The sequence below is a fragment of the Prunus mume genome, linkage group LG3 (assembly GCF_029339155.1).
Source record: "Prunus mume cultivar Tortuosa linkage group LG3, ASM2933915v1, whole genome shotgun sequence".
Classification (NCBI taxonomy): domain Eukaryota; kingdom Viridiplantae; phylum Streptophyta; class Magnoliopsida; order Rosales; family Rosaceae; genus Prunus; species Prunus mume.
The window spans coordinates 22,315,423-22,387,511 of NC_142700.1; the positions used below are offsets into that span (position 1 = coordinate 22,315,423).

Consider the following 72,089-nt stretch of genomic DNA (forward strand, 5'->3'; position numbering starts at 1 on the left):
AAGGTTAGGTTTTCCTAATGCATACTTTCCTTGTGATGTTCAAGCGAAAACGTATATCTAACATGCAATCCGTCTGTGATGTTCAGGATCAAATCTAAACATGCAAGACTCATTAAGCTTTGTGAAAACCCTTTGAAAAACCATGCAACCCTTAAGAGCGTGATGTTCGCCTTAAGTGAACTTACAATTACTAATCACAAGAAGCCCTCCTCAATTTCAGGGTGATGTTCCAACAGAAATTGCATCAAATTACTTGTCTACATATCCTAATGGTGATCAATCATTAAAATAGATAGATAGTTTTAAACACAGTGATTAATAATTCAAAGCAAACATGCATCCATTCATAAGCAAATTAATAAAACTACATATTCATGCTAAGGCTTACGGCCTCGCCCTAGCAAAGGGCGTTAGTTACACATAATCATAATTGAAATCCAAGAAAATATCATTCGAATGAGTAAGAATGAAAACACCTGAAAGTAGCGAAAATCCAAAACCCTAGCAATTGCTCCAAAAGCCAAAAAGAAGTTCTAAAAGGAGACCGCTAAATTGCAGTGAAAAGAAGCTTAAATACCTCCTAAAACCTAGCTACCCAATCCCCACAAGGAAATTAAGTTAAAATAAAATAAGACTAGGAAATAAAGTCCAAATTGGATTAGGAGAATCTGCCCAAATCTGCCCAGCCACGTTTTGGTCTCAAATCTCCTCCAAATCTGGCCCAAGATAGCTCGTTTTAAAGATAAAAATATTCCGAACACTTCTCCAGAAGGCCACGAACCCATCCGAGGTCATCTTGGGCTCCAAAAACGCAATATAAGCCCAAAACGTCACTATTCCAGCACTGCACATCGCTCCTTCATTTATTCACCAGGAAATCATCGCTTAGTGTAAAAGTCTGATATTTTGATACGATCAAGCTAAGTGACTCACGTACGTCCTCCAACTGGAATTACTCCAAAATTCGTCCATTTGATTATGTTTTGCTCCAGAGAGAGTCGAAAGTCCTATATTGAAAATATAATTCAAAGTATCAAAATTCTTCCAAAATATTAACCAAAATATACTAAGAATAGGGTTAAATATATAATATAAAATCGACTCATCAGTTGGTTCTAAGAGTTTAGAATGTAGCCAGTTGCATTGAATCAATAATCTTTTCCCTTCCTATAGTATCATCGATTTGAAAATCCTAGCCATCCCCAAACTAAAAATCTAAAACCTCAGACCTCTCCTCCTCACAAATCCGTCTAAACCTTATCCACCATCGATCGAAACCTCTGCAACTTCTCATCTCTCTCAATCAAAACCTCTAAAACCTCTCATCTCTCGAGTGAATCCTCTGAAAAACCTCTCATCTCTCAAAAATCAAATCCCTCAACTCTCTGAAACTTTTCACCTCCATCATCATTGTCTCTTCTTCTCTGTCACTAGGTAAGTATTGAATAGGGTTTCAATTTGGATTTTCGGCTAGATTAGGGTCTCGATTTGGGGGTTTTTACTAATTTGAGGGTTCTGATTTGAGTTTCAATTAGAGGGTTCTTGATTGGCTTTTCTGTGAATTTAGGGGTTTGGATTTGAGTTTCGATGAGGGTTTCAACTAAATTAGGGTCTCGGCCACATTAATTTGAGGGTTGAAATTAGGGTTTTTAGTTTTTGAATTTCATGTTAATGGGGGCTTTTTTGTTTTTGGACAAAATAGAGCAAGTTGAGCTAGGGTTTTGCTCTGCTGGAGCTGTTGGTGCTACTATTGAGGCCTAATTGAACTTTGATTTTGTAATTAAATATATATGTTGATTCTCTATTAGGATTGATTGAGTTTAAATGATGTGCTTTTCACTTGATTAAATTGTTGCTATTTTAATTAAAAATGTTTAATCTGATGGTTGGTTAGGATTATTTTATTTTATTTTTAAGATACATGTTCAAATGGTTGCTGTTTTATGAAAAAGTTTAGTATGATGGTTGGTTAGGATTTTTTTGAATGATATATGTTTAGTTGGCTGATTGGTTAGGTTATTTAGTTGCTTTTTTTGTGTGTGTTTGTTTCAGGAAAAATAGATGGAGAATGCCTCTTGTAGTACACCTACCATTCAACCCCAATCACAACCCCAACCCCAAACACAACCTCCTCAACCCCAAATAGAAGGTCAAACATAAATTAATTGTATTGCAGTGGGAGGGAAAAGGAAACCCCCAAATTTGTTGTGTGGTTACACTGCAATAAGGTGAAGAAGAAGGATGAAACCTGGGTAGATAAGGTAGTTGGGGTATGCAACTATTGCAAGCTAGAGATGCCGACTAGTGCTAAGAGAAATGGGACAATTAGTTTGAAAACCCACCTAGAGAAGAGATGCAAGCAATCTCCTCTTTATAAAACTCATATATTGCAAGAACTTGTGCAACAAAGAAAAGCCAAATAACTTGTGGAGATATCCAATGAGGTGGATAAGTATTTGACCGATCCATTTGTAAACCCTTTGAACAAACACTTCAAACTCTTGGATTGGCGGAAAGGCAATAAATCAAGATATCCAATCCTTGCAAAGATTGCCAAGGATATCTTTGCAATCACATCTTCAATCGTTGCTAGTGAGAATGCTTTTAGCTTAGAAAAGAGGATTGTGGATCCTTTTAGAAGTTCATTAACTCCTAAAATGGTAGATACATTAGTATGTTCAAGTGATTGGCTTAGGGCAGAGGAATTTTGCTTCTACTACGAACCAATAGAAGATGAGCTTGCATTTTATATAGAGCTTGAACAAATTGAAGCAAGTAAATGTTAATTTATTTGTATTTTTAGGTACTTTATTTGTTCAAAAATTAAATTAATGAGTTTGTATACTTGACTTGTATTTGTAGATGCTATGGGAACCGAAACTACTCAAGCTTCTATTTCTACATCACAAGCACAACATCCAAGTCATCCTCCACTTCCTTCACCATCTTGGAGTTGAAGATTAGATAAAACAACCATCTTTGGTTGGTTGGTTTGCAAGGCGAACTTATTTTGGATTCTAATTGAGTTAACTTTAGTTTGTATTTTGTTTTCATTTGGGTTGTAATGATAATTAATTTGGTCTTCAATTTCTGTTCAGTTGGGTTATAACTTTAATTAACTTTTCATTGCATTAATGACTAGTCTATGATGGATTGGATATGTGATGAGCTTTGCTTATAATATTAATATGTGTTAAACAGGTCAGAAACTTGCCTAAAAACTCATCTTCTAAATTACTCATAAACTGCCCTAAAAACTAGGCTTCTAAATTGCCCAGAAACTGGCATAAAATTGGGCTTCAAAATTTCCCTCAAACTAGGCTAAAAAAAATATCCATGATTGGCCCAAAAAGTTCCCAAAAAACTGGGCTAAAAGCCCAAATACTCTCATCAACAACTGGCCCATTATCGGACCGAATCGATCATTGTAATCGATGATATTGAAAGTCGACAAACCGACACTGTTGGCGGCGACAACAGTCATGATTTTCCCATTACTGTTCAGAGTGGTTCGGCTACCAGTTTGACCAGATTAGTTCGATGACCAAACCGAACCCAACACTAATCTCAAGTCTCAATTAAGCAATGTTGTAATCATATTTACTCCTCGTGGTTATAATAGATGTTTTGATTTTTGTGTTGAAATATGATTATTATCACTAGTGGAATGTAATAGATATGTGTGGTTGTTTAATACTTTAGATGTAAACATTTCTATTCGATTATGAATAAACTACAACTATTTCGAAATGAAAAAAAAAAAGTTACAAGGAATTGAGTATTTAGATTGTCTACTTCCTAATAGAGAATTAAAAAACTGTTATTTTTCTTTAAAACAAGGAGTTCTCAAATCCATTTTATAAGATTTAAAAAGTTGTTTGGTTTTCAACTTGAAAACTATTTTTGAATATTTAAAATTTGAAAACTTGTTTAGTTGAATTCTCGAAAACAATTTCATTTTTCATTTTTTACAATTAAGATATTTTCATAAACATTATCAAAATTATACTAAATATACTACTTTAATATCCATATTTTAATACTATACATATATGATCGATAAGCTCAATTAGTCTTCAAGTCTTAAATAATACATATTAAATTAAACATTATAGACTAAATAAATTCTAAGACTAATGATTCCGAATATAATCCATTCAAATTGCTCCCATTATGTGATCTCTAGCATCACTCATTTCATAAGCATTGTCCTCAAGCAAATGAATGTGTTCTTGATTCACTTCAGAGCTTTTTTCATCTACCACTTGAAAATCATTTGCTTGATAACAAGACCCGACCCAAATTCTATTCTGGAATCTATGTCGAACCCTGTGTGTTACCAACATCTGGCAGTTATTGGACCAATTGTCCAAAATACCCCTCCTTGAGTTTGACTTCTACCAGAAAACCGGAGGAGGACTCCCTTAAAAAATGAACATTTACCAAATTAATTTCACCTGTTAAAATCACAGTTTAATATTTCCCGACTTCAGCATGCACAATGCTAACACACACAATTTACAAGATGGCCTCTAACCTCAAATTCAACCTTACCAGGGCAATATCAACTTAATCTACGAATTTGTTTCTTACTTTACAAATAGCCACAAATTCCAAAGCATAACTCAACTATTTATGTTGCGGGTGCACCAAGGTTAACCTAGATTGCCTATGTACCCTTACCGGGGGATCAAGCCACACATAGTTCTTTCAACACCAAAGCAAATTTCAACCCACATGTAAGCACATGAATCAAATATTCCTTCACACCTTCCCAAAACCCAAAAGCTTCAAATTCTAATCAATCCGTTGAAACTGAAACAAAATGTATTGATTTCAGAACAATCTTCCACTCATCACATATGTGCATATACAAATATATATATATATATAAAATAACTCATTGCAGATAAGTAGGAAAACGAAAAAATTATTAAAATAACATTCGCCACGTGAAATCTTAATATCACTATCAACGGTTTGAATAAAACATGCTTCCATCTTTCACATGTAAAAACAAACTCATCACTTACAAAAATAGTTGTGAATTGTATAAAATCCTTAAAACTTAGAAAACCCTCAATCCTTGTCTCATACATTGGAAACACATGTATTAGAACTTTTAACAATAAGTACCAAGATAAAATCATCAATTTTAGTTTAAAATATCTCAAAATTCAAATACTCTCCACCTAAGCATACCCCCATTCATAATCCGTCAATTTCAAGCCCCATGTATGTTACAACCTTGCAGAACTTGGGGGATGTAACACCCCGACTCCATTTAATTTCCAATATAAAGGGTAAAACTAAATTAAATGTGAAATTACGAAACTACCCTTGGGGTAGGGTCTTCCGGTCATTTTCTTGTCCGGAAGGATTTTGGGACCACAAGGGGTATGGTTGCGTAGGTGGTTCTGAGAGGAATTCGTGGACAGACGGTAGGCTTGAATCGGAGTTATAACGAGGTTTTGGCGATGAAATTTCTTTCGGTGGCAAAATTATAAATAATTCGAAAAGGGTATTTTTAAAACAAAATCAGATTTTCAGTTTATTTTTCCATTTTTTTTTCCCGTCTTCTCTCTCTCTCTCCCTCCTGCGAACTCTCTCTCTCTCGTCACTGTTCACCCGAATAGAATTCTCCACGCCGCCATCACTTCCGGCCACCGTAGCTCTCGAGACTGGTCCCAAAAGCTTCATCTTGACGTCCTGGTCAAGACCCAATAGCTTTCGCGGAAACCTCGAAAATAGCCGCGATCGGTTCATGCCGGACTTTTCCGGTCGTTGCGCCGCCGCCTCTGCCGTCCATTTCGGTAAAATTGGTGGGGTTTCTCCTTCTTTTTATCTGTTCTAGCTGCTTGTTGTGTAGGATTGAAACGATTTTGAGGTTTTGGAAGTTATTTTCGAATTGGGATTTTGGCGGTTTTCGATTCGAAATTCGGCCAGTTCCCGGTGGTTTTGGGCTTGGCCGTAGTTGAGTGAAGTGCTCCTTTAGTTGAGTAGGACCTGTAGCCGGGAGGGTGACTTGTGGTTTGGAGATTTTCCGTCGCCGGAATTTCTCTGCACACCCGCTTGCTGTCGGCGCGTGTGGCGGCGCGTGGGCAAGTGTGGTGGAGCTGCAAACTGTTCCAGTGTGATCCTTAGGATGTCACGAGCACGTAGGATTTCGCGGATCTCGATTCCGTGGTCGTTTGACAATCGAATGAATTATCGCATATTGTGCGTTATTCGGGTTCGATATGTTCCGACCGTTAGATCGTTTTCAAACTGAAGTATATTCCTTTAGATACCCCTAGGATCGTGTAGGATTCGACGGATCGTAAAACGGAGTCCCGGATACTCCGGAAATGCCAACCCTAGGGTGAGGGTTTTAGTAATAGTCCAATTGTGCAATCGTGAGCGATCTAATCGCCCGTTTCGTACCAAACGTACATGACGTGTATCCTAGACCTCGTAAAACCTATAGGAACTCCCGGGAAGCTAGGGTTTTATTTTAAAGTTCTGTTTTGAAGCGCTTGACGTTCATCGTATTTTCGATTCAATCGGTACTCAGACCCAAAGATACGCAGCAGCGGGACCCTCTAAGGGTCAAGCTGTGTGGGACTACTTGTGAGTGGACTTTTCTTTTGAAACTCAGTATGATTTCATTCATGGAAATATGGCATATAGTTTTATTATGTTTATCAAGAATTTATATATGCTCGAATGAAAGTTCGAGGTTTTTATAAAACTTATTGTGATATTTGACTTTTGAGAAGCTATATTTACATGCGTTTATGCATGGGGTACGTGATGGTTGATATGAGCCATGGAAAGGTAATATTTGATCTGTTAGTTGGAGTGTGTTAAGCACTAATTCATGTACCTCCCCTGATCTGATTTTGGTTACGGATATTGAATACTTTTGAAATTATGAGAACTCAGAACATCCTTGAGGGGATGTTGCTGTGGACCCTGGATTTGGGTAGTCTGCGCGTGTAGGACTGGTATTTCAGCGTACAAGCTTTGACCGTGTCGGCTGTACGTGCTGGCTGAGAGTTAGTCCCCCAGTTGGACGGCTCGTTCCCTAGACACATGGTGAATTGAGGAATGGCTCTGCCATGTGGACTAGTCAAACAGTCCCCTAGTTGGATTGTTTCCCCGGTACAATTAAATATTGGTTATATCCATATACTATTATTATTAGTATTATTATTATTATTCTGTTACATCATATATTTAGTATGTATATAATTATATGTATATATGAATGTTCTTTGGTTCTATTTCTCGGTAAGGATACTTCCTCGCCGGTCGTACCTTTGAGAACGTTTATGGAGTCTAACCTCTCGGACCTCTTAAGTTGAGTGGTGGGCTTCGTGAAGTATTATTCACGAATTACGGATTTGAGATCCGATATAAATGTGTTAGTATGTGTTCATATACTGTTTATAAAGTTTTGTTATGCTCATGGTTTCCTTGCATGTTTTAATAACGGTGGGGGTTACACTGATTTGTTTTCACTTGAACTGAACTTGATTTTTGTCCACTCACAACTTTACTTTTGCGCTGACCAAGAGCGGAGCTTTGCAGTTGAGCCGGACGGGTGCATCTTGGAGTTCGAGTCTTCGTAGAGACTCTTGGTACCTTTTCCTTTCAGTTAAACGATACCTCGGTTGTATTTTGAATTCCATAGATATGCTCTGTATCACCCACTGAGGGTTTAAATTTTGTGAGGCCTGGAGGCCTTGTTTGTAAATTATTTCATTGCTTGTAAAGCATGCTGCCAGATTGTTGTATTTAACTGTAAATATTGAACAGGTTGAAATTGGAAAATGTTCAATTTACAGGGAGACTCGCCAAATTTTGGTAGGAAGTCTCATCTTTAGTAAGTGGGCCCGACATCGGGTGATGTCGGTAATTAGGCGGTCCGTCCAGTTTCGAGGAATTTCGACGGGTCGTGTCGAGGGCGTATGGTTAGCCCGTGAACACATATCCAAGCAGAACTCGAGGGAAATGTAGTTAGCCCGAGAACGTATATCCTCGCAGAATTCGGGGGACACGTAGTCAGCCCGAGAACACATATCCTCGCACCTCACGATTCAGGCGTCCCCGAGACTCGTGGAGCATTATCATAAATGACTAGGCTGTTCCAAAAGCAACTAGGGGGGAGGTACTCTTGTGGTGGTTTGAAAACTATTTTCTGAAATTTATCATAAAATTCCTCTTATTCCACAAATCCACTTCCCAAATCTTTTCTCAATCTCAACTTTCCAAAATAAGTTCTTAAATAGATAACCAAAAATCCCTTCTTAAAACGAGAGCAATTTCAACATTCCTTAACTGAATTTGACCATGCATAATTTATCATAACGGTTCTCAACTATATTTAAATATATACCACATACTATTGAATAAATTAGTATCCATAATTCATCGATTTTAAGCCACTGAGCATATATTCACATATAGACATATAATTAGGCATTTAACTAATTCCTTAATCAAGCCATAACCAGGTTAACCACGCCATTCCCAATTCCACACAATTAAACATAATATAATATGCTCGGAAAGTAAAAGTGATTGCAGTAATTCATAAACATTTAATAAAACTCTTAAAGCATAATACCATTTTAAAACAACCTTCCAATTACAGTTACAACTACTAAATGACCTCAACCGAGTCGACATAGCCCACAATCTAAGTCAACTGGGCTCATAGTGCCCACAACCTCAATTTGTTAAATGACAATTCTTATTGGTCTTGAACCAAAATTAAACCCATCCTAGAAGTCTCGTCATAATTCAACGATTTGTTTGACCCCGATTGCAAAATTTGACTAATTGGGGTATTGGGGTCCACAGCCTCTGATTTCTGATCCGAATATTCCTATAAGTCCAACAAGGTCTATTTAACAAGTCCTGAGAGTTTGGTCTCGATTGAGAGGTCGGATCACTCCCGATCGAACGGTCATCGTTTTACGTAAACTTTAAATCATTGATTCGGAGTATCCGGGAATCCGATTCTTGATCCATGAGTTCCTACACGATCCTAAAGGTACCTAGATCAACATACTTGGAAATGGAGCCGATCTAACAGTCCGAACATATTGAACCCAAATATCGCCTAATATGCGTAAATCCGTTCGACTGTCATACGATAACCAAATACGAATCTGAGCATACTGTCGTGCTTGAGACGACATGAGGAACATTTTAAAAGACAAAGAGTTGCCACCCAGGTGCTCACGTGCCGCCACCCGACACTGGCAGCACGTGGGTGTCTTGAGAAAATTCCGGCGACCCAAAAATTCTCGAAACACCTTACAAAACCTATACCAAAGATTTAGACTAACAAGAGGAGCAACTTTTGGTCAGACCCTGGCCAAAAAGTGGCTGAAAATGGGTGAAAAAGGGCCAAAATCATTGGCCCAATATGTGTATTTAAATCAATCTCCAAAACTCCAAAATTAACCCAAACTAACTACATAAGCAGGCAAATCATGATGAAGGGATGAATTTTCATACCTCACTCGATGGATTTAGCCATCGGAATCGCCAGAAAACACCCAAAAACTCCTGAAAAAAAAAGACAAAGACACTGAGCTATTTTTCATTAAATTGTAATTTCACAATTACATAAATTGAACAAAACGATTAAATTGGGTCAGGGGTGTTACACTTGATGTTGATGAAATATGATGTCATTTCTCGATTTCATTCTAATGAAGTTGTGCACGGTACAACAATAAACAGGAATACGTCTTTGTTTGATGATTGGATAATTTGGCATTAACTTCAAAATATGAAAGCGAGCCTTAAGCAATCCAGAACATCTTTCAACAACGTTATGTAGTGATGAATGCCTATAGTTGAATAATTCCATTGCCCATTTGGATGTCTCATCTCCCACTATAATCACACAAGTGATAGCGCTCTCCAAGATATAGTGTGAGAAACACATACATATTTGCATAACCAGAATTAACAAGATAATATTTTCCAATTTAAGGACAGTTAATATAAGTATTTTACTCCATTTAAATATATTATAAAAAATATATATTGTAAGTCGATATGTTTAAATAATTTCATTTAAATAATTTCATACCTATTGCATCCATCAACACTCTTAAGCGATATGTTCTCTTCTCTACTTAGTGCATCCATCAATACTCTTGAGTCATTACTTGTTCCTTCCCATCTCGTGTAAACATATGTGAACAACATGTCAAATGAACAGGTACACATAATATTTTGTGTCACCTCAAATTTTCTTCCTCGATATGAAACTTGTTTTTATGTAGGAGCCCATGCATTGATATGTGTTCCATCAATCCTACCAAGTGACAATTAAACCATGACATGTCAATACTTAACTATATAACAAGAAAAAAAAGTAGTAGTTAAGTTAATCACATTTACCTTAAACCACATGTGGTAATTAGGATTCCCTATGATTTCAGGAGGTGTCGCATCCATATTTGGAGGTTGAATTATTTGAGTACCAACTCGACATATTACTTTGAGAACTCTATTAAATTGTCTAGACATCGTTTCTTTAAAATGTTGAAATTTCTCTGCAATCATCTTATTAAGAGTTGTATGCCCAATAGTATGCAAAAACATGCACACTAACTCCTCGACACAAATTGATCTATCATCTTATAAGAAATCCAAGTCCCTTAATGTCGAACACAAGTTCGTAAATGTGTTCTTATCCATTCTAGAAAAATCAAATAACCTATTTGGATATCCATGCAACAATTCTATCACAAATAGGTGACTTGAGAGTTGTGAAGCCATGCATGGGCCTTTATGTAAACGCGAGTAATATTCATTTAATTTTATAATTAAAAGCAACTCTCCAAGTGAATCATCCAAATAAGATGATGAATCACTTTCTGAACTTGAATGAGATGATGAATCACTTGCAGAACTTGAATAAGTGTTGTCAACTTCATTTGAATCCATCCTCTATAACAAAGACAAATATAACAAGGAATAAGAAAAACATGGTAAATAAAGATAAGCATTATAGGCTAAAGAAAAGACAAACAATAAATTTGTCTCTTAGACCATATCATTAATAAGTCACAAATAAAAAAAATCGGTATTTATCATAGACTAGCTTTTAGGTGAATAATACTTGTCTCTTAAATGGTGAGGAGAAATTTCTTCACGACTGCTGACTTAGCATAATTTCATTAACTATTGGTGAAACTGATGAAACCACCACTTTCACAACATTAGTCACTTTAGCCACTTTCACCACTTCATACTAATAAATGCATGCAGCACCAATAGTGAGTCAAGAGGCAAGCATTATCCTTTTTACACAGTTGATTATATTTTAAGCCTCAATAGTGATTAAAATCACAAAACAAAGGAAGCATTTAAGGTTGCAGAATTCATTGTATGGAAATTTGATGAATCAAATCATCAGTGTAGAAATTCTTGAGGAAAAAAAGAAAGTTCCTCATGCCAAAATGGCCTCAATCTCCTCTTTGGACACCGGTGTTTGTTCGGGTTGAAGAAAAAGTATGAGAAGCATCACCAACCAAAGGTGTTGCTTGAATGCGAGATTCAAAACCTGCCACGTAAATGATCACAAGTGTTAAGAAAAAACACGAACTATGACCCAAAAAGACAACATAGTATCTAAACAAATGTGTAAGACTCAATGGAGAAGAATAAGTAAGAGACTTCAAACAATAGTTGAAAATTTGGCTTACAATTAAGATGAAGATCAACAATAGATTCATCATGCATGTCCAAGTTTGCTACATCGATAGACATGCAACACACACAATGTATGTATTTAATGTTCTCTTTATCGTTATGCTACCAACCACTATTAGGTTCTTAGAATGCCAATTACGACTGCAAATTGAAACATGATTTCACCTTATCAACATTTCTCATTAATAGTCTGACAGTCTGATAAAATAGCATTATCTTACACAAATATATAATGAAAATGGCCAGAATTTGAATGCATAATTACATAATTCTTCGAGTCTCTGAGCATGAGGCAATCAAAACAAGAAAACTCAAAAAGCAGATTTTTTTTTCCGAAGAATATCAGGAGAAAAAATAATAATAAAGGGAGACTTCTCAAGCGATGAAGCCGTTGAAGCTAGTAAGCATGAGAAAAAGAGCATATCCACAAGGTTTTCATACAAAGAGCATGGCTTTTAGTATGTATTTTTAAAATTTAGAAACACATGCATACTCATTGAACCTATTTTAAAGTTGACTCCAATCCAATCTCCCATTAATTACTAAATCATGAAACTATAAACAAAGCCCCACTTTAAAATTGCTATTTCCAAATAAGATAAATAAAAAGAGTAGACAGACTGTATCATGCAAATTTATGATCCATAATTCCAGTGAATTCAATTCAATTCACTCCCCCCATGTTGACTTTTTGACTCCCCGATTTAAATTCTTGATTTTTTTTTTACTCCTATCAATCGCAATTAGCCTAGTAGAAAAAAGAAAATTTCCCTTCCCCTAAATGTTCTCAGTAACAGAACATAGGAAATGAGTTAAAAGCAAAATTAAAATGAGAGATATACATGAAATTTACAATTTGATTATGGACTCTCATTCTCTACAAATATTCCATTACAATTTATCTTCCTCAACCCTCAACATCATCATCACGATCAATGTCAACAATAACATATTAAAATTACACAAACTATAACAATTTAGATGTGGTTTAATTCAAGAAGAAGATGAACCTAGCCCAGATTTTTGGATACACTAGAGTCTCCCCTTTCAAACTAGAGTTGATTTAATTCAAGAATGCAAAATAGAGATTTCTTTGTCTTTGTACCTCTCAACCTTGAAAGCCCTTGATATCCAGAAGCAAGACGGTTCTATCCACTAGACAAAAGAAACTCATTATCAAATTTAAACAGAAACTCACATTACCAACAACCTAGCTATTCAAAAAAATTATAGAAACCAAAAGACAAAAGGAATAGAAAAAGCAAACTGGCCTTTGATATTGGAAGAATCCCCAACTTTAAAGGTTTGAATTAATGAGAGAGAGAGAGAGAGAGAGAGAGAGAGAGAGAGAGAGAGAGAGCTTCAAGCTTCTGCCATGGAAGCTTGAAGCTTGAGCAAGCTCGAGGGAACCAACAACGAAGTGAGCTTGAGATTGAGCGAACCAGCAGTGAAGCGATACAAAAATTCAAGAAAAACTCATTTATTTTGTTTTCAATAATAGGGGTCTTTTTGAGTTTGTTTTGAGTATGAATTTTTAACAATGGACCTACCAAACGAGTGTTTTAGACTTTGAACTTTAAATCTATTTTTGAGTTTATAAATTGGACTCAAATCAAATACCAAACAACCCTAAACATCTCTAAATTTTTTGGTTGATGGCAATGTAATATGTCCCTTTGTAATTATAATCACTTGAATACATTCCATTCATTTTGTCCTATAGGACCAAACAAACTTGAAAATCAAATAGAAATGCCAAAATTTAGACATTAGCTTTTTAGAAATTTTTACACTTTAGCCCTTCAACTTCTACAATATATATGAATCCAAATTAGTTGAGTTATAAGTCAATCGTCACTCTTCTCTTATGAAAACGCATGAGAAGAAAGCTAAGAAGGAGCTGCGAACCTCCGCAACTCAATATAACCCACGCCGTCTAATTCGTCGCCCACAAAAAACAAAAAGAATCCCCTGAACAGTGTGTGCCACGTGGGCTAACTCCATTGGTCCGTCATTAACACAATAAAACCTACAAATGGGCCAGGTTAAAAATGAAAAACCAACACATGGTTTAGAGAGAGAAAGGCTCTATAAACACGTTTCTCCAACGAAAAAACAAAATTCGCATATCCTTCTAATTTTTCATTTTTTTTTACCCCAATTTGATAATATCTCTCTCTCATAAACTTTCTCCCTCTAAAAAAACACTCACCACCACCACAACCGCCGTCGCCGTCGACGATAACCCGAAACAACGCCGTCTTCTGAAATCGGATACGCCATCTCCCGGCGCATCTTAGCCGCCGCCATCGCCGCATATCCCCACCACCGCGCACGACCCTTAACCTGACCCGGAAAACCGAAACGATAAACCGGTTTCCTTGGCCCGGCGGTCATTTTCCGGCGAGGCCACGTGGGAAAAGGTGCGCACGATTATTAACCTGCGCGCACCCTCTATTTCTCTCCCTACCTGTATTGACCTTGTTTAGTAGGGGTTCTTACAGAGGTGGGTCTCTCTCTCTCTCCCCCTCTCTGCGTCAGCTCTCTAAATCATCAGCTTCTCTGTTTGGATTTGCTCCTTTCGATGTAAATTGTTTTGAAATTAGGGTTTCCGGGCATGGATTTAGGTTTGCTTTCTGTTTTAGGGTTTGTTTTGGAAGTTTGAAGGGGCTTTGGCGGTTGATTCTGTTCAAGTTTTCAAATTCGCTCTTTGATCTGTTGATTGCTCTGTTTCGCGTGATTACATGACTGGTATTGTGACATTGATCAATTTTGTTTTATTAGATTGGATTTTGGCGAATTTTCTGTTACTTCTGGCTTCATTTGCAGTGGTTTGGGTACTTAATTGTTTACTATCTAAGTTTGGTATTGATATGCTCGGCTATGCTTTAGTTTTCGCTGTCTATGCATTGAGTCAGAAGTTTCTACTGGTTCTGGACGTTTTTAAAGTTAAAACTGTATTTGGATTTCAACTGGAAGACTGGCGCTGCTTGCTGAGAATATGTGGGAAAGAAGGAAAACGGAATTTTGAGTTGGGAACTAATCATTTTACTAGTAAGCTTAATTCCACGAGGCCATTCTGATGTTAAGTTGGGTCTGAGTCCAATACAGTTATTATTTTCTTGTGAATAACTGTTTGTGATGTTCATTTCTTAGGTTTTCTTTAGTTGCCTTCGGTTGGTGGGGATTTCTAATATTTTCTTTTATTGTTCTCTGAATAAATGTCCTCCCCGTTTTCAATTTGCATGCTTGGAGTCGCATTTAGAATGTTAATTTATTTTTGCCAACACTTCACTGTAATTTATTTGTTTTTAAGTGAGCACTGGTGGTAACAATTTGTTCCACCTATAACGTGACCAGCCTTTACTCATATATTCTACGAAAGTCGTAGGTGGCAGCAGAAGCAGTAGTTGATAATTTTGTTTTTCTAAATTTACAGGTGCAGACATTGTTTTAACGATTCCATAGAAGTTCCATGTGAAGGGATGGCCTTTTTCAGGAATTATTCTAATGAAACAGTTTCACGAAGTGTCCTGGAAGAAAAGAACCGGGGACAAAGTCTTGAAAGAATTCACAGTTCCACAGGGAATGAGGATGTAGATGTGATTTCTTGTGAAAAGGAATTTGATATGAACATGCACGTGCAGTATCAAAGTGAAGGTGAACAAGATGCTAGTAGGTTGCAGAATGAGGCAGAAAATGACGAGGGTATTGCTACAAGAGCTTCTAATTTGCCGTCTTCTGGGAGGAGAACGGCGGTGGCTGGAAAATGGGGTTCTACCTTTTGGAAGGACTGTCAACCTATGTGCTCACAGGGCGGGTCTGACTCTGGGCAGGAAACTAAAAGTGGGTCTGATTACAGAAATGCTGTTGGATCTGAAGATAATTCTTCGGATGTCAGGGAAGATAGAATAGATTTTGAAGACAATGACAGGCCAAAAGTAAGCAAGGGACAACGGGGACATTCTGACATCCCTGCAGATGAGATGTTGTCTGATGAATATTATGAGCAGGATGGGGAAGAACAGAGTGACTCTATGCACTATAGAGGGTTTCATCATTCAGTTGGGTCGAATTCTGGGCCACAATCAAAACCTGCTGCAGTCAGCAACCATGCACATAGGACTTCTAGAGTTTTAAATGATAATGAAGATTATGATGATGGTGATGATGACAACGAAAATATTGATGCTGCTGATGCTGATTATGAAGAAGAAGATGAAGATGGTATTTGTTTTGCAAATATTTTTGTTTTATTAGAATACTAGCAGTTGGGCATGGGATTCAGATCCTTCATATTTAATATACCTCTCATCATTTTGCTGAGAGATATACTTTGATGAGTGGTTCTTGACCTCTCATCATTTTACTTAGAGATGTACTTTGATGAGTAGTTCTTGACCCCTCTTCATTGTTGGAACATAGATCTCAATTTATATTGTCTTCTTGCTTGCAGAAGATGATCCTGATGATGCAGATTTTGAACCTGATTATGGTGTTGCAAGTGGTCGTGCAGTGCAAAAGGTTATAGTCATAGTTGCCTAAGTAAAATTACGTTGGAAGTATTATTTCATTGGCTTGAAGTTTTCAGAAGAGAGCACACACAAAGGGTTCTGACTGTTCCACTATGTCACAGCCAACTTTGAATTGTTCTATTTTCTTTTCCCAATTTTTAACTTCGTTGTTTTTGTTTTTAACTGATATGGGATAGTTTTATCCCAACCATTATGCATGCACCATTGATGGTGCACCTATATGCGTGTTTAACCCTGAAAGCTATATCTTTGCAATTGCTACTGAAACTATTTCAAAAGAGAAGGTATCAAAAAAGAAAGAAAAAATTAAAAAAAGATATCAATGGTACTGTTTGTTGAATTATTTTCATGTGAACTTTTCGATTTCTCCATCTCTGTGTGTCTTTTGTGTTCGATGATATGTAGTGATTTCCTATCTTGGTTCTCTTTCTCACTCTTTTTTTTTTTTTTTTGGGAGTGGGGGAGGGTGGGTTGGGGGAGGTGCATATTCTGTTGATATAATAGTGTTAGTGGACATATGAACTGGTGCTTTCTGTTGTACACTAATGAAGTTGTTCTTTGATGTCTTCTCAAAAAGTTGTTCTTTGATGACACCAGGATAAAGATTGGAGTGGTGAAAATTCTGAGGAAGATAATGACAGTGATGATGAGCTTGATGTGTCAGATGAAGATAATTCTTATTATGGAAAGAAACCTAAGAGTAGGCATCGTGGTAAAGGTGGGCTTAGTGTTAAATCTACAAGAGAACGCAAATCATATCATGCATCTAGTCGCCAAAGAAGAGGGAAGTCTTCCTTTGATGATGAAGAGTCCTCGGCGGAGGAATCTGAAAGTGAAAGTGATGAGGACTTCAAAAGCACAAAAAGAAAAGGTGTACATCTCCACAAAAGTAATGGCCGAAAAAATGTCACTGGACGAAATGGTGAGGTACGGACTTCTACTAGATCTGTTCGGAAGGTTTCATATGTTGAAAGTGAAGGAAGTGATGAAGTTGATGAAGGGAAGAAAAAGAAGTCCCAAAAGGTATCATCTACCTTTCTGATGTTACATTGATGCATTTCGATGGAATCTATTTGAGATCACGTTCTCAGTTCACATGTTTGATTTTCAAGTTGGAATTATGCACCATATGGATAACTTACCCTAGATGTGCCCCAAGTGAAGAAGTACATGTTTGTATGACAATGATTTGTCATGTTATGATATATTTTATTATTAGACATAGGTACCGCCGAAAGCTCTAGATGCGAAAGATAATGTGATCTAAATGCAAATGATTGTAGAATTTGTTTTGGGCATAAGATGAACTGCTGCTTTGGTTATGTTTTCTAAAGTACAGTATGGGTATAATTCATATTGACCGGATAGGAGTGTAAAACTTGAATGCAATGCAATTCTTGTCATGCTAAGTCAAGGCTGCTGACTTCTTGCGACTCATTTTTCTCTTTTAGGTTAAAGTTTTCATTTCATGTCAGGAAAAAAGGCTTTTAATTTGCTGAAAAATTTAAGCTGGATTCTCCCTTTACTGGTGTTTAAGCTTTTGCTTAATCATCCCTTTTCTAAGAATTTGAAAATCCTTTGATCTCCTTGTAATAAATGGTGATAGTTCTAATATGTAAGCGCTTGAGTAAAGTGCGTGTGCGAGTCGTTTTTCTTAACTGCGACAGTTGTTTTCATAATGAAATGCTTCAAATGGGGAAAGAAAATGTAATGCTCTCAGGAAACTCTTTGTATTTGATGCTCCATGTTGTGAATGTCTGTTTATTTCTTTACTTCCAATTGTCAGACTGCTAAATTTCAGGTTACCACTCATCGATATTATGTTAAGAATTTTGTTATGTTATTTCATATGCTTAATTTCTCTTTTTAATTTTGTACTCTGCTATTTTAGGAGGAGAATGAAGAAGAGGATGGTGACTATATTGAAAAGGTGCTCTGGCATCAGCCAAAAGGCATGGCTGAAGAAGCTCTGAGGAATAATAGATCAATAGAGCCTGTCTTGTTAAGTCACTTGTTCGATTCTGAGCCAGATTGGAATAGTATGGAATTCTTGATAAAATGGAAAGGCCAGTCCCATTTGCACTGTCAGTGGAAATCAATTTCCGAGCTACAAAATGTATGCTTTGTAATTTTTCTTCTTGGTTATGCATATGCTCTGGATTGGGACAATCTATTACATATGTCTTTGTCAAATTTAACTGCTGCTGTAACTTTACCTTTCAGTTTTATCTTTACTTTGATCTGTTGTTCAAGATGCTCAATATGCTTTTGCTTTTGTGACTTTGCAGCTTAGCGGTTTCAAGAAGGTTTTAAATTACACTAAAAAGGTGATGGAGGATGCTAAGTACAGGAAGACAATCTCACGTGAGGAGGTATTCTTTTTGTTCCTATTTTTTTATATTTATTTTAGAGTTTCTTTTAGTAGTAATTGTATATAAAGAAAAAAGATAGATATATTAATATGTTATTTAATAAATAACTTGAACTGTATTTAAGTTCGGCCATTGGATTTATACGACTTTTGTTGCCTTAAGATCTAATGTATGCTTTCTCATGGTAACAAGATGTGATATGAGGTACAGTTATGCGGAATATGTGAAAGGAGGGTTTCCAAAATCTGCCCACACCAACAAAACCAACCCAAACTAATCAAAATTAATTTTTTTTCTTACTCATATTTGTTTTTTAGAGGACAAGAAGCTTATCAATTGATTTTTATTCTTTTTTTAGGGTTGCCAGTATAAGTATAGACCATTTTACCTATTGAGATTTTGTTAGCTTAAATAATTTTTTTTTGATGTCCATCTAGGTGAATTATATAAATATTGCCTTTCAAATCGTGGTGCATTATTTGATTTGATCATTAAATTATAATAAATAGAAAGAATTAATTAGATTGATCAATAAATTTTAAAGTGCATAAATGGATGATGATTGTTTAGCGAAGGAAGTTAATGGGAACATTTTCTTGAGGAAGATGATAGTGTGAGTAATCAGTGATGTAGATTGGAAGCACGGTTTAATAATAAAGATGGTAACATAACAAGAACAAATAACATGATTGATAGATATTTTTTCTTTTTTGTCTCTGTTTTAAAGTAGGGCCAAATACTCTTGAAAAGAACATATTACTGAAAATGTAGGGCTGAATACGCTCGTAAACCACATGTTACTGAAACTGTTGGAATCCAGTGATATATCAACGCTCCCTTCAATTTTTATACCAATTATAGACGCATGGGTTAACATTCACTAATAGAAATTCTTTTGGGGTGGCATGCATGGAGAGGAATAGAAGGACATTTGAGGGAGCACAGGTTGATGAAGTGGATCTTTTGTGGGATAAGTTCGCTTTTGGGCGTTGGGCGTCCGTTTCTTCAGCATTTAGAATAGTTCCCTTCAGGCTTTATTCTGTGATTGGAGTTCCTCGTTTTCATTCATGCAATATTAGGGTGTTTTAGTTTTGCAGTTGTAGTTGAGCAGTTTACTCTGACTATTGAACAACTTGTCCCCTGTATTGTAATTTTCCTTTTTTTTTTTGTTTGAAAAATTATTTTTATTGATGGAAGTATTTTTGGTATGAAAAGGAAGCATAGGTTAAGCCAGGCCTACCATGTGGTATTTTCTATGTTATTCTTAGGAGATGGTGCTCAAAACATGAATATGAGAAATAGATAAGGAGTGAGACACTGGAGATAAATTTATTTTTTCAATGTCTTTTCATGTATACTGTTCCTTTTCTTATTGAAAGCTCGTGTATACTGTCGTTTAAAAGTTTATACTTCTTGATCTTTTATAAACTTGTTCTGTTTCTTTCCCATGTGTAATTGCTATTTCACCTTCGTTGTCCTCCCATAATGATAGAAGCTACTATTGTTATTGTTTTTTATTCATGTGAAGTAGCTCATTTATCACTTTTCTTTTTCTGGGGTTATGTATATGCCTGCTAGATTGAGGTCCATGATGTGAGCAAAGAAATGGACTTAGATCTCATCAAGCAAAATAGTCAGGTTTGCTTTCCAGCATTTCACCATTTTTGTTTCACTTTCCCAGAACAACATTTGTCTGTTTTTACTTACAATTGTTTATATAACTGGTATTCAGGTGGAGAGAATAATTGCAGACCGGATCAGGCAAGATAGCTCAGGTGATGTGGGACCCGAATATCTAGTCAAGTGGCAAGGATTGTCTTATGCTGAAGCAACATGGTATGTTAAGCTTGACTTAAAGTTAATAATTTTCTGTTTAGTACTGCTTTATTTGCTCCTTTTCCTTGCCTCTCTATTTCATACATGTGTAGGGTGTTAAATGTTGCACTATTCATTCTAAATTAGCTTTTCTTAACCCTTGCAGATTTCTAGATCTTTTATCTGATATAGTGTTTGACTCTTTGGTGTTGTGGTGTTTCTTTCGTTTTAATTGCAGTAATGAATGCTTATATTTTTTAGTGGTATGTGATTATAGGGAGAAGGACGTGGATATCGCATTTGCACAAGATGCTATTGATGAGTTCAAGGTAGTGTGGTGTCTTAGTTGTCTTCATGTTGTAAAATGTTCGTGCATTTAAAGGTCGCTTGAACATTGACAGTTATGTTTATATTACTTATCTGCATAGTCCTATTGTGTGCACATCTTTATGTTACATGCTTGACAAGTCTCTCTCTATATGTGCTAGGTTTGACACATCGATTTACTTCTGAATCATGGTTTACATGTTTGCGATAGATAGCAGTATGCATTGCACATTAAGTGTGAGAATGTATGCTTAACATTGAATGTTTGGTTATGAATGGTAACCCAATATGATGATGTGAGCATGCATGCTTGGCATTGAATGTTTGGAATGATTACCCATTGTGATTTATTGATAATTATGATGAATGATATGAAAGCATTATACAAATAACTGTTAAAAATATTAATGGAAAGTTGGGATTACTGTACATGGATATGGTGGCTTTCTAGAATTACTCTATGTAAGATGCAAAGGATTCCTAAAATATTTAAGTATTATGGAAGGGGGAAAAAAGAATCTCTGCTGCCATAACTAGGGATGTTGTGGAATGAGTTATAATGTTTTACCTTAAAATCTCTAGTGATTGCAAATGTTTCATCGATTGGCATTTGAGCTTGTTAAATTTATGCTAGGGTCCTGTTAACAGGAAAGGATAAAAACTGTATAGGTCATAAACAATATGCCAAAATACTTATTAAAGAAACTAATAAAAGGGCTTATGGTGAAGCCATACAGTAGTGGGGAATTTGGAGTAACATGTGTTGTGGTATATGAAGGTTAAACACCAAGTAAGCTTTCTTTGGTTGAGGCATATGGGAAATCTTACATGAGAGATCCAATTTTTTCATATGCAAGCTTCGTTGGTTTTCTGGGAAAAAAAGAGTTGGTAATTTATTTTTATGGCTGATGACAAGATAGGTGCTTGAGGAATTAGGAAAATACTATTAAAAAAGGCTCTTCCTTTTGGCCACTTCATTGGGTGTTTTTTTCCTCCTAAAGAGTGCTTGGGGCTTTTTGGTGTTCTCTTCTTTATTCTTGTTTTCCTTAAATATGATGATATGTCAATTTTTCTCGGGGTGAATTGTTTATGATCAACAAACACTTACACATGATTAGAGTTTTGTTCCGAGTGTAATCCGGCTTGTGGTCCTTCATTATGAGCAGGCTCGTGAAGCTGCAATGGCTGTACAAGGGAAAATGGTGGATCTCCAGCGCAAGAAAACCAAAGGTTGGTGATTTGGGGTCTGGAATTTGCTTATCGTTTTCTGGTTTGCCTTTTTCTTGCTTATGAAAGTCAATATCAATTCACAATTCGTTATTCTCTAAAAAAAATTCACAATTCATTATTCTCTAAGAAAAAAATCACAATTCGTTTTCTTACCCTGAAATCCTCCACCTTTTTGTCAACTAAAGCTAAGGTATTATATGCTGTTAAGAGAGTGTTTCTCTTCGTTCTATTGTGATAGTGGACTTCTTGTCCAGTGTTGGTTGTTCTCATTGTACCTTCCTAACTTTTTAAAAGCAAAGTCAATGTTTCCAATAGAATTAAGTATGGTTCTTTGTGTGCACTTTTGTACACTCCTATGTACGTGAAGAAAGAGTTTATCTAATCCAGAGAAAACCAAACTTTGCTGATGGTTAGATCAAGTGCACTCATCATATCCTCTTCTCTCAATTCTGTTCCCTGATAGAAGTACCGATATTGTTAGTATTCCTAGACTTTGAACTTCCATTTAGTGTTCATGCCATGTGAATTTCACGAAGTCTTAAAAACAAAACTTCAGTTAAAACACTCATTCTTCCCAGATTTACCCTCTTAACTTATAATGCAAAACTTAACAAGAAAACTCTGGAGCTGCCAAGGAGAGGACTTGATTTTTATTATTTATGGGCTGGATCATGGAAAAGAAGAAGCAGCCACTTATAGGATGAAACGAAGCAGTGTGTCAGAGAATCATAGGTATCAGCTAAAGATTAAGAATTGAAATAAATCTAACAAAACCAACCCAAAATCCGAGAGGTGCCTTCTTGTTATATCAGACGCCTACATCTTAAATAATTTTTTGTCTCTGGTTTTGGGATGATGCATAAACTTCAGACGCTTCTCTGCTGCAAATTCATCAGATGGTATCCTTTCCTGAAAACCCAAAATTAAGAGAGTTTACCTAAATCCAGCTAGGAAACTTATTTTTTCCTGAAAAATCATCCCAAAAATTGCCTTTCCTCTCTTACTCTCACGAGCATTCTATCGGAAAATGTAGGAAGAGAATGTCATAGTTGTAATGAGTTTCAAGACATTAAAGTTTGTTTTTAGGAGTTAGTGGAATGCACAGGGCATGAGATGTGTGGCAAAGGTAGATAGGGAAAGGTGGAAGGGGAAGGTAACCGACCCACCAGCCAACACCCTGTCATTTTCCTTTTTCGTGTTAGCACTAATGAAAATTAAAAGCTATTAAATAATTGTTTGTTTGTTTTTTAAAATTTTATGTATTTATTTTGAATACATAGATTTGGTAGGAGTATTAAGGTATAATTAGTGCAAAAATACATAATGGAGTTTCTGCTCTTCCAATTTTCGTCTCTTTTACTTTCTTTGACTCATCTTGTTTTATTTGCTGTTCATGACGTACAGTGTTTATTGATAATACAAATTTTTTTTTTTTGGGTAAATAATATTTAGGAAGTCTAAGGAAGCTTGACGAACAGCCCGAATGGTTGAAGGGAGGAAAGCTACGTGATTATCAGCTTGAGGGTTTGAATTTTCTTGTTAATAGGCATGGCTTGACTATTACTTCTACTCACCTTTATTGTTGGAAAATAGATACCTTAATATGCCCTCCTTTGAAAATGTCCTAATCGCTGGTTCTTGCATGTGGCAGTTGGAGAAATGATACCAATGTCATTTTAGCTGATGAAATGGGTCTTGGTAAAACTGTTCAATCAGTTTCAATGCTTGGTTTTTTACAGGTGAAGATGAGATATAAATTCTTTGCTGACTGGCTTGTAGATTGTTATATTATTGAATGTAACTCCAAACAAACATGAGATTGTAATATACTTGAGACACTAACCTTTTCCTCTTTAATTATTGCAGAATGCTCAACAGATCCACGGGCCATTTCTTGTTGTTGTACCATTATCCACGTTGTCAAACTGGGCCAAAGAATTTAGGAAATGGCTCCCTGATATGAATGTTATTGTGTATGTTGGTACCCGTGCAAGCAGAGAGGTAAGCCAAGCTTTCTTGCACAGGTCTACGAGGTTCATATATGAATAGTTGGATATATGGTTTTACTTGCATTCACTGTTCATTCATAAGTAAAGATGCTTCCTAAACCAAGCCAGGTATAGTCATCGTATATTATTATATTTGAAATTTTATTTCTTGCAGTCAGTATCACGATAGTTCCATAACAAGTATATTGGTTCACCTCTTCTTTGTCTTCAGTGTAGAAGTAAAATTTCCGTAGAGACTTGTGAGATCTTGATTTTGAGCAGCTCTCCTCTCCTTTTTTCTTTCTTCTTTGGTTTCTTTGTTTTTGTTTGAGAACTCTTCAGTTTCAATCCATCATATTGATGAAATGATAGGCCAAATACCTCGTAATCCTAGGGTACAAGTTTTTGCTTGGATTGTTTGCTCCCAGTAGGGTGAATACATGTGAGGTCAATGGAACAGGCCTTGTGTTTGCCTTTCCGCAGACTAGTGCATTATCTGAAAGTGGGTAGCCGAGAATATTGATCAACCTTTTCCTTCATTTCCCAGTGGTGTAAGCTTTGTCAGGTTTCTCGACTGAGTTGGGTTGTTCCATTCCATCCTCTTGTGCCTTTTATTTGTCAAGAGGTTAATTTTGTGCCTTCCGAGGTGGATTAAAGTCTTAAGTGTTGTGGAGGTGCGTCGGAGTTCTCTGAACACAGTGACTGTTTGTTATTCCTTTTAAACTTGGTTTGAGAGGCATCTATCTCTTAGCATGCTGGGTTCTGTTTGGCTGTATTTTTGTTTTGCTTGTTGAGTAGGTGGTTGTTTTGGGTGTACAAGCTCAAACTCGTAGCCTTGTTTTACTGTTTTCTGTTCAAGTTGTGTTCAATCTCTTTCAGATGGAAGACTACTTTGTCATTTATCTGTATTAGTTATGTATCAATCTATTTCTGTGATAATTTCCCTGTGAAAAAACCATATAATCTATCATGCTTTATACGTTAATGTCTAAGAATGGTGTGGTACACTTTTACTATTGGGGTTTTCAGTCTATATTATCATATATAAATTCTGAGGCGTCTGCATTACATGAGATCTTTCTGGAGTGTTTTCTTTTTGTTGGGCTTCAGTTTGCTCGCCAATTTTTTCGCTAGGCAGGGAATATTAATTAAAATTTACAACTATGCACCCATGACCATTTTCCCCACCCTCTCTTTCGCTCAACCCCTTTGTCACTCTTTTCTTTTCAATGTTCCCTCCACTGGGACAACCTACCCGGTTTTGATGCACTTGACATAAGAGAGCAAGCACAAAATGGAATTTCTCCCTTGAGTGAGGGCCGTGTCCAGGAAGAATCTTTCAGGACTTTCTCCTTAAGTTGTAATCTTCTCTTTTTGGTAATTTAAATTTATGTACATTATCATTCTGTATATTTTGGTGTGAATTAATTAAATTATATACTTCAATGGTATTTAAGGCAACCTGTGTTTGGTGAAACCCTAAGACACTAATGTGGACATGGACGAAGAATGATAATTTCTCGTATGGACACATTAGCCTGGTTGCTTGAAAAAGACCAGATGTCAGGCACATCTTGATATATGTGCATCATTCTGAACCCAGACATTTTTAGTTTGAGTGTTCACTTACTGGTAGATTAGGAAATGGCTTGGTCAGTGCCTTGTTTCGTATAACATGTTTAATGTCTAAAGAAAGCTTGCTTTTAAAGGCATTTTGTATAAATTTATTGAATTTTGGTATTCCAAGGTGATCACAATGGGGAAAGGGATTGCAGCTTTGTATTTTCTTGTGGTTAATGCTTGTCTTCTGGGATCTTCATTGTCCTTGCAGTTTGATCATTGAAAAGTCACTCTGCGGGCTCTTTTTTTCCCTGTATTGACTTGATACTGTCCTTATCTTCATTGTACTTTATAAAGTAGTTTTGATGTACTATACAGGGTGTCCATGCAGTTTTGTTCTTTATAAACTATTTTATTTGTTTGTCAATTTCTTTTGATTGTAGGTTTGTCAGCAGTATGAATTTAACAACAGTAAAATAGTTGGCCGGCCTATAAAATTCAATGCACTATTGACTACATATGAGGTGGTTTTAAAGGATAAGGCTGTTCTTTCCAAGATAAGGTGGAATTATCTAATGGTTGATGAAGCTCATAGGTTAAAGAACAGTGAGGCACAGTTGTACACAACCCTCTTGGTATGTAATTATGCCAATCAATTCTATCACACCTTGTGTATGGATCTATCAAGTTTAATCTTGTGTTACGCTAAATGATGCCATCCTGGTTTGGCAGGAATTTAGCACCAAGAACAAGTTGCTTATAACTGGTACTCCATTGCAGAACAGTGTGGAAGAGTTATGGTAATGGTTTGTTTCTTGTCATGATATTACTGCATGTGCATGCAAAAGTAGTGCCATATTTGTTTATAATTGTTATTTTTGATCATGTATCGATATGTCCTTATGGCAAAGGTTTGCTAGGGTATCTGAATATAGTGTGGCTTATCTAACCATGAATGTTCGTTATTCTGCATGTTTTATATTTTCCAATAAAGTGCATTTCTTTGTATGTGTGTGTGTGCGTGTTTTTGCTTAATGGTTGGATCCAAAGGTGATTCTGTACACCTTTGAGCGCATGTTTGTGTGTTGTGGAGGGGTGGGTGGTGGGGATTGCATTCATCTCTGTGTGTTAGCGCTTTCCTCTTGCCGTGCATATTCTACCCATTGCACTTATTTTTTCCAAGAAACTTACTTAAGATAATAACTAAAAAACTTATTTATGATTAATTTTTTTTTTATTAAAAAAAAAAAACTTATTTAAGATAATAACTAAAAAAAGTTAAAAACACTGAAGGAGGAGCGGCACCCCCTACTTCTCTCTCTCTCTCTCTCTCTCTCTCTGTGTGGCCCCATATGTGACCATTCCTTGGGTTTAGTGCCGAAGGAAGAGAGGAAAATGGAAATAGAGAAGGGGTTGGGAGAAGACGGTTTCCGGGATTTTGGGAGAGAACTTCGAGACTGGTGGGGTGGAGGTTTTGGATGAGGAGGAAATGGAGGGGAAGGGAGAGGATAGAGGGATGTAGATAATGTTTCCTTTATAAAATTAGCAATAATGTTAGAGACACCAAATTTGTGCACCACATTTGAGTCCCAACTGATGTGGCATATGACACTTCATCAATTAATTGCCAACATGTATCAAATACCAGCAATTAATTTTTGTAAAAAAAAAATAAAGCATAAATGTTAAGTTTAATTAACCAAATGAAATCCCAAAACTGATCACCACCATATCCCCTCAACAACGAGATCTCCCCACCCCAACCACCTACAGCTTCCCATCATCCCAGACAATCCAAGAGGCTGAATTGTGTATGGCAGATTTCTCCTCTAAAAAAAGTTGTGTATGGCAGATTTCTGGCCTATCAGTTCTAATGGAGTATACCTTACAAGAAGAACAGAAAAGCTTTTAGATCTGACAAGTTTGAAAAAATTTGTGATTTGGTGGTGAGTCAGAATTGTTCTTTTTTTTTTTTTTTTTTATATGTAAAACTATAAATAATGCACTAGGAATATGTTTCTATTTATCAAATTTTGTATAAAGAGAAGATTTAGAAGATTTTATCGTTTACCAAAATCAAATGGGAAGTGAATGGCTGGGAGAAATTTTTGTTTGCAAATCTTTTGCTGCTTGAAAGAATCTGTGAAGGTTGAATTGGTGTAGGCTGAGTTGCTAGTAAAGGTGCAGCGGAAGCGGGACTGGTTGTGGTGGAACACGGTGGTTATTAGGTTTGAGACTTTGGATTAATCAACTTACATGTTTTTTAAAAAAATTTTCTTTATAGAAAAATAAATGCTGGCAATTGTATTAAGTTATCGTGATGATATGGGATGCGCCACATCTTTGGGACTCAAATTTGGTCTAGCATTACTGTAAATCATTATTTCAATTCTGTTTTTCCGGGAAGCTTAAGTTTTACCAAAAAAATTAAAACTAGAGATGTTCAACTAGTGAGTAATTGTTTGGGTTCAATTAAACACTGGCACTGATACACTAGATCACACATAAGTTTTCAATTATATAGGTTCTTCTTCTCTGTAAGATTTGATTGACTGGCACTCATACACTAGATCACACATAAGTTTTCTTATATGTTTTTTGATTTCTCTGTTTCTTTTCTTTTTTGGTTTTTCAATGTTCAAATTTTATCCAGGGCTCTTCTGCACTTCCTTGACTCTGATAAGTTCAAGAATAAAGATGATTTTGTTCAGAGCTACAAGAATCTCAGTTCATTCAATGAGATTGAGGTACAGTCGAGCGAATTTCCTTTGTTTTTAATTATTTTTACATCTAAACCTTGAAATTAATGTTTGCTTTGCATTTACGTGTAGCTTGCTAATCTTCATATGGAATTGAGGCCTCACATTCTCCGAAGAGTTATTAAGGATGTGGAGAAGTCTTTGCCTCCAAAAATTGAACGAATTCTTAGGGTTGAAATGTCTCCCCTTCAGAAACAGTACGTGGTTCAACTTGTAATGAAATGGCCCTTAGTTTAGATCCTTTCAGTGATTTGACATTTGCTCTTTGGTTCTGGATAATTTACTTTAGGTACTATAAGTGGATTTTGGAACGCAACTTCCATAATTTGAACAAAGGAGTTCGTGGAAATCAGGTTATTTCTTCTGTCCTCTGCCTTTTGTATAATTATTTGCTACTGTAAGGTTTGCAATTAGTCTCAGTCTGAAAACCATTTTTTGAACTGAAAACACAAATTTTGACTGGATCAACACGTCGGAGTTATTTCTTTCTGTGTTTGTGTTTTATCCCAATCTTAAAAAAAAAAACTGTAATATTTTAATGAGAAGAAAGAACTGTTGTGTCTCTGGTGAAAATTGAAAATAGTGTCTCATAGTAATTAGGGGCTGTTTATATATATATTATTATTTTTTGAACAGAAACATTTTTTATTCAAAATTTGAAGGATAAAAAACGAGGACATTTAGAACACAGACAAAAAGAAAGAAACACTAGCCGGTGAAACAAACACAAGGCCACTTCACACAGAAAATAAAACAGCCAAACATAAGACAATCCCTTAAGATACTGCAGCCAGCAGATTGCGCATAATTAGGGGCCGTTTATATTTGAAACACCCTTGGGGTCAAAGGGAAATTAGGAAAGGCCTGATATACTAAGTAAACATTATTTGGTAATTCTCTGGCACAATTTTTTTTTCATTCATACTGCCCAATGTTCTCACAAAATACACATTTTTATGTAACTTGTTAGTATTCCCAATTTCCCAGACTCTTAACTATTAAATATAAGGAACTGGATAGACTGACTTTTCACTAACATCGTAAATCTTTTGCTTCAATCTGTCCACTTGGAGAAAACTTGTGCTCGACTCCACTCCAATGATAAGATATTTTCAAAATTTAATTGCTTCAATTTCTTTTGCACGTGTTTCTGGACACACAACATTTGAGTGTCAGCCTTCAACTCTGACTTACAAACTAAGTAATTGATGGACTGTCTTTGATAACACTTGATGTTGATAAAAATTTGTACAGTACCTTTTACAGATAGATTATACTCCTTACTTTGTCGGGTTGTATTTCCTTGAGGGAAAACCTGGTGTAAGTGTAAGAAATGACAGTGTCTGGTTAAGACTGATGTCTTCAAATTATCACTATGTACAATTGTTTGATAAAGTCGACAATACCCTCAATACTGATTTCCATGTAATAGTTAAGGGAACGTTTGGTATCCTATTCAAGTAGGGAACTCTAAAACCTTGATTTTTCTTAAAAACAAGGAGTTCTAAAATCCATTTTTAAGATTCAAAAACTTGTTTGATATGCAACTTGAAAACTGTAAATTGGTTGAATTTTTTTTCCCACTTAATTGAAACAAATTCTTAAATAACAGATTTGTTCTGTTTTCAAGTATTTGGGTATTTTTGAGTTTAGGTTTTCAAAACTGGTTCGACCAAACAGATTTTTTGGACTCAAATAGAATACTAAACAGGCACCAGCAAGTGGTTAGTTGGAATTGTCAGGCCCATGGTTTGTTGCCATGTGTTCTGAGGTTTGAAACCCCCAAAGGTACCTACCTAGCTATTTGCTGTTTCCTGCCTCCCAAAGATTGTATGGCTCAGCTGGGGGCTCCAGTTTCAAAGCTGTGTCTGCAATGCCGATTGATGGATTTCTGGGTATTAAAAAAAAATAAAAGAACACCAAACAGGCCCTAATGTTGACTAGTGGGAAAGAAGAGAAGGTGTGGATGTGTTGATTCTACTGGGAATGAAATCAGTTGAAGAATGCCTGTTCTTCCTTCACTATCCTTTTTTTATGTCTAATCATTATTGAAAGTAATAACATTTTCATTCTGTTTTTTAATATTATTTTTGCCTTTTCAGGTTTCATTGTTGAATATTGTGGTAGAGTTGAAGAAATGTTGTAATCATCCCTTCCTGTTTGAAAGTGCTGACCATGGTTATGGAGGGGACTCGAGTACCAAAGATGGCAGTAAACTGGAGAGGATTATTTTAAGCAGTGGGAAGCTGGTTATACTCGATAAGCTTCTTATGAGATTGCATCAAACAAAGCACCGTGTTCTGATTTTTTCCCAGGTTTGTTTGTGATGCAGTCATGTTGATTGTGCTCCTTGGAAAGTCGCTTATGGACTATTAAGTTTGATATATTGTTAGCATGGACTTCCACCTTGTTGATTCATTTTGATACATGGCTTAGCCCATTTAATTAAATCGTAGAATCCATATCTGTTTAGATCTATCGTTTGTAGGACAATCATCTGTTAAAGTAGCGGTCTGTTGGCTGTTTGAGGACATGACACTGGTGGCCTCCTTTAAATGATACTTGTATTTGTTCTACCATTGCCTCTTTTTATTTATAAAAGAAAAAGATTGCAAAACTCGGGGTAAAATTGTTCACATTTTCATACATCATTTCGTTCACAGGCTTATTTTCACTATATATACAGGAAACCACTGAAATATGATCAGGACATGTTCATATAGCCATTTCCTTGTGTCTTGAATTTTTTTCTGTTTTGGGTTACACTACTGTATTAATCTTTGATTCATCTTACTCCCAAGCCTGTCCAAAAATTAAGTGTATTTTGTTTCTGTAGCAGCCAATCACGCAGAATCGCTGAAGTATTGTTGCATGTGCTAATTGTTAGAGACTACACAATCACTGAGGCAGTTGCCCTAATGCCTAGTTTTTTATGTGGCAGCTCAATCATGGGGTTATTGGCTTTTTCCTCCCTGTACTGAGTCTTGTGTCGTACGAGGGTGTATTAATTATATATTGCTAGTTAGGGACTAGAATTGCAAATCCTGCTTTATTAGCTTGAATTTTTTTATACTGATATACCATGTACTAAGTAATTGGGATGATTTATTGCAGATGGTAAGAATGTTGGACATACTGGCGGAGTATATGTCAATTAGAGGGTTTCAATTTCAACGCCTTGACGGAAGTACGAAGGCCGATTTACGCCACCAGGCAATGGAACATTTTAATGCACCTGGCAGTGAAGATTTTTGCTTCCTGCTTTCAACTCGAGCAGGTGGCCTTGGTATCAACCTTGCCACAGCGGATACAGTTATAATATTCGATTCAGATTGGAATCCTCAAAACGACTTGCAGGTTTAAAGACAATATCTTGGTTATTTTTACTGTTACATGTTATTTAATAATCCTCATGCCCAATACCAGAGTTCAAACCTCCCCCTTTCCTTTTGGCCTCCTTTGTACAAAATTAACATCGCTCTTTGATTATGAATCAGGCAATGAGTAGAGCTCACAGAATTGGGCAACAGGAAGTTGTTAACATCTATAGATTTGTCACGAGCAAAAGTGTTGAGGAAGATATCCTGGAAAGAGCTAAGAAAAAGATGGTAGATTACATAGCATAATCTTGAGATTGTTTTTTAATTTTTCAATTGTCCAGTTTGTGACACATCAGGATCTGCATATACATGCATATATATATACTCAATTTTTCACTTGAGGCCTATTTTTTAATTTAATATGTTTTCTTTGTTTCAATGTGTTTTGTTTATAGGTGCTTGACCATTTGGTGATTCAAAAATTAAATGCAGAGGGTAGGTTGGAGAAGAAAGAAGCAAAAAAAGGAACTTTATTCGACAAAGTAAGGGCATGTGTTGAATTGATTGTTTTATCATGCTAAATTCTAGTGGGGGCTTTTGAGTGGGGGAAAAATGGGAGAAGGAAAGATTTCTAAGCATATTTTTGGGTTTCCACCTCTCTCTCTCTCTCTCTCTCTCACACACACACACACACAAGATGGGACTCTAATATAGCATTGCATAATTGCCACTTCAGAATATTTCTTTTTCACTTTCACTTACCATAATGAATCCATATGGTATTTGCAGAATGAGCTGTCTGCTATTTTAAGATTTGGAGCTGAAGAACTTTTTAAGGAAGAGAAAAATGATGAAGAAAGCAAGAAAGGACTCTTAAGTATGGATATTGATGAGATTCTTGAAAGAGCGGAAAAAGTTGAAGAGAAGGAAGCTGAAGAGGACGGGAATGAATTGTTGAGTGCTTTTAAGGCAAGTTTTTGCCATTGTTTGTTAGGGCTGTACATTGGTTGTCTTGGCCCCTTCCGTAGATTTTTTATTTTTTGTTTTGTTTTTACACAAGTGCCACTTATGCCCTAAAATCAACAGTGCTGTGTTTTTGCTCCAGTTGGTATAAGGATGGTGATGGATGGCTGCTGTACAGTTGCTACTGCTTTCATGTTTAAATTATATTCATTTGTGTTTTTTTAATACACGTACTCTTTGGTGCATATATGTCCAGGTTGCAAATTTTGGTACCGCTGAAGATGATGGTAGTTTTTGGAGCCGTTGGATAAAGCCAGAAGCAGTATCCCAAGCCGAAGTATGAATCTTTTCTGTTAAATACTATCTTAGTATAGTAGTGAAGGACTCTTGCTCATACTTATTATTATTGTCTCTATATTCTTGTGTTGCATTTCCTTTAGTTAGATAAAAGGATTAAATTGACATTTCCTTTTAGGAAGCTCTTGCCCCTCGTACTAAAAGGAATACCAAGAGCTATGCAGAAGTTGTGCAGCCTGATAGAAGTAATAAAAGGAAAAAGAAAGAATCTGAGCCTCAGGAAAGAGTCCAGAAAAGGCGCAAAGCAGATTATTTAGTTAGCTCAGCACCAATGATTGATGGAGCATCTGCTCAAGCAAGGGGATGGTCATCTGGGAATTTATCTAAGAGAGATGCATTGCGGTTTTCCCGTGCGGTAAGTTCTTATTTGTTTCAGATTTCTGCATAGCTTGATTTAGTCATCACCTTGCTATAATCTCCTAAAATGCTTGTATTTCTCTCCTTAAAAAACCACCTGTTACCTCATATTGTGAGCATACCTTATCAGTTTTGATTTAGCTTGTTTCAAGAAAGCTCATAATATTTCTACATGTGTAGCACCCAAATATTTATATTATGGAAAAGGCACCCATTACTTTTTTAAAAACACATGATAAAACAAAAGATTTGAGCCATTCAAATTGGATTCCCATCAATTTCTCTCCCCCTGAAAGTCCGCATGAAAGCTTTTTCTTCCTAGAATAGCATTTCTGATGCAACACAGCTTTCATTAGTCATAGGACTCATATGTGTAAAGCTTTTCTCCCCCTGTTTTGCTAATACAGATCTGTTCAGTTTACAGATTAGGCATGGCGTCTTTGCTTCTCTTGTATTAATTGTTCCTTTCTCGTCTTTATTCGTTTATTTTGTTTTTACTTTTTTTAATATATTCCTAAAACCTAACTGACCCAACCTGGACATAGTTTTAGCTGATATTCTCAATATTTGAAGAGATTAGATGCAAGGTCATGGGCGCAGACGCAGAAACTGGCTGAAGTTTTCTGTTTTGGGTTTACATTGTAGACTAGGTCTAATAGATGGTGTTTCTTATGGTTTATTCTCTGGATTTTCCCTAAATATTGGAAGTTCTAAATTAATTATTTGCAAGATGTTTGGTCAAAGTTAAGACATCCCAATTTTTGAAAAGCTTCTGGCACCAGCTTGTTCTGAATGTTTGTTTTCTTAGGAAATTTTATGCTTCATTGTCTAACACTGTTCATTTGCAATTAGGTTATGAAATTTGGGAATGAGAGCCAAATTGCCTTAATAGTTGAGGAGGTCGGAGGTGCAGTTGCAGGAGCTTCACTTGAATCACAGGTTGAGCTTTTCAATGCATTGATTGATGGCTGCAAAGAAGCAGTGGAAGTGGGGAGTTTGGACCAGAAGGTTGTCTTAGAATATGTCTATTCATCCATGTTGTTTCTTGAATGCTGTTTCTTATGTAAATTTATTTCGTTGTGAGTGACAACTTGTTGGCTGCTGAACGTTAGAAACTTGTGGTACTCTTAGGGGCCCTTGCTGGATTTTTTTGGTGTCCCTGTCAAGGCTGTTGATATGCTCAACCGTGTTCATGAACTTCAGCACCTGGCAAAACGCATTAGTCGATATGAGGATCCCATTGAACAGTTCCGTGTGTTGACATACCTCAAACCTTCAAATTGGTCGAAAGGTTGTGGCTGGAATCAGTGTATGTATTACTTCTTTGCTTATGTTATTTTTCATCTCTCCTCCACTGGAAGACAAAGCACGTGATTTTGGTTCCTTTTTGCTGATATTTTCCTTCTTGATAGTTGATGATGCAAGATTGCTTCTTGGAATATACTACCATGGATTTGGAAATTGGGAAAAGATACGATTAGATGAAAGGCTTGGTCTTATAAAGAAAATTGCTCCCGTGGAACTTCAACACCATGAAACATTTTTACCCCGCGCTCCAAATTTGAGAGATCGTGCCAACGCTCTTCTCGAAATGGTATGCAATCACATATGATCTAACTTTTTGTATGGAGGAAAGCACTGTATCTCTGCCATATGTGCTTAGGATTTCTCGAATAGGATTGAAAAAAAAAAAAAAAAAAAAAATCTTGAGCCACATTTGACATTTAGTTTGAGAGAATTTTTTTATTGGTTAAAAATTTTCATCCGTCCATCCCGCTCGACACTAGTTAATACTGAAATGAAGGCAATGATAATGCTACCCCTGAAAGTTGGGGCGGGAGAAGAGTTTTAATTTGGTTCAGATGAGGAAGAGAAAAAAATTGGAAATTATGCTGAGTGCGAAAATATGATTATTATTATTTTTTCGGTTTTCAAGATTGTCTGGAGTCTAGGATCGCATTGGTTTGATGTTGGTGTGAAATTTATTGTAAACCGTATGAATGGACTGAAATGATTGTTGATATAAGAAATTGTTGTGAATTTGTGTCAAACTTATGCTAGGTCTAACATTAGTCTTCCATGCTTAAGCTGATTCGTCCAGATACTTTTGATCATTGTAATTGGTTCATTTGCCTGTGCATGACTGTGTGAGTGCCTTGTAGTGCATTCTGAAGGAGATTGAGGCACTTGAATAATTTTGGTAAACTATTTTGGTATTACTTACACGAGTTGATGAAGATGACATCTGTAAACAGGAAATTGCAGTTTATGGGGGGAAGAATGCAAATGCTAAAGTGGGTCGTAAGGCTTCTAAGGAGAGGGAGAATCCTCTCATTGTTTCTTTAGCTCACAGGGGCATCAAGAAAGGAAAAGCCGGTTCTTCTAGACTCAATATCGAAATGAACAAGAACAGACCTTTGAAACCCCAGAAAGTTGAACCTTTAGTGAAAGAGGAGGGTGAAATGTCAGATGATGAAGAAGTGTATGAGAAGTTTAAGGAGGAGAAATGGATGGAATGGTGTGAAGAGATGATGGCTGACTCAATTAAGACATTGAATCGTCTTGAACGGTTGCAGACGATTAGTGCCAATCTTCCAAGGGATACGGTACATCTTAGTCTTGCTTTTTTCATTTGTCTTTGTCACATTTATTTGTTAAATCATCCGTTTGATGCTGGTACTGTTAATTCACATATTTTGTCTTTCAGGTGCTTGCGAAAGTTAAAAATTATTTAAAGCTTCTTGGACGAAGGATAGACCGAATTGTTTTAGATAACGAGGAGGAACCACATGGACAAGATAGTATGTACTTCGTCCTGTATGATTTATTTTTCTCATTCCTGATTGCTTTTCTATCTACTGTTGCCATCTCTCTCATGTAAATTTTAAAAAAATAATTTTTAAACACCCACTTTAGACAAGCTCGGGGATGGTATATGTATGGAATTCAATTCCGTGCCTTGGATTTTGTTGGTTTTTAAGTTCAATTGAGAAATATCTTAACAGAATAATCATCTGACCCTACATTTGACAAGCTCTAGGACTGCATATGTAACAAATTCCTTTTTCCTTTTCATGGTATGTGTTTTAAGTTATTAACGTAGTGGTCATTTACAGAGATGACAAAGCGCTTGTGGAACTATGTTTCTACCTTTTCAAACCTGTCTGGGGAGAGACTTCAAGACATTTATTCGAAACTTATACTGCAGCAGGATGAGGAGGTTGGGCCTTCCCACATCAATGGCTCTGCATCTGGTCCCTTTGGCAGAGACAGTGACCCTAGTCCATTTTCCCGTCATGCGGACAGGCAAAGAGGGTACAAAAATGTGACCAACTATCAATCTTTTGAACTTCAGAAGGGTCATGATACAGCTAAATCTGAAGCATGGAAACGAAGGAGGAGAGGAGAAACCGATAGTAATTTACCAGTTCAGGCCTCATCTCAAAGAATTATCAGCAATGGTACTCGGTTAACCGATCCAAGCTCACTAGGGATTCTTGGTGCAGGACCACCTGAAAATAAACGCGTTGCGAATGAAAGGCCTTATAGGATGCGACAGGCAGGTTTAGCCCAAAAACAAGGTTTTACAGGTATCAAGTAGTGTTGCATACAATAGGAAAGCAGCTGGTTAAAAAGTAAAGGCGACTGGCTCTCAGCTGGGAGCACTTCCGACTTCAGCCTATATATATTCTCTGGAATTTTTTTTGTCAACCATGGGAATAAGTTCTTGGAGATCCTACTTTCTGGGACGATCGGAACAGGTCCACAAAATGGGATTTGCATCATTGAACAAGATGCAAGGATTGCCTGTCGTCTGCAAGGCTTGTGGAATTTTGCTGCCATATTTTTTTATCTTTCGTTTTCTGAAGATGAGTTCGGTTGGTATTATGTTCACGTATATAGAGCAATTTAGTGAAAAAGTTTTTCTACTCATCTGATATATACATACAGAAGGAGAATGTATTACGCCTTCAGAAAGTGTACATTATCAATTTTGAAGTAGTTGGTGGTATTTTCTCTCCCAAGTTTTGGAGATTTTTTAATTGAATTGTTGATAAGTTAATACTTTCCAATATCCATATTTATCTTTCATTGGTTACATAGCAAGAATAGATTAAAAATTCTGCCGAAGAACCATCTACTGTTTATTATAGTATTTATGGTTTTAGGTTACTCTTTTTATTGCGAAATCTTGATCTATTCTTGTTGACGCAGAAAAATGGTTCGGCACTTTTCCGCGTAACTTAGTGATGTTAGGCCTTTGGTATGCTCTTGGGCCTTGGTAGAGCGCGTGATCTGCAAGATAACAAATGCTTGGTAGGGAATCGGTGTGGTACCGACCGAAGGTTCTCCGATGCTTGAGTAAGTATGGATTTAGTAAAATTGAACTACAGATCAATAGGCAGTATGACGCGAGTTCTGATTACCTCCATTTTGGGATAGTTGTCTATTTTTATAGACTTCGGGAGGTGTGCATTTTGTTTCGAATTTTGATGTGGGACTGTGGACACCAATTTTGGGATCGCCATGTGTCTCAGAGGGGGATGTTGCCCTAATCATGGGATCGGTAGGCTGGATGTCGAAGTGAGGTGCCGAAGGCTACCATAGCTCTAGTTTTGCCCACGTGTCCGACTCTTATTGCCTGTTCATTTTGGTATAAACAGGAGTCCCCCAAGTTCTCTTGCGAGAGTTCTCGGAAGGGGACTTGAAATTATCTTCGGCATGGAAATGCTATCCTACCGCTCGGTAACTCGGTGGATGGAGGGCTCAGTCTTTGCACTTCCGCATGCGTTCCGTCCAAAGCCGACGCCGGAGAGTCCGAAGGTCGCGTTGAGTTGACATGCGATGAGGCCGGAGGGCTCTTCGCCTTCCGTGCCGCGTGTCGGGTCATCCACATGATGAATGCCACGTGGCGTGCGCACTAATTATGTGTCGCATTAATGAGCCGCTTGGTTTTTCGATGCGTCGCTTGCGAACCTCGCCTATAAATAGGGGTGGCTCCGAAAGAGAGGATCACTTTGCATTTGTGAGAGAAGCGAGAGCTCTGTTGAGGCGATTTTGACGAGAGCAAAAGGTAGTCAGCGATTTCCAACGGCACTCGAAGCGATTTCGACAAGGCTATCGGCAATTAGCGATTTCCGACGAGACGCGTTGGGCATTTCAAGATGCGATACTTCCTTTACAGCTTGAGTTAAGGTATCGTTCGGCACCCTCATTTTACTCTCTCTCGTTTAATTATTGCTGTCACATCCTTCCTTGGCATGAACTAGACTAGTCATAAGGTTCCGTTTGGTAGTCTAGTCGCCATAGGTAGCGATGTAGAGATCGGTAGACTAGTATTCGGCATGAGCCTTAGTTTCCTTTTCTCTTTTTGTAGATGTCTAATAGCGAGTCACTATCCGAGAGAGACCCAACGCTTTGAGGGGGAGTCAGCGGACGGTCTGCTTTGATTCGGACGGTGAGGCCGTAAACATCGGTGCCAAGGACGGAGAAGACACCGATGTCGAGACACCGAGTCGCTGGCGCGGTCTCGTGATGGTAACCATTTCGGCCTAAACACGAACGGTGGGTCGATCGCTCGTCAATCGAACAAGATTACCGAGCGGAGATCGCCAAACCGGGTGGAGTACCATATCCGGATTGATCGGCCATGAGGATTTCGGTCCTACCGAATCGCTCGAAGCCGGCGAAGGGCGGCGAGGTGGTCTTCTTCGACGGCGTCCTTCTTCAAGGCGTTCGATTGCCGCTGCGATCGGCAATTCAAAGGATATCGCCAGATCGGCTACGCTCCGTGCCGCTTTAACTCCAACTCGGGTGGCCCGATGGGAGTGGTCACGGCCTTCGGCATGGCCGGCGAAGGAAGCCTTCAGACGAGCCGCTTCGCACTGCATCGCGTTACGAAATCAAAGAGTGCCGATCACGGAGGTCGGGTACAGCGAATCGTCTTGGCTACCGAGAGGCTACTTTGTGAGTGCGGTGCCGACTTCTCGAAGTCCCGGAGGAATTGGTAGGTGCCCTTTTCGGAAACCGAGTCGCCATCGGGATAGCTTGTCCGCTTCCCCATCCCCACGACCTTCCAAATAGCCGGTAGGTTGACGTGCCGTTCTGTAAGTCTGCGGCCGTACATTCTCTTGTGACTAACCTTATTTTGTTCTCATGTAGGCAAGCGGCCGATCTCGACTCGGAGATTCGGCAAATCGGCTGGTGAGGTGCAAAATCCCTGCCGTTGAGAGGGTGTACCCCTAGTTTCTCTTCACCGCAAACCTCATCGAAGCCAAGCTCGTCGACCCTGCCTAAAGTAAGTATACTTGTTCATTGTGTTTACTTATATTATAACAACGGCTTACCGATCTTCACTTTGTGCAGTGACGGATGAGAGGAGAGCTGCCGAGGCGAAGAGGATGAACAAGTACTCCAAGCGGCGCTTGATGATGGGCCTTCAAGGAAGAGGGCGAAGCGGCAGCGGAGGCGGTGCCTCACGCCGCTGACGGGTTGATTCGGAAGATCAAACCATTGCCGATCGCTGAGGCAACTCAACACCGAGACGCAGCGTCGGTTGGTACGGCGGCCACTACGCCAACGCGGGGCATCGACGCCACCACCTCCAAGGCTGCCGATAAAGGCCGGTGGCGGTGGATCGGAGGCAAAGCCGGCGCCAAGTGGAGTCGGCAGGGGAGGTACCGAGGGTCACCCTTGCCGCCGAGGATGATGACAACCGGCAGAGCTAATCACGATTGCGTGTCCGTCGAAGTCAGTCCAGTTTGCGAACCATATGATTCTTGGTTCACAAATGGAGCTCTCTGAGATCGAGGAGCTGCCGAAGAAGCTCATTCGGGAAGAGGATGAGCGCGCCTTCCGTCTCCAGGCCTCGGTAAGGCTCCCTCACATTTTCCTCTCTTTTATTTTGTTGTCATTACCATTTGATCCCATACTGACCTCTCTTGGTCTTTCAGGCTTCGATGTATATCTGGTTGTGCGTGAAGCGCGCCATTACAGCTGCCGAGCGTGCTAAGAAGGCCTACGAGGATGACCGAGCCAAGGTTGCCGAGGCAGGCCAGTGCTCCAGCCCACGCTAACCTCGTCAAGGATATGCAGGCTGCCGAACGGCAAGTCAAGGCCTACGAGGCAAAGTCCGGAGTGCCTTGACGGCAAGGGAGGCCGAGGAGGCAAAGGAGGCAGCAGGTGGCGTTGGAGGAGTCCGAGCGGGCTAAGGCGGCCGAGATCGAGGCTGCCGTCCAGAGGCGGTTGGGAGCTACCGTTTGTCAACCAAGTTCTCTATCCTATTGGACAGGGAAGTGGGCTCGGATATGGCGGACCTTATGTACCGCTTCAAACGGTACAATCCGAGCGGTGAATCTCAATTTTATTGCCGATCCTCCCTACTTCCGGAAGGCGTTAATGAAGACATGATCGAGGAGTACGAGGAGGGCGCTCCGAGAAGAGGTCCTTGCCGCCGAGGGCTCACGCCGCCAAGCTCCTGCCGATGCCGATGCTACCGATGATGCCTGATCCTTTTATGTTGTATATTTTCTGTATCTGCCATAAGGCAGTTATTTTGAACACCTTGATGCCGAGGGCATGTTTTATTTTAATTTTAATTTCAGCTTCTTTAACTATTTGTCAAGTGCCTTCACTATCAGTAGCCGTTAGGAATTTATCAACTACAATGTTCTTCCATTGTTTCTGAGGGCTAACAAGGATTTTTTAGCTATTTGTTTCAAGTGAGCCTGAGATCGGTAACAAACTAGGACTTAATCACTTGGTAAAGGAATCAGAACTAATCTTTCACTACTGAAGGCTAGTAAAGACTGAACTCAAGACATCTTTAATTACCGAATGTAAATACAGGATTAACTGCCGAAGGCTAGTAGAAGAACAACTTTTGAAAGTGAACCTTTAATCGGTGCGTTACCGATGGTATCGACTGTATCTTTTAATCAAAGAGAAAGTAAACAATCACACCGAAGGTTGTGAGTAAAAATAAGCCGAAGGCTTTTTCATTAACTGGTGCCGAAAGCAAGATTACAGTTTTATTGACTTATATTTTCATCCTGCCATAGGCTTGGTGACTTCATTTAAAATAGTATTTCAAATGGTCTACGTTCCAAGGATGATCGAGGGTCTTGCTGTTGGAGTCTCTGAGCCGATAGGTTCCCGATCGAAGGATGCCGATGATCTCATAAGGTCCTTCGGAAGCTCAGGGTTCCTTCCGTGAGTTCTTCGTTGCGAGAAAATTTTCGCATAACCCACCCCCGATTCGAAAGCACAAGACGACTCTTGAGTCGTAGTATCGAGAGACGACTTGCTTGTAGGCTTCATTCGAAGGTTGGCTTGAGCTCGGCGCTCTTCCATCAGTCGAGGCTCAATGCAAGTGCCTCCTCATTTGCTTTCGGAGTAGGTTTCTGTTCGGTAAGTGGACTCGCCGATCTCTACGAGGACCACCGCTCAAACGAAGCGAGAGAAGGGAGTTTCCCGATTCGTAAGGTAAGATGTCCGAATGGCCCATAATGCTTCAAAGCTTCTCGGCCAAGCTCCTTTGGCTTTGTCAAATTGCCGTTTGTAGCTTCTTGATGATCTTGTTTATTGCCTCGACTTGACCGTTCGACTGAGGGTGAGCCGGTGAAGCAAAGAATAGGTTGATCTTGAGCCGAGTGCGAAGCGCCTAAAGACTTCAGAATCAAACCGCCTACCATTATCTGTGATGATGGAATAGGGATACCGAATCGACAGCAAATGTTCGTTCGATGAAGTCTTCCATCCTAGTTGCAGTAATAGTTTCCAAGGCCTCGGCTCTACCCACTTGGTAAAATAATCCACGTCGACTACGGCATACTTGACCTGACCTTTGCCCTGCAGCATTGGACCTATCAAGTCTAGTCCCCATTGTGCGAAAGGCCACGGGCTCACGATCGGTGCTAAGGGTTCGGCAAGGACATGAGGCACGTTGCCGAACCGCTGACATTTGTCGCATTTCTTCACTAGGGCGCTCGCATCTTGGTGCATGGTCGGCCAGAATACCCTTGTCGGAAAACCTTGTGTGCCAGCGATCGGGACCCCGAGTGGTCACCACATACGCCACTATGTATCTCCGAAGGACGTAATCCCCTCTGTGGTGAGGTATTTCGATACGGCGTGGTGTAGCCTCGTTTATACAGACATCGTTGATGACTGCATCTTGCCGATCGGTAGCATAGCTTGCGTGCTTGAGACTTGTCTTGGGGAAGGGTACTGCTTCGTTAGGTACAGCGTAGATTGGGGACATCCATGTGCTCTCGTACCGTCACGATACATACTTCGGTGGTTATCGTGCTTAACTGAGACAAGATTTCCACTGGCACCTTTCTCCCGATTTTGTCATTTATTGCCGAGGCTAATCGAGCTAGCGCATCGGCATGGCTGTTTTTCGTCCTGGGTATCTACCGAATCTGGTATGCCCGGAATTTTTAAGGAGTTAGTGGGCTGCCGATAGGTAGGCGGACATGGAGGCATCCTTTGCCGCGAAGTCTTTCGTTATTTGATTCACTATTAGTTGGGAGTCACTGTGAATACTGATTTATTTTGTGCTCATGCTCTTGGTTAGTCGAAGGCGTTGGAGGTTTTGAAGTTGAATCGGAGGGCATACTCGACCTTGGCTCCGTCTGGAGTAGTCAACACCAGACCAGCCCCACAACCTTGTTGGTTTACCGATCCATCGACATGTAGAATCCACACAGGGACGGAAGGATCAAGGCGTTTGGCATTCGGCCTTTCTGGTTCCACGGCTTTAGCATTTGGACTAGCCGGTTTCGGTAATGCCGAAGGTGTGAGCTTCGAAATGAAGGCGGCGACGACCGACCCTTCTCGACGAGCCTCGGTTTGAGCAGTAGGTCAAATTCTCCGAGCTCAATTACCTATTTGATCAATCGGCCGATGTTTCGGCTTTGTAGCACCTACCGAAGCAGTTGATTGCTCAAAACCGTGATCTCGTGCGCTTGGAAGTATGGGCGGAGCCTTGAGTGAGACGAGCGAAGGCTAGTGCTAGCTGCTCCAAGGGGATACAAGCTCTGCGCTCTGCAGCGCTTTCGACATAGAATATCGGTAGCTCTGCCTTCTCGGCTTCGTATCAACACCGAGTTGGGCGGTGCTTGATACCGAAAGGTAGAGAAGGAGAATTTCTCCGGGAAGTGGTTTTGACAATAACGGTGCTTTATTCATGTAGTTCTTTAGGTCTTGAAATGCCTTATCGCATTCAGCAGTCCATGCAATATGCTGTTTGCCCCATTTCAAGGCTCTAAAGAACGGTACGCATTTATCGGTAGCCTTGGAAATGAAACTTGTCAAGGCGACGACACGTCCGGTAAGGCTTTGAATGTCCTTCTGTGTTTTTGGCTTCTCCATGTCGATTATGGCCTTGAACTTCTCGAGATTTGCTTCGATCCCTTTCGGTGATCATAAAGCCGAAACTTACCGAAGACATACGAAGGCGCGCCGTTGGGTTTAGTCTCATTGGTAGTCCTTGATATCCGAACATAAGGGCTAAGTTCTCTAGATGCCCTCCTGCGGTTCGGCTCTTCACCATATGTCGTTGACATATACCTCCATGATCTGCCGATGTGTTTAACGAAAATTGATTGACCAGTCTTTGATATGTTGCCCCGCATTTTTCAAGCGAGCGGCATGGCGTTATAGCAAGATGACCCCCGTCATGTGATGAATACCATATGTTCGCTATCGGCGGGGTGCATGAAAATCTGGTTGTATCCCGAATAAGCGTCCATGAAATTGAGCGGCTCGTGACTGCAGTTGTGTCAACAAGTCGGTCGATCTGAGCAATGGAAAGCTATCCTTCGGACCGGCCTTGTTCAGGTCGGTATAGTCTGACACATTCGCCATCCGCCTTTGGCCTTCCGAACCATGACCAAATTTGCAAGCCAGACAGGATAAGTAGCTTCCCTTGTAAAGCCGATGGCTTTAAGCTTGTCAACTTCGGTAAGCATGGCTTCATACCGTTCGACATCATCTGACGACGCTTTTTGTGTTTATAGGCGGGGAGATCTTGAGCTTGTGGTGATGACCTTTGGGGATATGTCGGTCATATCATCATAAGACCAAGCGAAGACCTCGGCATGGTGTCGCAAGAAGTCAATGAACTGCGGCGGAGGTGGGGTTGAGTGTGGTGCCGATCTTTACACACCGGTGGGGATGTTCTTCGTTCAGACTACTATTTCCAGTTCTTCGGCTGGTTGCGCTATTGGCGTTGGGGTTTTCTCTCTAGGGTCGTCTATTGGCTGCTACCGATTCGGTAGCCCTTGCACGACATGGCTTCCATTGGAGGTTAGCAAGCTACCGATTTTAGGGTAGTCGCATAGCATGTCCGCCGCTGAGTTGATCTCCTCGGATAATGCTAAATGCAGGTGCGAGTTGGGAACTTCATCGCAACATGTGGGGACAAGTGAGCTTTGATTCCGGTGAGTGCCGTTAGTCCGATGATGACGTTGGGCGTCCACAATGAGGAACGGTCATATATCATTGTTTTACGAGGGCAACATTGAAGGTGATGGGCGATCGACACTCTGGACCGGCCGACGGATCCGGAAAAACTAAGTAAAGGTGTTATCTGCCGACTGACCATGTTGTCGGCAATTCTCAATCCTTTGAAGGCGTTAGAAAAAATCACATTTACCTAGCTTTTGGTGTCGATCAGTACCCTTCTGACATTGTAATCAGCCATTTCAGCTCGAATGATCATCGGGTCGTCATAAGGGTAAAGGATCCCTTCTTCCTCCTTTTCACAAAACGTGATGGGCTCCCATCTTACGCTTGGAACCTTGCGATGCCGGTCGGCATCTATGCCGAAAACTTGAGGGTAGTGTACAAAACTTGTATGCGTCTTGGTTTACCGATCGATTAGATTGTCCGGCCGAGTGGGGCCTCCACCGATGGTGCTTGATCATGTTTATCTGCCGATTTGCATTCGGATCGTGGCGCTTGCGGTGGTCAGCGATATCTTGATCAATTTTCCCTCGAATCGATCGTTCGACGATCTTCCTCGAACTTATGCGGTCTTGGTGTTATGATTGTTATCTTTGGTGGTATCGTGAGCAATTTGCCGATATCCCGATTATCTTGCCGATTGGGCTTTCGGTGATTTGGCTTGGGTATTATCTCGTGCTCATTCATCAAGACCACATTGTAAGTTGTATTCAACAGAGTGAATACTTCCTGAACGCGGTCTTGATTCGATAGTGGCGCACGGTGGTCATTGCGACCGTATTTTCCTCATCTTTTCTTAAAGCCACCTTGCCGATTATCACGGTCATCCTTTCGTTTGTGTCCTGCCGAGGGTTCATCATTTCTCCTAGGGGCATACGTTGATCCTTGCAGGGTAGCCATTCGAGGCTGGTTCCTCATGCCGAGCCGAAGGTCCGAACTTTGAGTTGAAATATTCAGCTTTGACATGAATTGCGGCTTGTTTCATTAGTTTGTCATAGGTGCGCCAGTTGCTACTGTGCACGAGGTACCGAAAGTGTGAGGACTGAAGGCCACTCTTGAAGGTGCCGTAGGCTGCCATATCGTCTGTTTTTGGACATTTCGAGTATTCATGATGAAGCATGCAACGTATTCTCGTAAGGGCTTGTCTTCTCTTTGCCGAATCATGTACGATAATCGGCGAGTATAGACGGTTTGTCCGGATCATAAAGTGATTGAGGAAAATCTGTCCCATTCGTCGAAAGAGTCCACCGTTTTCGGTTCCAATTGGTAGAACCAATTCAAAGCCGCCCTTATAAGCGAGGACAGAAATAGCGGCATTGCCCTTTGTCACTAAGCCCCTTGCATCCTATTGCCTATTGGAAGGAGTGAAGATGTGTTAAGGGGTCTTCCACCCCTGTGTAGAACGATATACGTAGAGGTTGTATGTCTCTAACTGCGTGAGCGCTTGATACGTTCGATAAATGGTCTGGCGAAGCTTTCCCGGTCAGGTTCACGAGAGCGAACTCGGTCGTTTTCCATTTTGGACTCTCTAGAAGAGAAATCGAGCAGCGGGATCTTGGCTCGGGATTTCCTCGTAGTCTTCAAACATTTTTGGGGCTTACGGGCACGGCTTCCAAGTACCTCGTTGGCGTTGCGAGCGGTAGGTGGAGCTAGTCTTGGAAGGGACATACTCGAATCGACTCTTGGTGAATTGTAAACCCCGAGTCTTTCGAATCGGTGACTTATAACCATGAGTCTCAGAGTTTTGCGTTGATCCTAATCGGAGATCTCTGCCGTTCGGCCTCCTTGTCGTTGATCCGATGCTGTCAATCGACATAAACTTTCTTTGGTATATGCGGCTGGTCCAGAGGTGCGGGACTACTAATCGCTTGGAGGGTGCAAGCGTTGCCTTTGCCCCCTTCTTACCTTTCTTGTGCCGACTAGGAGTCTGCAGGCTCTAGGATGATTGAGTTGTTTGAATGGTTTGCGTTTGCTGCGATTGAGCGATTCTTGGGTTTCGTCCACTTTGGGCGAAAGAAAGTTGTTGTGTTCTTGCAACTTAGCCATGTCTGCCGAAGGGAGGTTATCCGAGCAGCTCGGCTCGATGAGTTGCATAATGGGCGGTGCGAATGGAGTGCATGGGCGTGGCTGGGCTAGCTCCGCTCTGTCTTCGAGCGGTGGCCCTTCTTGGCGAAATACCGATCAAGTGGTCCCCATGTGTGTTTTATTTTATTTTATTTTATTTTTAGGGATAGTGGGTTGGTTCAGATTGTATTCCCACAGACGGCGCTAAGTGTGAAAAAATGGTTCGGCACTTTCGCGTAACTTAGTGATGTTGGGCCTTCGGTATGCTTTGGGCCTCTATAGAGCGCGTGATCTGCAAAATAACAAATGCTCGGTAAGACCTAGGGCACCGGTGTGGTACCGACCGAAGGCTCTCCGATGCTTGAGTAAGCACGGATTTAGTAAAGTTGAACTACAGATCAATAGGCAGTATGCCTTGAGTTCTGATTACCTCCATTTTGGGATAGTTGTCATCTTTTATAAACCTTGGGAGGTGTGCATTTTATTTGGAATTTCGATGTGGGACTGTGGACACCAATTGTGGGACCGCCATGTGTCCTAGTGGGGATGTTGCCCTAATCATGGGATCGGTAGGCTGGGTGTCGAAGCGAGGTGCCGAAGGCTACCATAGCTCCAGTTTTGCCCACGTGTCCGACTGTCATTGCCTGTTCATTTTGGTATAAACAATTATAATGTTATCGCATTTTCTCAACCTCACACACTACCTTGGCTAACTGCAATAGTTTGCGAATTCTTTTATTTAAATTCCGACAGTTTACCAATTCTTCTATTTGTCATTTAACTAAATGATACAATGTCGTTTCGGTCAGTTAGGACATTTTTTGGAGCAAAAACTCCTAGCTCCTTCCAAGTCAATAAAGATTTGGTACGCTTGTTCTGATAATGACCTTGTATCGACATGGATATGAAACTCATCGGCCAGAACAAATACAGATGGGGCAAAACAAAAACTAAGAATAAGTGATGATCGTTTGTTATATTTTTCATTGCATTTTAATGGGGGGCCTCCTATTAATTCGGCTACAAATCACACGATGTTGCTGATATCTCATTTTTGCCATTTAGGAACATAAATGTTCAACTTATGAAATGGTCTAGAACATGAATGAAGCCTCTCATACTATATATTTCATGCTCGAGAAATACTGGGGAGACTAGATTCATAAACCACTTCGTGTACTGCCTCTCTGATAAAGTTACTAGAATTACTCTCCTCGCCTCATGTAGAATGAAAATAATAAAAAAAGAAGTGGCCCCACAAGTTTCAGGATCACAGACATCATTCGGAAAAAAACAAACTTAGGAAAAAAACATACAGAATGAATACAACATCAAAAGCCCTTTGTGGTCTTGGTTCCTACAAAATAGGTGGCGGGCAGCCCTTTATCACGTTATCTTTCACATTCTTTTCTCAACCTCAGGCTTCTAAATTTCGTGAATTATTTATTTAGATAAATTCTTATATCGGAAACCATTTTTTCTATTTTCAACTAATTTCATATCCATACATTTTTCAAGTGCTTCCTGTGATTTCATGGACGGCTCTTACATTATCCTAATTTGTTCGGTTTACATTATTTTCTTTTTTCATTTTTCTAGTCTTGCTCGTTTAAAGATTAAGCCAAATTGAAAGGACACGTAGAAAATCTCGATTAGTAAAGAAAGGTATACATCCACATCATTATTATTTATTTTTAACTGTCTGAAATTAGAGGAAAAAAAAGAAAGAGAGCATTCAACCTAGAATTTTAAAAATAAAAAGTTCGTAGTTCAAGTGCTTAAGAATATTTTCCCCTGTTTGATTCGCCCTTTGCTCAATATCCTGTATAAAAAACCAAAAGCCCCAAAATTTTAAATTGGAAATCCAATGCAGCCAACAAAAAGGCTATCCTTCGCCCTGGGCGTGCTCTTATCTGCCACGTTTCAGAAAAGGTGGGGCCCCCTTCCTATGAGGTTGGGTGGCTCTCCCGCGCTCCTATTATAGAAATATATGTACTCACTTTGGCATTGCTCACTGTGTCCAATAAAATTCTAAGCTTGAAGAGCAGCAGGCACTTCTCTGCGCAGCACAATATTCTCTTCCGGGGTAATCTCATAACTTAATGCTTGCTCTTCTCTTCTTCACTCCTTTTCTCTTTGGGTTGATTAATTATTGATATAACTAACCATCCATCTGTCTACACGTATTGGTCCTTCTCTGATTGTTTCTGGGTTGAGCTCAACCTTTGCCATAACCCCATCTGTTGCTTAATTTTCTGCTTGCAATTTTGTTATGATGGTTCTACATCTATCCCTTTTGTCTTCGTGGAATGGAAGATATTTGTATTTGTTTTCGTTTTTCGAACACGATGCAAATTTTAATTTTGTGTATCTGTTGTTGTTTGACCGGAATTTTCCATTAGCTTTTCATCATGTTCTGATTTCCAATCTTGTTTTATCATTTATGTGAAGGGTGTTTCTAGTTCAGTTTGAGTTTGGTTCAAATAGAATTTAATTCGATTGTTGTTTTTCTACAATAAACAAATAATACAGCTATCTAAATCCGTACAAGCATTATGTGTATGTATTTATGTATGTATAATAAATAAATCACAAACACACAGAGCTGTACATAAAGATGGGATGTCCTGTTGCAAGGGGCTTGTAGCTCAAGTGGTTAAAAACATTTACCAGTCCAAGGTTCAATTACTCCTCCTACAATATCGCTTGTATAAAAAAAAAAAGAAAAAAAAAAGATGAGACTTCCTGTCTTTAAGAAAGATGAGAATAACTTATGCACCATATATGTATATCTACGTATACCTCCTGCAAATTCATGGAACTGGCCATGAACACTTGCTTCCTTTTTCTTAACCCTTCGCTGAAAATGTTTGTCTAAATGAGGTGCTATCAAGACTCAAGAAGTTCCTTCCTTATATATAATCCTCTCTGGCTGGGTGGTTTAATACGAATTTGTAGTGTTTTTTTTTTAAAATCTCTCTGCCCTTTTGTGCCACCTCTTATTGTAGGTTCAACATCAGTGCTACTTTTACTAAAGTAGTAGAGAAAATGAAGCCACAAAGGTTATTAGTCGTAGTTTCTTTTTTAGGCCAGAGGGTTGTCCCTTGGAACAGAGGAAGCTCATGCTACTTTTACTGAAATAGTAGAGAAAATTAAGGAAAATCAAGGCTTATATTTACGACTGCAGAAAATAAATGCAAGTATTAACTTTCTCTGCTATTTTTCTTCTTTTATCCATATTTACCACTCATACTAGTTCTTAACCTTGTCAGTCTCAATTATTTTCCTAAGGCTCAACAGACTAAGTCTCCTCATGCTATTCCTTAGTCCAATTTTAGTCTCATTATTAACCCTTGGTTCATTCTGCAAAGCTGAGACGAGTATGTGGTACCACGAAGCACTGGTATTAAAATTGAGTTTGTGTATTTTGAGACTACAGAAAATGCACTGTATCTATAATGTATGTATGGCCAAATAGTCACATAGTATGGATGTGTGTATGAGTGTGTGTGTTTGTGTGAAAGCATACATTTCTCCTCTAGCTATGGTTAACTTCTTTTTATGGGCCTGAGGCTTAGTTCACACCAGGAACCTGCAGAACATTTATAATATATTTTTTTTTTCTGTCTGGCCGAGGTTAACTTGTTTCAAGGGGTGGTTTTGCAGCTGAAGGCCTGTTCAATCTGTGAACCTTCAAGGAGTGAAAAATGGACTATGTTTATGGACCCGGAAGGAACCATCTCTTTGTTCCAGGCCCGGTCAATATTCCGGAGCCAGTCCTTCGGGCTATGAACAGAAACAATGAGGATTATCGTTCTCCTGCTGTTCCAGCAATGACAAAAATTCTGCTGGAGGATGTGAAGAAGATTTTCAAGACTACAACTGGAACTCCATTTATGATCCCTACCACAGGTATCTCAATAACCAGATGGTTGTTGCTTTTAAGTTATTTATTTATTTTAGTTTCTAATTTGTCAGGTTAGCTGATTTTGATCACATCTTATGGATGCATATGTGAAGGTTGCTTTTTAAGATTTAGTGATGCTGCTAAGAAAAAGTTGTTTCTAATGTTTGAATATTATACACCGATTCGAAAACTAGAAGTTTTTTATGTTCAAAACTAGGTGAATTCAGTGTGACCGGCTGAGTTTAATAACGTTGCTCTATCATTGTTTAGGTACTGGTGCTTGGGAGAGTGCACTTACAAATACATTATCTCCTGGAGACCGGATTGTATCTTTCCTGATTGGCCAATTCAGTTTGCTATGGATTGATCAGCAGCAGCGCCTTAATTTCAAGGTGGATGTTGTAGAAAGTGAATGGGGCCAAGGTGCCAACCTTGACATTCTGGCATCAAAACTTGCAGAAGATACTGCGCACACTATAAAAGCAATATGCATTGTTCACAATGAAACAGCCACTGGAGTTACTAATAATTTAGCTCAAGTGAGAAGAATACTTGGTAAGCATATCTTTCGCTAGAGCGTAGATATGGCTAAGTTAGCTTTATTTTTCTATTCGTTATCTGCTTTTGTACATGTTTCGTCATAAGTTCTAAAGTAGTAGTAGTTTATCAACAGCCACTTATATGGAAGCTCCTGAATCAAATGCATATGCATGTGGCTGTCTATTATTTATCCGTTACGTCTTTGTTTATACATACTTTCATTTGTAGTTAATTTCTTGGCTACAAGCTCTTTGAAGATATACTATACTACACCTATGCAGTAAATAATAAATCACACACATTATGCTGAACTGTGGATTTTCTCTTGAATATGAGTCATGGCGGTATCCATGGCAGAGCTGTAGAGTACTTCAGTTCCCAATAACATATATCCAAGCCTTTCTTTAGTTGTTGCATAACCAGATCAATTTCCTAGTACCAAATTATAGCTTTCCTAGTACCCTGGTTACTTGCTAGTGTTTAAATTTGACTTGCCAAAAGTAGACATCAATAAATTTTGTCATCTTTTTTCCTTTCACTCTGAGTTTTTATTAAGTTGTTCTCATGGTATTTTATTAATCTCTCAGATGAGTACAGGCATCCAGCTCTCTTTCTTGTTGATGGAGTGTCTTCCATATGTGCTCTTGACTTCCGTATGGATGAATGGGGAGTAGATGTAGCTTTAACTGGTTCTCAGAAAGCTCTTTCTCTCCCCACTGGCATTGGGATTGTGTGTGCAAGCCCAAAAGCTCTAGAGGCATCTAAAACTGCAAAGTCAGTAAGAGTATTCTTCGACTGGAATGATTACTTGAAGTTCTATAAGTTGGGAACATACTGGCCATATACCCCTTCCATCCAGTTGCTATATGGACTGCGCACAGCACTTGATCTTATTTTTGAGGAAGGACTTGACAACGTGATTGCAAGACACAGCCGTTTGGGAAAAGCAACAAGGTAGAACTTTGTTTTCCTGGTGTCCATATTGATCTCTGGATTTCATGTAGCTCAAAATTCAAAAACTAATTACAGGGATTGCTATTCGTGTCCCAATTTCGTGTGTTTACTTGTATTAAGCACTATATATTTGAACATTGCCTTCAACTTCCAACTGCAGGCTTGCTGTGGAGGCATGGGGCTTGAAGAACTGCACCCAAAGTGAGGAATGGTTCAGTGACACAGTAACAGCTGTGCTTGTTCCTCCATACATTGACAGTACAGAAATTGTGAGAAGGGCATGGAAAAGGTACAATTTGAGCTTAGGCCTAGGCCTAAACAAAATAGCTGGCAAGGTTTTCAGAATAGGGCATCTTGGCAATCTGAATGAGGTAATGTCATTTTCAATTATTCAAATCTTACATATTCCAAGCATGATTAGAAATTGGTTGGATCTTGGAAATAGAAAAGGAAATGGATAGATCTTTTTGGCTTAACTGGATAAAGCGTTTTCACCCTCCCTCTCTCCAACACGATGAGTACTGGTATGGGAGAATACATCTTTTTGGCTTAAATATACATTCTTTCACTGAGGATTATAAACAGCACCGAATTCTCTACTTATCCCCAAAGTTCTGCCGTGATGGCAAGAGAAACATCTTCTATAAATTTTACTGGTTCGATCTCATATTGTTTTTTTTTTCCGTTGCTGAAAAGAGAATGGGGTGAAAGTGTGGTCTAACATGTGAACATCACGGGGGAAGTTTGCATGTAAAATGAATCTGATACAGCACCACCCATTCATTGTAATCTTCTCACTTTTTGCTATTTAAATTTTCTTCTGTTTCCAGTTGCAATTGTTGGGTTGTCTTGCTGGTGTCGAGATGGTACTTAGGGACGTGGGCTACCCTGTTAAGCTAGGAAGCGGAGTTGCAGCTGCTAGTGCATACTTTCAGAACAACACCCCTCTGATCCCTTCCAGGATTTGATTTTCCATCATTGTAATTTATTTTCCTCTATGCTTTGCTTCAGGATGTACTGTAAATAACGCGTATTTGTTCCTCTCCTTGCACTCTCTTGAGGCTATCCAAATTCCCTACTTAATACATGGTCTTTTGGATGTTCCTATATCTGAAATAATTCGAGTAGAATCTATTGCTTGCTTGTTTTATTCCAATTTTTCTTGGTCGTAAAATGTGTGCGATTAGTACTCTCTGAAAATCAAATTTTTGCTATTAGGTTAGGTTAGAAAAATGAAACAAGTTTTTGTAGCGGCTGATGAATATCATGAAATTTTTTCTTTTAACATAAACATGACTCTGTTAATGCTTTCACAAACACGACTTCCTTATGAACATGACTTTGTTGAAAACTTTTCAGCAGTACTGTGATGGGATTTGTTAGTAAATTTCTGCGATCGTTGATAACATGAAGTAGGAGAGAAGTCGTTGAGCATCAGTCCTTTCTCAAACTTCTTAGTGCCCGTTTGGCATTGCTTATTTGGGGTGATAAGTGATTTTTTAAAATTTTTGGGAAGCCTAGCCCGTTTGGTAAACTATGAGAAAATCACTTATTGTTAAAATTTCTTTGTGAGAAAGTATAAGAGAAAGCATAATGAGGTGCTTTCGTTTTCGATTATGCAGGAATTAGTTTCGAAGAGGTGCTAGGTTTAATGATTATGTGGGAATCATTTTCTGATTATGCGGAATTAGTACCAACAACACTTATAACAAAATATTTACCAAGCTAAATGCTTTCTCTCACGTGAATCAGCGGTGATTATTTTCATAGCACAACAATGCCAAACTGGCCCTAGTGTACCCATTTTCACTAGTATCTCTTCAATTTTAGTCTGAGAAACATCAAGATGACACAAGTTAATCAATTTTCTCATGTCTGCAGGCAATTCAGTGAGAGATGAACAATTTGACAATAGTAACGTTTGAAGATTGTAGAGAGTGCAAACTATAGCAGGTAGCCTTTTGATTTCAGTCCAAGAGAGATTCAAGTAACGCAAATGAATGAGATTACCAATAGAGCTAGGTAACTCATAAATGTTGCCATATAGTGACAATGCTAGCACACGCGAAGATGGCAATAAATAATGTAAAACACTTGTACTTATATGAAATTACTCAAAACAGAGATAACTGAAAATAGCAATTCTATTATACTCACAAAGTATTCACAACAGCAACTAAGCAACTTCAGAGATACAAAAAACACTTAGTGTTTACAAAGGTGATTTCTCTAAGATTGTTTAGAGAGAATCTTTGAGAGACTGAGAATGTAAATTGTATTCTGCTTACAACTGAGGCCGAGGCCAGCTTATATAGATAGAAGCAACTATGGTTAAGTAATTAAAACAACTATGGTTCCATAGAAAGTAACTATGGTAACCGAAAGTAACTCTGATAGTGGAGACATTGATGAGAGCATGGGGATAACCCGATTCAGCTTTCAATTTTGTCTTCAGGTGACTTTTGCTTTTACTTTGCTTTTGGCGATTTTTACTCATGGTGAAGTGTCGGGACAACTTTTGCTTTTACTTTTACTCTGGCGACTTTTGCTTTAACTCTTGGGTGAAATGTAGGGGAATATAGACTGGAGCGACACGGGAAAGCAGGGCGGCTGCTTTAACAAGATGCTTCAATCATATCCACCAGGGCAACTATTATGTCGGCAACTGGATGCTTAGTCAGACCCTAAGTCATAGGCATCATAGTGATCTTGACTGTCTTCATACCAAGATTTCTTGGGCTTATCTGGCTCTTGCAAAGGCTGGCAACTAGACGACGAGGGAGAATCATTGTCCTTATCATCATCCATTTGAGAGGCTTGATTCAGCAACTGGAGGGCAATTTCTCTAAGCTCGGACTTAGACTTTCCTTCAACTGAGAGGGCAGATGCGGTGGATCCGGTGAGAGACTGGATCTTTGGGCGATGGATGTGGAACTGGATCAATCGGTAGATCATTGTAGACATATCTAGCAATTCTGTCAACTTCAAATTTGTCCCACCATTTGACGAAGAATTGGCGGGCAAGAACTCTGGTATCAATGGTGACCCTGTAAGACCATTTGAGAATCCAGGGAACCTTATACCGGGCAAGAAATAGCATTTGTTTAGGAAAAAATAAATCAACTCTGGCAAATTTGGCTTTTTTGGTAAAGTGGCGGATTAACTCAAGAACGACAACTGGAAGGATTTCATCAACTGGACCGTGCTTTTCCCACCAATGAAGAAACCAGTAGGGAAAAGGACTTTTAAACTTATTGTCAAAATTAATAAACCAGGAATGGCTAAAATGCTCGGATTGATGGAGGAAAATAGAATACCAGGCTTCAATATAATGGGAATAATTATATTGTAATTTTGACGACTGGAGGGTTTTCAACTGATAGGGATGGCTACTGAAGGATTCTTGGCTTATGACTCTGTGTATATAAAGGGAATGATAAAGGATGATCTCAGGATGATCTCGATCCCTTATCGGCTTAATTTCAACTGATTGGGTCTCAAGCAATATATCTCTATAGTACTTGAGGGACTTATACGGACTGGGTGGCATATAATGAAATCCGGGAGGAAAATAATGCTTAGCAATGGCAACTGGATCAGAATTAATATCATAATTAGGCTCAATGATGAATAAATGGGAATTACTCTTGGGCAAATAGGGGGATGATTTCTTGAAGGCAACTGAAGGTCCTGCAAAAGGATCATAACTGGAAACTAGTGTTGACTGGTAACTGGGGTGAACTTGACCAACTATTGAACCTAAAGCAGAGAACTTGTTGGCAACTGAGATTGGTGAGGCAACTTGGATTGGGGTGCAACCAGGAAAAGGAACTATTTGCTTAGGAGATTCAGGCTTATTCTGACTCATGGAAGGAGGGAGGATTACTGAGCGACTGGGACGACTGGGATGATTTTGAGGGCAATGACTGACGACTTTTGGGCTGACTCTTTTTGCTTGTCTTTCTTGGGTGCCATTGTGCATCCTGTAAGAATTCTCTAGTAAGAAAATCAGGAATAGAATTCTCACTTCCTCTCAAATACTCAATTTCAAAAATCAAATATGCTTAAAATACTTTGCCATCGTGCAAAAATCTGTTTAGATGCAATGTTCTGGACATCTTTTTCTAAAACATGTTTTGCAGACTTACAATCAACTCGAATCAAAAACTTTTGATTAAGCAAGTCATCTTGAAATTTACTAATGCATAATACAATAGCTAATATTTCTTTTTAATAGTACTATAATTATACTGCGACTGTGTCCAAACACCAGAATGGAAGTGAACAATCTGTTCTGGGGAATTTGGACAGGCTCTTTGCTTAAGAATGCCACCATAACCTATGTCAGAGGCATCGGTTTCAACTATTTTGAAGAAATCAACTGAAGGTATACCAAGACAGGGAAGTGTCTTGACATGAGCTTTGATTTGTTTGACAACTTCTGTATGGACGTTTGACCAGGGTGAAGGGTTATTCTGCAACCTATCAAACAGGGGCTTACATTGTTTTCTCGGAGTTACGGTAAAAGTCGAAACATAATTGAGAGATCCTAAAAACCTCTGGAGTTGACTTTTATCAAGAATCTGGTCAGGGAACTTATCAGCAAATTGGATGACTCGATCAATTGGGGAGATTTGCGACTGACAGATATTGAAACCAAGAAATCGGATATTGGTTTGGAACAATTTGATTTTCTTGGCAGAGACAACTAAACCATTCTGTTTGACAGTTTGGAGGAACTTATACAAGTGTTTCCAATGTTGTTCTACAGACTCAGAGAAGATAAGAACATCATCAATATAGACAATTGAAAAATGGCTATAAGGATTAAAGATTTCATTCATGATGTTCTGGAATTCACTAGGGGCATTTTTCAGACCAAACAGCATTACATTCCACTCATAATGACCAAATGGGGTGACAAATGCAGTCTTATATCTATCTGACTCATCTATTTGGATTTGCCAGAAACCACTCTTCATATCAAACTTAGAATAAACAACTGCTTTTTCTAATCTATTAATCAGGTCTCGCTTATTAGGTATGGGGTACCTAATCCATTCTAAGACCGAATTAAGGGGCTTGTAGTTGATGACTAATCTTGGAACTCCTCTTTCTAGTTCAGCGTTCTTCTGGACATAAAAAGCAGGACATGACCAAGGGGACTTACTCTTACTGATTATTTTCTTTTGAAGTAACTCATGGATTTCTTTCTTACAGAATTCCATAATCTCTTGACTCATTTGGATCGGCCTAGCTTTAGTGGGAATATTTTTCTCACTAAAGGTTTTGATATAAGGAAGACTAACGACATGTTGTTTCCTATACCAGAAAGCATTAGGCAGATCAGAACAAATTTCATTTTTCAACTTATTTTCAAACTGCTGAATTTGCAACTGTAAAGACTTATAACTCAATTGTTGTTCAACTCTTTTAAACTTAATTTCTTCTTTCAGAAAGTTCAACTGGTTGGTTTTTCTAATAACCTGGACAGACCTAGAGACTGACTGTTTCTACAAGGCTTTCAGGTTATGCAACTCAGGTTTAGAAAGGAACTCAAACTTAACCTTTTCTCCTAGATAAGTAGATATGACGCCATCATAATCTACTTGAAAAGGATATAACAAGGCTATGAAGGGCAAACCTAAAATGACTTCGTCAGTAATGTTTTTGACTAAGACAAATGAGGTTTTAAAACAAATCTTATTATGGCATACATGGGCTTTTGGTATTTCGTAATTCAACTGAAGGGATTTTCCTGAAGCAATACTTAGGGATTCCCTAGACTTTTGGTAGTACTTGGTAGGGACTAGACCTTCCTGGATGCAGTTAAGGTCGGCTCCTGAATCAAATAAGGCAACTGTGGTGAACTCAAAGTTCTGGACGAATATAGTTACTTTCGAATACCATTTTCTAAAATTGACTTGGCGAATTAGATTTACGGCTTGTCTACTATTAGAAGGTTCCTCATCAGAATTGTGAGGACTCTCTGACTGGCTTTTAGACTCAGAAGATTCCTTTTCAAGGAGACGAACTAAATCCTGCTTGATTGTATAATTCTCACTTTGCAGTTTATGACTCATCTGTTTCAACTCGACTATTTCCTTTTTTACCATTTTTACCTCTAGCTGCAAGTCTTGTAAGGTAACTTATTTCTTCTTGGCAAACTTTTCTAAGGTAGTATTCAAACTAATTGGCTGGGGGGTAGAAGGACTCGGGCTTTCTTGACTGATGACTTTTCTTAACTTTTTCAAATACTCAGATTTTAACTCAGGATTCTCAACTTTGCTTATCAAATCTATTAATAACTCTTCATGTTCTTCCTGTTTAGTAAGAACAGAAATGGACTTCAACCTGTTACAACACTTATCTTTGCAACCAATTTGAACAGTAGGTGAACTCAACTGTGAGTCTGAAACTGATCGGACTTCGGACTCGAAGCGCTACTAAGGACTCAAGGTGGCTTGCTTCAGAGTCTCGCAACTCTAAAACTTTTATCAGCTTTTCTCTTTCCTCATCAGTGATTTTCAACTGTTTAATAGTATCTTTGACTTTACACTCAGAGGCATAATGACCGAACTTTTGACATTTGAAACATTTAACTTTGCTTTTATCTTTACTTTTACTGAAGCGACTATTCTTTTGACCTTTTGGATTTTTCGACTAGTTTTTCCTAGGGGTAAATTTCTTTTTCTTATAATATTCACGAGAATCATCATTAGGCCGGGAAAATTATTTTCTACGGTAATAATGACTCTTTTTTCGGAGATGACTAGGCTTATTCTTCCTGGATGGGGAATGCTTTGGTAAGACCGTCGCTCACGTAAATTTCCTAATTCATACTTAGCAGATTTTCTGTCGGACTGTATCTGTCTACCGATTTTGAAATCTATACACATTTTCATACCAACTTGGTTAATTGTGCTTATAATATTACCATACGTTAAACTATCCCAGTCAATGTGACCTTGCTCATTACTGAGGGTTGTTCGGATCTTATGGGTGAATAGGTTTGGGAGGCCATTAACGAACTTTTCTTTCCAGAATGGCTGATTACTATCATCCCTAAGCATGACTCTAGAGATGAAAGCATCTTTATACCATCTGAAATCAGACAACTTGGGGCATCTAAGATTACTCAACTGATCATGGATCCTAGCGGTGGTATTACTAGGGGTTCCAATGAAGTGCTCAATTATCGTGTAAAACAAAGTGTTGACTTCGTCTTCTATACCTTGACCTATTTGTTCGTCAAATATAGGGAGACCGTCTTCATTAAGTTTTACGGCGTGTATGATCAAATTTTTGGACTCAGGGGTAAGATGTCGATCCTACTAATACACGAGAGTACCATAAATCCGGTAACTCACGGGGTACAATTTCAATTCAAACTGTGATTGGTGATGTAACTATTGGCGACCATGGACATATGTTGCAACTTATTAAAAATTTCTTGTTCAGACAGACCATCTATATTCCATTCATATAATTTGTCGGAAGAAACTGAAAACTAGGTTTGAAAGTTTTTTTCTTCAAATTGAATGTCCGGAGGAGTAGGTCTGCAGGATACCAGTTCTTGGTTAGTGGTAGGGCTTATATGTCGGTCTATTTTCTTAATTCTGGGTTCAACTTGGACTTCTAGGTTCCTGAAGGAATTTTCTATTTTTGAAATGTTACTGGTTTGAATTTGTTGACTCAGGCTCAAACTCAGAGGGATTTGTGGTGACGAAAGAATCTAGTGTTTTAAGACCAGATTTTTCAGCTTTTGGGGTCAACTGTTCTAGCATTTCTTCTATTTTCTTTATTGTGGGTTTGATCTTAAGAGTAGGACTTGACTTAAGATCCTGGAACTGAACTATAGGTTTTTCTACTTTTGGTTTGGCTTTGGCTTCTGGGGAACTAGTGATTTTGTCAATTTTTGTCTCAATTGTGTCTAACTGTTTTCCTATGACAATTAATCTCTGGTTGGTGTAGTTATTTTGCTCAATCAGTCTTTTATTCTCATCGTTACTGTCAGCGACTTTAAAAGGACTAGCAGGTATGAGGCTATTCCTATGGCTGATGATTATGGTATCAGCTGGTGGGTGGCTAGACTTAACTACCGTTCTGTCTACCATTTTCCACTTTTCTTTTGTTAAAGTTTTCAACTCGCTAGACATATATCGGCTCTCAACAAAATCAAGGTAAAAAATTTCAACTTTGGCTGACTGCATGTAATCTTTCCATTCACTAAAGATTTTCTGGCGGTTATCACTATCAGGGTAGGCTTGGTGATAACTGTCTCTTCTATGCTGGTTTTCTGGTGACTTAAGGTGCTGATTAAGGCATTTCCAATCAGGTTCAAATTTTCTATTTAGGGTTCTAAGTTGGTTATCAACTATGCAATCGGACTGTGTTGGTGACTCGGGTGAGTCAGACTTGTCATCTTGAACAACTGGTACCTTGCCATAACAAGGTTGGTTTACCTAAAAGGATTTTCTCAGGGACTCAAGCTTAAAATCAATCATAGCCTTTTCTAACTCTAGGTCTCGTTCTAGAGTGGAAGACGAGGCAGTAAAGGAATCCGAGTGGGGCATGCCTTTGGGATTGACCAGGGTTGGCAACTGCTGCAACTGGACATTGGACTTTCTTAAGGGCTGATTTTCAAATCTAATTTTAACTGTGCCATCTAGGTATTGTTGGATGTAGTCTAAATTGTTCAGACTACGTTGGATTGGAGCTAGTTGGCTCTCAGTAACTAGGGTCCAATCTTTTGGAAGGGCAACTTCTGACCACTTAATGGTTTGGGGGACTTGGATATGGGCGTCTGCAGTATGACTCTGGATCAAAACTGTTTGGTCTTTTGGGCTTTTATTTAGGGCTTGAAAGTTCATATTCGTACCCGTAACTTTATAATAGATTCTGTATACTAAGGCTAAAGGTTGGGTTCCTGGGAGGACATTATAACCTTCGGTCTTAATATTCAGAGTTAGGGCTTTTAATATGTGTGGATCACTAAGGCTTACAGTGAAATCAGGATAGCAATCAAAATGAACTGGACCATTACACAGACTAGACTCAATAACTCCTAGGGCGCTGTCACTAAACTCAGTGAATCTAGCATCACGCAGACAAAGAAGGATTGAGGCTTGCAATCCTAATCTAGTTAATGGCTTAACAGCAACTTGAACTAAACCAATGTGCAGGAAATTATTACCATCAGACTTATGTTTCTTAACAGACTCAAGATTAAGCAACTGACAAGTTTCATGTTCTTTACTCAAGGCATATACTTGTTCAACTGTTTTGACATGTGTTGTGCTATTAAAAATGGAAGGCAACCAATGCTTCTTATAGATTTTCTGACTAGGGACTTTAGGGATATTCCAATCTCTAAAATCTAATTGTTCTTTGCTACTAGAATCATATTCAAACTGTTCTTCATTAACTATCTCAGGGAGTCGGCTTATACTGGTTTTAGAACTGCTTGAACTACAGGAATTTGTTCTAAATAGACGACTGATGACTACTCAAGTATCTGGGGTTGGATTCTGAGGAAGAAGATAAACAGGGCTTCCTAAGTGACCGTGCTTTCTCTACAAGAAACTTATTAACCTTTCTCAATTTTCTGTCTGCTGCCTACCTATCAGGCCCTCTACACTGGGGACTTACTGCTGGAAAAAGGACTCACGGGTCAGACCTTAGAGAAAAATCAACAAATGACTCAGAAAGAAAAAGGGAAGAAAAAGAAGACAAATCTGTAGAAGACTTAGACAAACGACCGTAACTCTTACGGCTCTGATACCAAAACAAGGGGAACCAGAGATAGCTATAAAGAACAAGGAAGAAGGAATGCGGATGCAGCAACTATGCAATTATGCAGTTAAAAATAATGCTTATATGAAATTACTCAAAACAGAGATAACTGAAAATAGCAATTTTATTATACTCACAAAGTATTCACAACAGCAAGTAAGCAACTTCAGAGATACAAAAAACACTCAGTGTTTACAAAGGTGATTTCTCTAAGATTGTTTAGAGAGAATCTTTGAGAGACTGAGAATGTATATATATATATATATATACAGAGAGCTTCCATTGAGGGATCCCTCAAATAAGCTTATTTGAGGGACGCCCCTTGTAGGTCCCATTCTGGATTGTATTTCACTAATCCAAACCATCTATTTTGTAGATACTCATTCAAATATCATCTCTATAAAAAATTACTTGAATCCGATATCATTTGACCACTCATTTGAGTTATTGAAATTTTAGTACTTTCTTGAAGCACCGTGTTCATTGATTTTGTAAGACACAATTGGATGTCGAAACGGTCTCCGATTTGTCTAATTTTTTGTAAGGATGATCTATGAATGTAGACTTAAAAAATAGATGGTTTGGATCGTTGGGAAAAAAATTGTAGGGTACCATAAAGGGCGTCCCTCAAATAAAATTATTTGAGGGATCCCTCAATAGAAGGGGATTGTATATATATATATATATATATATATATATATATTTAAACGCTGATTTCTTTTTAAAGCTAGGAAGGTTCGCAAATGCTTAATCTGATATAATGACTTAAATTTTGCAGTGCAATCAAATTGTCCTCTATCATACATCTCTTTCCAAAATTGCATGTACTCCCTTCCAACATTACACGGATATAGCCAAGTCATTAATGAGAACTAGCATGTGCCAATTGGTCATCTTTTTTATTTTTTATTTTATGTTTAGTATTAAGAAAAGATAACATGGGTAGTTATGTTCCATAAAAGTAAGACTTATTATCTGATTTTGTTTTTAATTTTAATTTTTTTCTATACAAAAAATGTGAATTTACCATATTACCCTCATTTAATTAATAATTTCAATTCTTAATGTTTGAATTAACTAAGGGCATTTTCTGGTATTTTGAATGTTTCACCATTCTCTGCCTTTTGCTTTATATATATATAGATGATGTCATATTTCTATTTAGATAGGTGCACTAGATATTAAGTTATATTAGGTTTTGATAAAAGTTTAAATTAGGTTATACTATGAGGCCTAAAACCTTGTGAAATAAGGAAAATTTTGAAGCCAATTAAAGGAGTCCTATTTATTTCCTTTTGAGTGAACCGTTGCTTGATGGGCTGAGTGTTAGTCAAGTCAGCCCTTGGTGATGAGTAGAAATGACTTGACCTAGCCCTATATAAGCTTACGACCTTGCTCTCGTCAGATAGGTTCTCTAAACCTAATCTCATCATAAAGAGAGAGCTGAAACAGTTTTTGAGAGAGAGCAGAAGTTTTGAGTCGTTTGTGTCTTTTGCTGGAGTTGCTGCTACTGAGATTGAATGAGTTCTGAGATCGTGTACTCAAGGAAGATGGTGTCAGTTATGTCTTCTATGTCAGGTTGTGTGAAAGATCGTGAACACTTAAATAGAAAATCTAAAAAATGAAACATGATTTATTACTTGATTTTTGAAATAATGATGGTAATTAATCAAAGTATTTTGTATTGATCTCTTCCATTGTTTTCTAAATCTCACCAAACTTTTGCTGCCCAAAGTAGAAACATAGCTTCCTTGTTGAACTCAGCCCTTCAGAAAAATTGCACAATAAGTAAAGCATTGTTTCAAATGAGTTGGGAGATAATGGTAACTCAATCTTAGAGCTGGAATAATATTACATTCGGCATCGGGTAGCTCCCAAATATTGTTGTTCAATATGCCATTCCATTCCTCATAATTTGTGTTGAAACGTAAGAGATCTCCAAGTGTTTATGCAGCTAAAGGCAAACTGTTGCTCTTATGAGCAATTTTCTTACCAAGTTCTTCTAGGTTTGGATTTGCACTGAAGTTCCCACTTGGAAATGCATGTTTTGAAAGTAACAGCGAACAGTTCCCATCAGATAGTTATTCCAAATATTGAATAGAAACAGTGCACATGACATATGCAACAGTTGTGTTATGTGTTATCGCGATAACCGTACTTCCCTTTGCCTCGAAAGCAAAAGGACTTCGTAGGAGATTCCAATCATGGTAGGTAATTGTCATTCCAAAGGTCATCCAAGACAAAATAAAATGTCTTCCCCCTTACTCGTTCTCTTAGTTCAATTTGAAGAAATTTCAGGTCTCTATTATCGTAATCCTTTGAAGTGATTGACTCGAGAAGGGTTTTAGTTACCCTAGTAACATCTTAGTCTTTTGAAACATAAGCCCAAGTTGAAAGATTAAAATGATTTTTCACTTTGTCATCATTATAAAGGAGCTGAGCAAGAGTAGTCTTGCGAACCCCGCCCATCCCAACTATAGTGATGACAGAGACATCGGTGTTGATCCCATCATCAGATAACAGTAGTTTCATTAACTTTTACACAAGATTCCTGAACCAAGGAAGTTGTTGGAGTCCTTTTAGAAACCTTTCCCCCAACAACTTCTCTCAAACCAAGGACATCTTTTTGTTTTGCAAGGTGTTCAAGTCTTCCTAACAAGTCGTCTATCCTACCATTCATGCCTTGATAAAAAAGATTAAGAGAAGTAGAGAGGAAGTTCCACACCTAGGGTTTGACAGTTCGGTTTTCATCGGCTTTTACCTTGCATCCCAAAGCTTTAGTCTTGATCTCATCCAATAGGTCCTCTGCATCGAAGACAGCATCTTGAAGCTCGTCAAGCCACTATCTCACATAACATTCATTCAGCAGAGCATTAAGGCCCAATAGTGTTATCTTAAGTTTCTTCACAAGCAACTCATCAAGTTTCTTTCCACCGAACAAGTCAATGTTGTTGCACAGCATCTGCACATAAGCAGAGAGAAAAGCCTCTCAAACCAAAGCTTCACCCATTTTTTTCTTTTTTGACACATTTGTCTATGCTCGTAATTGGATGAGGTCAACAAACTCAACTCATTACAGTGATGGAACTGTTGTATATGAAACGCGCAAATAAGGCAAGACATTATGCTTTCATGCTAAACAATGACTGTTTCTTTCCCTTTGAGTTATAATCACCATAGACAACTATAGTCTTTGTTGATGCTTTTTTTGGGAGGGTCAACTTAGCGAAGTGTATGATCTTCAACAGGGAAGAAGGTGAGGACCTTCGGAGTTGGAGGAACCTGCAAAAGACAAGGAGGAAGAAGCAGTCGTCAAGCTTCGGACACCGGTGTGGTGCCTACCAAAGGCTCTCTGATACTTAAGTCAGCTATATGTGATAATTTTAGCAGAGTAACAGTAAATGTGAGAAAATAGTTACCCTTTTTACTCTGGTACTGTTCCCTATTTATAGTGAGGTGAAAATGAGAGTTTTGCACAAAGTTTCGATGTGGGACTTTGTGCAAGTTGCTGTGATGGTGACACGCGTGTCCTTGGAGATTAGGTTCAGCAATGGGAGCTTGTGATTTCTCTTGCTTGAAGAGTGTCTTTCTTAGGCAGGGAAGAAGGTGATGACGTCAATCACTTTCTAGGGATTTGTCTGTGTGTCCTTTTGGGGTATTTCAACAAGGGAGAAGGCGTTTCTGCCTTGCTGCTAGCCGTTTTGATGCTGGATATGCTCGGTTGATTATGGTGTAAATAGTAGTCCCCCAAGTTCGAGGTCAATAAGTAACTTCTGGGTTGGGAACTTGTGAAATTTTTGTATAATCATGACCGAGCATTCCTAATTCAGTGGGAGTCGTAAGGGATTCCCTAGTCTCCCAAGTTGGCAAGCTAGAAGTTGCGGCAACTCTTGGAAGGTATGGTAAAAGCTGTGTGAGCCTCTAGAACCGTTGGTAGCTAAGTACCCGGGCGTTTGGTAGGGAGTAGCTGGGTGACCCCTTGGGTTTACGATATGACCTTGCCGTTTGGCAAGGGCTTGGTTTTTGGTTTGTGCCAAGTGAAAACTTGGTTTAGGCTGTGTAAAACCCTTCGAAAAGTTATTTTTGAGAGAAAAAGTAGACTTGGGCCCTTCAAGCTTCGGCAGGGGTATGGATCTGGGCCCTTGAAGGTTTGATAAGTTGGTGATTTTGTGAACCCTCCATTCCTTCTACACAGCCCTTGCCGTTCGGCAAGGCTATTTTTTATTTTTTTATTTTTGGTGTGCGCCTTGGGCCCTAGTAGCTTCGGCCCAATGCTTGCCGTTCAGCAAGCAGGCCAGGATTCTTAGGTGACCAGTTTGGGTTGTCCTTCGGCAAGGTGGTAAGCCCATGGGGTGTCTCAAAAGGTTCGATAGAGATGGGCTTTCGGAATCTGTATAAGCATCCGGCAGTGGTTTGTTTTAGCTAGGGCTTGCAAAAATAGAAAATTTTCTTCTTCTACGGCAACATTGTCCCTGTCAAACGGCAGGGTTGATTTGGGAAAAATCTTGAAGCCTCCTTGCACCTTCCGAAACTAGAGAAACCGACCCGCTTTGGCAAGAGAGTGGAGTGCTACCGAGTCCTCGTGAGAGCACGATCCGTGTTCGGCATGACCTTACTGTTCGGCAAGGGTAATTGGAGCAGAATTTCGGGAAGTCTCACGTCAGCAGTATGTGCTAGTCGTTCGGCAACTCGAGCCCTTCGATTCGTCCCCACAGGTTCTTGAACCCTCTGTTTTTGTGCTGTTGGCACCGTTGGTAAATCAGAAAAATTTTGAGGTCGGCGAATCATGAGTCCCCACATTCGGCAAGTTTGGCTACTACTGATTTGTGTGCCCATAAAAGGCTTTGGCAAGTGGTCTTGGAGCTGGTGTTTCAGTTCAAGTGGGCTTGGAGCTGGGCCCTCAAAATTCGACAGGTCGGCTTGGGCAAGGTGAGAATTTCGTGACCCTTCTCCTGCTTCTTCATGGGCTTTGCCTTTCGACAAGGCTGATGTTCTGAGGATTATGGGCTGGGCCTTTAGAGCTAGGGGGCACCGGTCGGGCTTAGTTTTGGACAAGGGAGATTGGTAAGATACCCCCGGGGTTTCATCTCCACGGGCCTTGAATTTGAAATTTGAAAATTTGTGGAGTAGGTGTATGAAATTTGAGAAGGAAGGTGAAACGGGGCTAAGGTTTTTGCATGAACCGAGGCGTCGTTACCCTTGAATCTTTATAAATAGGAACTTGGGGTGAAGAAGGTAACATACTTGAGTCTTTGAGAAAAATTTATAGAGAGTGAGAAGGAGATGATGAGATTTCCAGTGTGAAACTTTATGGTGGTGCTGTGGCCAAGTTGATTTCCGGCGTCCTTTCCGTGGTGGTGCAAACAAGGTTAGACCTCATTTCCCTTGAATGTTCAAATTGAAATGTCCTTTTGGCATGAACATGTTGAATATTGTGATGAACATCTTGAACATCTCCTTGGCAAGCCGAAGGCTAGCTAATAGTGCTTCGTATTCAGCCACATTGTTGGAGGCATGAAATTGAAAGCGGAGGGCGTACTCAATAACGACTTTATCTAGGGAGATAAGAACGAGGCCAACCCCTCATCCCTAGGCGTTAGAGGAGCCATCCATATATACGGTCCATAAGGGCTAGGTTAGGTCGAAGGTGCTGTTGCTGCTCGTGGACCAGTTCGAGGAAGAGTGGGTTCATTAATAATCTAGGAACGGTCGAAGCTTGGGGTTCGTAAATTCGGAGATGAAGTCGACAATAGCCTGTCCTTTGTAGCTGGCGGGGTTTATAGTGAATATCAAATTCACGAGTTCAATGGTCCACTTGACCGGTCTGCGAAGTCTCGGCTTCGCAATACCGCTTAGCGGTTGGTTGGTTAGGGCATGGACGGTATGCGCTTGGAAGTATGGTCGAGGCGTCTAGTCGAAACTACTAGGGTGAAAGCCAGCTTCTCGATATCAGTGGTACCGAGCCTAGGCATCCTGCAATGCCTTGCTAACGTTGTGCACCGGGTGTTCGGCACCCTCATGAGCGCGGATGAGCACCGAGCTGACTGCTGTGGTCAAGATGGAGAAGTAGATGGTGAGGACGTCTCCAGGCTCGGGGGTTGACAATAAAGGGGCCCAACTCATATATTCTTTGAGCTCGTTGAAAGCCTTGTGACATTCTGCAGTCTAGGTGATGTTTCGCTTGTTGCTCTTAAGCGCCTTAAAGAAGGGGGCACAGCGATCAGTAGCCTTGGAGATAAACCTGGTAAGGGCCACGACTCGTCTAGTAAGGCTCTGAATGTCTTTGACCGTCTTTGGCACCTTCATGTCCAAGATGGCCTGAATTTTTTTTGGATTAGCTTCAATAGGCTGATCATGAAGCCAAGGAACTTGCCTGAAGCCACCTTGAAGGTGCACTTTGGAGATGAAGACGAGGAAGATGACGAGATTCAGACATGCCGCTTTTAGGAACTGAGAAGAAAATTGAGAGGAAACTTATATATTTAATCGGTTAGAGAGAACATAAAAATTTAGGTCAGGTGACGAAAAAGTTTATGAACAATCACAAAGTTCAATAACATGACGGTTTTGTTAAAAACCGCCCTAGTATGTCGTTAAAACGTCGCAAAAATAGTAGAAACCGACGTGGTTAATAATAAAGCCAAACGAATTTTAGAATTCTAAAACCGATGTGGTTATTTATAGTTTTACACAACAAAAGTTTACTTTTGATGACTTAATATTATAAATTAATACATTGCTTGTTTATAGCAAACCGACGTGGTTGATAATAAAGTCAAGCAACTTTTAGTATGATGGAACCGACATGGTTATTAGAATTTTACACGCAGAAGTTTACTTTCTCTAAAGTGGTATATATGTTAATATTGCGCTATGTACGAAAAAACTGCCGTGGTTAGTGTGAACAACATCGCGCTCTTTATGAATAAACCCCTGGATGTAAAGATAAATTGAGGCTTTTCTTTACTTTTACTTTTCTGAAGGTACATATTTGAGTGAGAGGCAATAATTTGGAAGTTGATGTGTTTGTGTCTCTCTCACCTCTCTAAAGGTCCAACATATTGATGACACAAGGCATCATCTACTTCCAAAATATTTTCTTTCTCACGTTGGTGGTTCAATTGTGATGAGGAACGTAGCTCCCACTAGTAAGATTTAATTTCTCTTGGGTTTGCATTTCTCTCAATATTTGATTTAGTAAAAAAGCGTAAAATTATAACGCATATGATGGTTTTCTATATAAACCGTCGTGGTTTTACTCCGTACTTATCATTTTGTTAATCTATTGTCGTAGGCTACTAAAATCCAGAAATTAAATCTAAAAAAGCAATACAAATTTAAGATGACGGTATTCAGAAATGACAGTCGTATAAAACAAATAGACGGCGGTATATTTCACTTAACGATGTGGGAATATAATTTTAATGATGCTCTAACTAAAGAAACCGACGTGGTTAGTAGAAATAACCCACCGCTATATTCTAAATTACCGCCCTAGTATTTCTTTAAAACGACTATAGGATAGTAGAAACTGACGTGGTTAATTACGATTTTACATGTCAAAAGTTTCCTTTTATTGCTGTGGTATATTAAGTTAATACTGCACTTAATAAAAAATAAGCGTCGTGGATCGTTCAATATTAGACGATGCAATTTATAAAAGGGCCACCATGGTTAGTAAATATTATTTGTATAAATTGTGTATTTTCACGCGTTCTTTCACTTTCAGTTTTCACTCATGGTTCCAACTTGAAATAAAGTTGCATTCTTTTGGCCATTGGTGGTCAAATTTTCAGTTCATACCCTTGTTTGCCGTCCTCATTTCAGGCCTTGGCTCTCTCTCACCTTTCTTGAGGCAATAATTTGGATGTTAACAATGTATGTGTTTTGGTGTATCTCAAAGACACCAAAACACACACATCGTTAACTTTCAAAAAATTATATTTCTCAAAGCTTGCCGTTGTCAGTTCAAGCCGGGTTTGGTTTAGAGGCAAATAGTTTGGATTTTGATGCGTATGTTCCTTTGTGTATCTCAAAGATACAAAGACACGTACGTCATCAACGTCTAAAATATTGTCTTTCTCACATTGGTGGTTCGATTATGATGAGGAACATAGCTCCCACTGGTAAGATTTCGTATCTCTTGGGATTTCATTTTAATTTCTTTGTGACGACAGTTTTCTATATAAACCGTCGTGGTTTTTCTCAATTCTTGTCATTTTGTTGATCTACCGTCGTAGGCTACCAAAATCCAAGAAAAAAAATCTTAAAAAACAACAAAAATTAAGACAACAGTTTACAGATAAGGGAAGTCGTATAAATTAAATAAATACAATGGTATTTTTCACTTAACGATGTGGTAAAATAATATTATACAATGCTCATTGAACAAACCGACATGGTTATTACTAACTTATACAGACCGTCATCGTGTACTAACTTCATATGTCTTGATATATTAAAAATACAACTTGGATATTATTGAATTTAGACGTCGTTATCTACTCTTCTGGTGTCGTAGTTCTCTACTACTCTATACAACATTAGTGTTATAGATACTGTTGTAGTACACTCTCATATAATACGTTGATAAATTTATCTTTACCATCGTGGTACATGGCTTTAATACGGCGCTGTTTTGTAATATACCGACGTGGATTCCATTAAAATTATATGACTCTGATTAAGAATAGTTGGTCGTATTTATCTAGGAGTTAACATAGCGGCTATTTTGGTAAACCGCCGTCTTTACTTTCTACGTCGGTGGCTTCATACATGCTGTCGTTGTTTTTGGGGTCAAAGTTTAAGTGTTAGTGAGATTCTCTTGCTCTCCCTCAAATCTCTCACACAATCCCTAACATCTCACTATGTGTATCTTGATACATATAGGAAGTTTATTAGGACTTGTCTTGGTATGCACGGCACTTGTAATTAACACAACCCCCATTGTATTATAAATACTATTCACGGAAGGAATGAAAAATACAAGGAATTATTTTCTGCTCTCCCGGATCCCGTGTCCCCTCCACTCTCCTCCACCCGGCCTGGTGTGTCCTCGGCCCTTGTCGAGCCTGTCTCTCCACTCGCTCGCTCACCACCTCCTCTTGACCTCTCTGACCCATTGTCTCCTCCAGCTGCCTCTCCATCTCAGCCTCCGCAGTCGCCTGCTCCATCCACACAGCCGTTGCCTCTTTTCCAGTTCGCACCGCCTGCAACTCCTCATCACTCCATGACCACACGCCTGCGTGATGGTATCACCATACTCCGACGACACCATTCGATATCCCCTCCCCAAGGCTCTCATGCACCAAATCGCTGACCTCGAACCCACTTGTTTCACTCAAGTCGTCAAAAGTCCTGAATGGAGGTCTGCCATGTCTGAAGAAATCAACGCTTTCCTCAAGAATAACACTTGGTCTCTTGTTCCGCCCCCTCTCATCGCCTGCCCGTTGGTTGCAAGTGGGTCATCGCCTGCCCGTTGGTTACAAGTGGGTCTTTCGCATCAAACGTCGCTCCGATGGCTCCATCGAGCGCCACAAGGCACGTCTCGTCACCAAAGGTTTCCACCAACAACCCGGCATCGACTACTCCGAAACCTTCAGCCCCGTCGTGAAGCCCGCCACCATCCGCACTGTTCTTAGCATTGCTGTCTCCCGAGGATGGACCATGCGCCAACTTGACGTGAAAAATGCCTTATTGCATGGCTTCCTTCACGAAGATGTTTACATGTCCCAACCACCCGGCTTCTCTGATCCGGATCGGCCTCACCACGTTTGCAAGCTCCACAAGGCTCTTTATGGCCTTAAAAGGCCCCTCGTGCGTGGTTCCACCGCATCAGCTCATTTCTTCTTGCCGTGGGCTTCAAACAAAGTCTCAGTGACTCTTCCCTCTTCATTTATAATGTTGGTGCTCATACTATCTATCTCCTTCTTTATGTTGATGATATTATCCTAACTGGAGATTCTCCTAGCCTTCTACAAAGCTTCATCGACGCCTTGGGTTGCGGGTTCGACATTAAAGACCTTGGCCCGCTGGACTACTTTCTTGGTC

General features: G+C 39.1%; 2 protein-coding genes and 1 long non-coding RNA gene across 8 annotated transcripts; all 3 read left to right on the plus strand.

The window, feature by feature from the left end:
- The first annotated feature begins 1,179 nt into the window (after positions 1–1,179).
- Positions 1,180–3,097, plus strand: LOC148919112 (uncharacterized). The gene is made up of 2 exons (XR_016125394.1): positions 1,180–1,434; positions 2,863–3,097. It is a non-coding gene; the product is annotated as an uncharacterized LOC148919112 (long non-coding RNA).
- A 10,742-nt stretch (positions 3,098–13,839) lies between these two features.
- On the plus strand, positions 13,840–37,350 carry CHR5 (chromatin remodeling 5). Of its 6 annotated transcripts, none has more exons than XM_089048065.1 (32): positions 13,840–14,230; positions 15,164–15,951; positions 16,181–16,248; positions 16,857–17,282; positions 18,151–18,375; positions 18,548–18,631; positions 20,210–20,269; positions 20,364–20,467; positions 20,724–20,775; positions 21,940–22,003; positions 23,456–23,549; positions 23,655–23,742; positions 23,870–24,004; positions 25,995–26,186; positions 26,292–26,351; positions 27,715–27,779; positions 28,205–28,298; positions 28,383–28,507; positions 28,600–28,663; positions 30,413–30,625; positions 31,425–31,667; positions 31,808–31,918; positions 32,086–32,172; positions 32,420–32,599; positions 32,850–32,930; positions 33,069–33,305; positions 34,160–34,315; positions 34,439–34,616; positions 34,720–34,901; positions 35,563–35,913; positions 36,015–36,108; positions 36,424–37,350. In XM_089048065.1, exons 2-32 carry the CDS (start codon positions 15,210–15,212, stop codon positions 36,906–36,908), a joined length of 5,340 nt encoding a protein of 1,779 aa, XP_088904191.1. In that variant the 5' UTR covers positions 13,840–14,230; positions 15,164–15,209; the 3' UTR covers positions 36,909–37,350. The 6 variants fall into 6 exon arrangements, with proteins under 6 accessions (XP_088904191.1, XP_088904194.1, XP_088904193.1 ...); XM_089048068.1 differs by having other exon boundaries at positions 16,184–16,248; XM_089048067.1 differs by having other exon boundaries at positions 13,840–14,147.
- An 11,338-nt stretch (positions 37,351–48,688) lies between these two features.
- AGT (alanine:glyoxylate aminotransferase) lies at positions 48,689–53,353 on the plus strand. The gene is made up of 6 exons (XM_008229022.3): positions 48,689–48,929; positions 50,510–50,755; positions 51,021–51,305; positions 51,878–52,244; positions 52,405–52,615; positions 53,075–53,353. The coding sequence occupies exons 2-6, from the start codon at positions 50,551–50,553 to the stop codon at positions 53,210–53,212; spliced, it is 1,206 nt and encodes a 401-aa protein (XP_008227244.1). The 5' UTR covers positions 48,689–48,929; positions 50,510–50,550; the 3' UTR covers positions 53,213–53,353.
- Positions 53,354–72,089: the final 18,736 nt, after the last annotated feature.

Coding starts and splice junctions, on each gene's coding strand:
- CHR5 (XM_089048065.1), top strand. CDS start 15,210: ATGGCCTTTTTCAGGAATTATTCTAATGAAACAGTTTCACGAAGTGTC. Junction 28,508..28,599: donor ATGTCTCCCCTTCAGAAACA/GTACGTGGTTCA, acceptor AATTTACTTTAG/GTACTATAAGTGGATTTTGG. Junction 33,306..34,159: donor CATTGCGGTTTTCCCGTGCG/GTAAGTTCTTAT, acceptor ATTTGCAATTAG/GTTATGAAATTTGGGAATGA.
- AGT (XM_008229022.3), top strand. CDS start 50,551: ATGGACTATGTTTATGGACCCGGAAGGAACCATCTCTTTGTTCCAGGC. Junction 50,756..51,020: donor ATTTATGATCCCTACCACAG/GTATCTCAATAA, acceptor ATCATTGTTTAG/GTACTGGTGCTTGGGAGAGT. Junction 51,306..51,877: donor TCAAGTGAGAAGAATACTTG/GTAAGCATATCT, acceptor TTAATCTCTCAG/ATGAGTACAGGCATCCAGCT.